The sequence below is a fragment of the Peromyscus maniculatus genome, chromosome 8, assembly GCF_049852395.1.
Source record: "Peromyscus maniculatus bairdii isolate BWxNUB_F1_BW_parent chromosome 8, HU_Pman_BW_mat_3.1, whole genome shotgun sequence".
NCBI lineage: Eukaryota > Metazoa > Chordata > Mammalia > Rodentia > Cricetidae > Peromyscus > Peromyscus maniculatus.
The window spans coordinates 30,470,738-30,542,826 of NC_134859.1; the positions used below are offsets into that span (position 1 = coordinate 30,470,738).

At 41.8% G+C, this 72,089-nt stretch overlaps 1 protein-coding gene across 1 annotated transcript; it reads left to right on the forward strand.

The window, feature by feature from the left end:
* The first annotated feature begins 6,940 nt into the window (after positions 1-6,940).
* Positions 6,941-33,622, forward strand: Havcr2 (hepatitis A virus cellular receptor 2). Its single transcript, XM_006991611.4, has 7 exons — positions 6,941-7,198; positions 8,510-8,848; positions 10,537-10,641; positions 19,111-19,151; positions 21,581-21,707; positions 25,664-25,700; positions 27,619-33,622. The coding sequence occupies exons 1-7, from the start codon at positions 7,141-7,143 to the stop codon at positions 27,776-27,778; spliced, it is 867 nt and encodes a 288-aa protein (XP_006991673.2). The 5' UTR covers positions 6,941-7,140; the 3' UTR covers positions 27,779-33,622.
* Positions 33,623-72,089: the final 38,467 nt, after the last annotated feature.

The following is a 72,089-nucleotide window of genomic DNA, read 5'->3' on the forward strand; positions in this document are numbered from 1 at the left end:
ATTGGAATAACAAGGGTGTGCAGACATCTCTCTGAAATACCTATTACATTTCCGTTGATTGTATACCCAGTAGTGGAATAGCTGGATCATGCAGTAGTTCTCTTTAAGTTTGTGAGGAACCTGCACACTTCCTTCTGTATGACTATACTAACTTACTTTCCCATCAACAGTTTGCAAAGGTTTCCTTCTCTCCACCCTTCCCAGCATTCACTTACTTTCAAAACTAGAGTGTGGGGAGACACTGCTGGAGGATCTTATTTAACCATCTTCCCTTATTGTTCTCACATGGCAACTTTTATTTGAGCCGTCACTCTTGTACTGTTTTCCTGACATTAGGTTTGGGGAGGTGACTCAGGCCCAAGCCAATGAACACTTTTTGTTGTTGTTGTTGTTGTTGTGATTCTTTGGAGACTAATTGTGGAGAAATGAATGTGTGATCCAGGTTGGGTCTTTAAAGAAGTACAAATCCCCATGTTTTCATGGAAGCAACCAAGGGATTCTGTCCCTGGAGTTCAGTATTGCCAGTAAATTTGTGTTCCTTGTAGCCAATTTTAGTTGGGTTTTCTGCTACTTGCAGCATTAAAAACTACTGAGTCTTTGATGATAGGAATGTGCTGAAACCATATTCAGGGAGGCGGTCAATGGCAAGGCAGGAGTTTGTCTTTGTAAAGTGTGTCCACAATACTTCTTCCTGTACTGGACCCTGGAGGAAGAGCGAATGTACTGAAAGTAAGTAGACAAAAAATGAAAGCACAGAGATCATAAAAGTATATCCATCAGAATAGCGTCTACAAAGGGACAGATGATTCAGTGGATGTGAAAGGGGTTCTTGGTCTTCATGTATGTTCATAATGTTCATACTTGCACATAGTTACATAGTTGTTCTTGTAATATCCAGTAGGACATCCTGATATCAAGAAACATGTGTTTGGATGTAGAGACATACATAGAAAATCGTCTGAAGGAAGACCCATTGTACTGAAAGAAGTTATTTTGTGGCAGTGGGGGTTATAGACTTGGTCTTATCAATTTTATTGATAGTTTTCAGAAGTGTCTTCTAGAAGACAGATGCACTATGTTGTGAAATGCAGGGGCTGCGAAGTTAGCTCAGTGGGTAGAGTGCTTACTTCACCAGTATGATGACCTGAGATAGATCCACAGCACCCGTGTAGAAGGCTAGACATGGCGGTGCATGCTTGTCATCTAAAACACAGATGGAAGGACCTCACTGTGGCCAGCCACTCTTGGTGAGCTCCAGGCCAGTGATGGGCCCTACCTCAAAAGACACTCTTTCTAAAGGTGACACCTGAGGCTCTTCACCTGGTCTCCACACTCATGAAACACATCCGTATGTGCAAATGCACTTACACACACACACACACACACACACACACACACACACACACACACATCCATCTACCCATGAACATGCATATACACACATTAACAGAAGAAAAAAAGCAATTTTTAAGGTATGTAGATGATACTGAGTCCTTTTAAAGGGAAGTCACTTGGCTAGTTGCAATCTGGAAATTGGAAGATCCATCTCAAAGTTACGTAGTGTACAATTTTATCCTTAATATCCAACCTCTGCAGCTGTGAGATTCATTGTCTAGGCAATCTCCTGATCTGATTTAAACACGAATAATGTGTTGATCTGAGTACATACAGGAACCCCACCTTTAGTGGCATTATGGGTGCTCCCCAGTCATGTACCATAGACTCTGACCTGCTCTCCAGTCACCCACCATAGACTCTGACCAGGCTCAGCCCTCAGGTAAGTCCATTGAGATTGCACCATGTTTCCCTGTCTCCTCAACTGGGTAAAGTTCTGGAACTTCCACCTTATGAATTCTATCAAGTGGCCCTTAGTTATTTATTATTGTGTAATCCAAACTATAGATATTCTAGTATTTTCATTTGAAGTTTGGAGGCTATTTCAGAATTCTGAGGTTTTCCACTAATTTCCCTAGTCATTAAGGGGTAAATAGAAACTCATACTTAATCTGTAGCAGAGTCCCTATCCTTCATCTATCTAATTACAGCCAGCATGCACCAGCTGACTCTCAACATTAATGACACAGCATTCCTTTCTTTCAGCTTGTTGAGACAGGGCTTCACTATGTAGCACAGGTTAGCCTTGAGTCCACAATCTATCTTGCCCAGTTTATGACACAATTTAGAATATATAAATTATAAAAGGCTTAAGTATCCAACACCCATTCAAAGACTGTTTTCAAAACAACAGCTCCCATACACAGCCCATAGTTACAGAATCATTGTTCATGGGTGGGTCTTTTATGATTTCCTCTACAAATGAAGAGAGACTTGAAGTATGAATTTCAAAAAAATTAAACTTTTTATTATTAGACAGGTTTCATATAGTTCAAGCTGATTGAACTTACTATGTAGCAGAGGGTGACCTTGAACTTCTGATCCTCCTCTACCTTCTGAGTGCTGGAATTACAGGTTGGGGTCCCCCCCCCCCCCCGCCCAGAGCTCAGCATTTCTCTGTGCAACCCTCTGTCCTGGAACTAGCTCTGTAGCCCAGGCTGGCCTCCAACTCACAGAGATCCACCTGCCTCTGCCTCCTGAGTGCTGGGATTAAAGGCATGCGCCACCACTACCCAGCTGGGATTACAGCTTTACATCTATAGGCCACCATTCGTCATATAATAGTCGGTCCAAGTAGGACAGCACTCTAGCACTGAGCTGTGTCCCTCTTCTCTCCTTTCCCCTGTTTGAGGCAGGATCTCATTCAGTACCTCATGCTGGTTTAGAATTCATGAGGTAGCCCAAGGTGATCTTGAACTCATGGCATGAACCACCACGCTCAGTTTATTTTCATCCAGTGGAACCCATGTGTCTGTGGCAAGAGATGAGACTGTACTACAGGAGACAGAGGTTTTCAGAACGTAGTGCTAAACCTGAAAGCTGTGGGCTGACCCATGCGGCATCTCCAGATGCGCAGCAACCAGGTAGTTGTGTTGCAATCTCAAATGCAGAGCAAGTGTAATGCATTTAAAAAAAAAATCAGCCTGAAGCTCAGCAAACCTCTAGAGCCAAATCTCCCATGCAGGAACTATAACAGAAACAGGAACTGGAGTACATGACAGCACAAGGGAGCAGACAAGCCCAGAATGCAGAGCATTTCACTGAGAACCGGTTTAGAGAACCAGCCAGTGACTGGGAACTGAAGGGAAGCCTGTCATCAATTAAAAGAGACTTCAATACAGCACCCGGCTGCATGTGGACACCATGTCTGAGTCTGGATCGAAACACAATTAAGTAATATTTTTGAGATAGGAGAATTTGGTTATGGTCTAATATATGAGGTGTAGAAAATCATCAACAATTTTATTCATTTTGAGTAGCAGTGGTATCATGGTTACACAGAAGGATTTCCTTTGGAAGTAGATGCACATTGAAGTCTGACAGGGTGGCACAACATGACTATGATTTTTAAAAATTACTTTAGCAAATAAAAGACAAAAGATACAAGGAATAAAAAGTCTATGTGATATACCATTTTGTCTAAATAAGCAAAGGGTGAGGCAGCTCAGTGGTTCAAAGTGACTTCTGTGCGACCCTGACAATCCAAGTTCAATCTCTGGAACCCAGAGAGGAAGGGGATAACCAACTCCTGGGAGTGTCCTCTGACCCCTGGACATTGACATGCTGCTGATGTCCCCTCCCCCACCTCTGTCTGACACTCCCTCCCCTTCTCTCTTTCTCTCTGTGTGTCCCCTGTATCTCTCTCTTATTTCTCTCCCCCACACACTTAATAACAAAATTTTAAAATGAAAAGGGGTAAGAATATGTTTTCCCTTTTTTGTATGTTTCCAGAGACTTCAGGAAAAAAAGGGTCACTAGGCATGGGGGGTGGGGTGAGAACAAAGCTCCTAATGTAAAATTTCCATATTCCTGTAGCTTTTATCCACTTGAACAGGTAGCTGGCTTGGATGCTGTTTGTTCTTCTGCAGTTTACATATTTGAAAGATGATGAGGCCTTCAGCAGATGAAGCCAACAAGAAACTGAGCAGGTCCCAGGGAGGACACCATCCTTAGGGGACTGGAAGTGGTTATTACAGGAACTTGACTTAGCTCTTGAGAGGTGGCTGTTACACAGAGAGCAAGCCAGCCTCCTCGCCTGGCTTGCGGCTTCATCACGTGATCTCTCCCTCTTGCACACCTTCCCACCATCGAGATGCCAGTCTCCATGAGGTCCTCCCAGAGCTGAGCCAATACTGACGCCATGACTCTGAGCCTCCAGACTGTCCCAGATAAAACTATTTTCTTTACGTTACTTCGTCTGAGTGTCGTTACAGTAAAATGGATTAGGGCCTGGGAGATAGCTCAGCGGGTAAATTACCACCGAGCCAAAAGACCTGAGTGGATCGCTGGGACTCACACGGTGGAAGGAGAGAACTGATTCCAACAAGCCGTCCCCTGATCTTCATGTCGGCACTCTGTACCAAAAAATAAGTGAGTAAAATTGAAAACAACACCCAAAAGAAAATGAAGTAAATATTACTGAAATTTTTTATTTAAATAAATAACTCAATAAAGTATTGACTGTCTGCTTTAGGCAAAAGCCCTCAAGGACTGTAATTTTGATGAGTTGTTTAACAGATTATTTCAGTTTCTGTTCTGTGAAAACTATAAAGTATCTCCACAGAGAGCTTTATTGTATTTCTGGTTTTCCCCGCCTCGTGTTGTTTATTGCTAAATGTAGTCATTTGTGATGCTGATTTTGTATTTTAACATAATAAAAAAACCATTAAGAAGTTAAAAAAAAATCAGAAATGAGTCCCTTACTCACAAACAGAAAAAGGATTAGGTGGACCTTTACAGACTCTTTCATGTCTCCACTTTAATAAACTAAAAAATACACACACACACACACACACACACACACACACACACACACAGCAGTGTTTTACAGAGCTACTCACAGAAATGGGCATGATGGGATGTATGTATAACGCTAGTACTTGGGCAGTAGAGACAAGGAGGATGAGAAGTTTGAGGCCAGCCTGGGCTACATAGAGAGTTCCAGGTCAGCCTAGATTATATCAGACCTCATGTCAAAGAAAATAAAGCCAAGCAAGACAAAGCAATGAAGTACAAGTTGGTCTCAGCTTTAGGGACTGTCAATGAATGGAGGACACAGAACTGCAGACTGGTGATCTGGGAGCCTTCCCCCAAGGCCTTGCTGAGTAACATGGCCCTCAGCCTCAGGTAATCCTCTCTCCATTATCCAGGAGTGCATTTTGTAAGTTGTTAGTAGCGGTTGATAGTAAAGACATTAAATTCATGTAACATAGTTTACAGTGCAAGTCTAGGGCTGTGTGTGTGTGTGTGTGTGTGTGTGTGTGTGTGTGTGTGTGTGTGTATGTGTGTGTGTAGGGAGGGGCTTGTTCTTACTCTAAATTGCTAAACACATGCTTTGGGACCAGTCATTCTCCTTGTCTATAACACGAGAGAGTAAGCAGCATCCCTTGAGCAGTCCTCATCCCATGCTGCTGTGGAACTTCATACACTGAACAAGTTAGAGATTTAGATTAAATGCATCTCAGGCACAAAGGTGAGTGACAGAGCCAGGAAGGGCTGATGCAGCAAAAACGCACAGGGCTTTCAGAAATCACCAAGTCTGTGAGCTGACTTCCCTCTGTGGGAAAGTTTTGGTTTTGAAAGCGTCTAGATAAATGTCACTCTTCAATGGCTGAGCATGCTGGTGTGTGACTTGGTACTTTGGTCATGAACAACATGGCTGGAATGTAACACATTCTGACAATTCACGTTCAAAGTCCCCCTTTCTCCAGGGGAACAGAGATAAGATGGAATATTGAGGTCTACTCAGCTCTATCCACATAGTGGGCAAGAAACATTGCTGAAAGAAGTATGTGTTTCCCTAATGGAAGATTTTGAAAGTTTGAAGGTCAAAGTCAGAATGATTGCCGAGCTTTGCATATATTACTGACACTTCTTTTTTTTTTTTTTTTTTTTTTTTGGTTTTTCGAGACAGGGTTTCTCGGTGCAGTTTTGCGCCTTTCCTGGAACTCACTTGGTAGACCAGGCTGGCCTCGAACTCACAGAGATCCGCCTGCCTCTGCCTCCCGAGTGCTGGGACTAAAGGCATGCGCCACCACCGCCCGGCTTCTGACACAACTTCTTTGGTATCATTAACAGAGGGCATGCTATGTTGCCCAGGCTGACCCCATACTTAGTAATCTTCCTAACTCAGCCTCCTGAGTGCTGGAATTATAAGTATGCATCACTTATAATGGTGTCTTGATAATTTCCTTGCCTCATAATACCATTATAGACAAGGAAAGTTAGATATAATGAGCTTATAGATTATATTCTAAAGTATATCAGACTGAGGATGATAACTGAGCTCTTAAGTGGTATTGAAGTAATCTAAAAATGTAAAGATAAGGAATATAAATTCACAGCTTTATTTATTTATTGTTTGTTTGTTTAGCCAGGCAAGGTTTCTTTGTGTAGGCTACCTGGGGCTTGCTCTGTGACCAGGCTGGCCTTAAAGTCAGAGATCCTCCTGCCTCTGCCTCCCAGCAGCTGAGATCAAAGGTGTGCACCACCATGCCCGGCTTCATTGCTTTAGCTCCCAGTCCAGTGCATGGCTCAAAGCACATGCTTCAAGAACATTAGTCACAGGCTTGATTGATGGAGATTGAGCTGAGTGCACAAATACATGACTGACATGTTTATATTTTTGTTCCCGGGTAACCAGCTAGGTTTGTGCTTGGACCATCTCAGGCTATTTTATCTGAGCTATTAGAAGACTCTCTCCTCTTGTAATGACTAACACTAGTCTTTCTCTGAAATACTGCTTCCTCTTTGTTGATTTCATGTGATAATCGTCAGAGTGCCTGCAGGATGTGTCTAGTGTGACATGACACAGAACAGGAACATTCTCTGATGTGACTAGATTAGCAGTACTGACACGGGAATCACTGGTGGTCAGACACCCTGGGAAGTAGGCTGCCCCTCAGTGGGTGTGGTCAGCACTCATGATTCTGGGGTAGGCAGAAGTTAGAGGAAGTTGCATTTTAACTGGAGAGCTAAAGCTGAGCCTACACCGAGCTGGCCTTTGATTTTCCCTGCCAAGTACTAATGTTTTCACCTCTTACTTTCAACTGTGTCCTGCTGCTGCTGCTACTACTACTTACAAGTAAGTACTGGCTGGTACGTCTCAGTTGGAGACAGATTATGTCACAGAGGGCTAGACAGAGGTACAGATGGGAGTAGTGATGCTATTTGTAACAGCTTATGTTTGGAAGCAGCCTAAATGTCAACAGTGGGAGACTGGGTAAGTAAATATGACATATCCATGATACAAGCAGGGAGCCTAACTGAACAACCTGATATAGATGCTGGCAATCACAATGCTACAGAGAAAATCAAGGTGCACAGTTAATGTGTGCAAGCATTGCCAGGGAACAGCATTGTGTGCACATTTTTTAGTGTTTAGGCTCCAGGAATGGGGCCTGGGGGATGGGAAGAGTTGGTAGAGGGAATCCAGCTTCCATGTACCTTTCATGTGGTTTGAATAGATTATCATTTAGATGTTTGTGTTATTAGAAAGGAATTTATTTTAAACATCAATATAACATATGAGGAGTTTCAAATATGCAAGCTACTAGTTTTGTTTTGTCAGAGCTTTTATGAGAGAGAGAGAGAGAGAGAGAGAGAGAGAGAGGAAGAGAGAGAGAGAGAGAGAGAGAGAGAGAGAGAGAGAGAAACAGAGACAGAGACAGAGACAGAGACAGAGACAGAGGCAGAGAGAGAATATGTTACTTTTCCTTTGCCGATGAACAGACTGCTAGCACAGATGTATGGGGCATTTTCCTGGCCAACAATTCCCATTTTTCTGAGTATTGACTCCATTAGCCCAGGTTTTTTATCTTCAAAAAACTGTTCACAATTCTTTGAGGGCTCAAAAATGTGTGTGTGTGTGTGTGTGTGGTGGTGGTGGTGGGGAGTCAAGAGCCCATAACACATGGGAACTGAGAGATATGCAAGTTCCCATGTTCTACCTCAGACCAATGGAGGCAGACATTTTAGGGAAGAAGCACAGGTAGCCCAGGCTGGCCTCGAACTCACTGCAGGTCTGTCACAGACTCCTCAGTATAGGATTAAAGGTATAAGGCATCACTTTCTGGTCTGTCAGTTTGTTTTTTGAGAGAAGATTTCATCACTCAGGCTAACCTAGAACTTGCTCTGTAGTTCAGTCTGGTCTCTAATTCAGATCTTCCTGTCTCCACCTGCAAAGCTCCAGGATTAGAGGCATGTGCAATCATAGTAAGTGTTTGAACAGGACTCTCTTCTGCTGCTTCTGCTTCCTCTGAAGTCAGAGGATCATTGGCACAGTCAATCCTCTTACCAACAGTGCAGCCATAGTTTCCTCTTTTATTCTATGAGGCATTACCAACAGAAATGGACCCTCTCCCTCACATCTTGCTCTCCTTCCCTCTCTGTGTAGGGTCTTTGGAAGATAAATTTGAAGTCGAGGTCGGTAAGAATGCCTATCTGCCTTGCAACTACACTCTACCTAGTCCTGGGACACCTGTACCTGTGTGCTGGGGCAAGGAATCCTGTCCTTGGTCACGGTGTACCAATGAGGTGCTCAACACTGATGAAAGAAAGGTGACATATCAGAAATCCAGCAGATACCAGCTAAAGGGGAATTTCCTCAAAGGAGATGTGTCCCTGACCATAGAGAATGTGACTCTAGATGACCATGGGACCTATTGCTGCAGGGTACAATTCCCTGGTCCATGGAATGATAAAAAATTAGACCTGAAGTTAGTCATCACATCAGGTGAGTAGACCTTTCTATGTCCTCTTTGTCTGTAAGAATAACCTGTGGGTCATGATAGCATAATAAACATAAGGATTATTATCACCTCTGACTTCCCTAGTCCTGGGGTGGGATAGGAAGAACTGGGATGAAGAGACCTCACCTGTGAAGGCCAGTGATGTACCTTCCATGTGTTTTCATACTCAAGGATGCAGCCTAGAGAAGGGGAAGAAAGGCCTAGACCAGAGAGAGGTTCAAGACCCTGCCTGATTATTAGACCACATGGAAACTTTTTTATTATTATTTTTCATTTTAATTTTTTTGTATGATATATTTTGATCATATTCTTTCCCTTCCTCCAAATCTTACCAGATTCTCCCCACCTTCCTACCCGCACAACTTCATGTTCTTTCTATCTCTTAAACACACACACACAAAATACACACACACACACGCACACACACACACACACACACAGAAACCAAAAGTCAAAACAGATAAGTAAAACCAATAATACGAAAAATATCAAATAAAAAAAAGTGCATAAGGTCAAATGGAGTCTGTTTGTGTTAGCCAACTACTGGGCAAAGGGCCTGCTTTTGAGTGTGGCTGGTATACCCAGTAACACTCCACTGGGGAAAACTGGATTTTCCCTTTCCCAGCTGGCATCAATTGCAAACGGGTTCTTAGTTAAGGGTGGGACTCTGTGTCCACTTCCTCTCTCAGTGCTGGAATTCTGTGTGGTTTGAGTCTATGCATGTCCTGTGAGCACTGTCATTGTCTCTGTGAGCTCATATGTGCAGTGGTCCTGTGTGGTCTGGAAGACTGTTTCCTTGGAGCCGTCTACCACCTCTGACTCTCACAATCTTTCCACCTCCTTTTGGTGCCTGGGCCCCATCTACAAGCCAGAGACATTACCATATCTGGAGATGGATTCTGAATTTTTTTTTCACAAAAATCTGCTTCAGGTAAGCCAGGAATATGGACCACTGGGTTGTATGTATGTGCGTTAAGAAGGTATATATGTGCATGTTCTTGTGTTTTAATGTTTATACCGGATAGGGTTAAGTGTATAGCTCAGCAAAAAAGCCCAAGTTTGACTCTCCAGCACCACACAAATCAAAAGATTTTATAGCACAAACTTTGTGGTCATATGGAGCAGAGTTCAAATCAACTCTCCTTACTAATTGTATAATATTGAAACACTATTTCAAATGTGTGGGTTCTTCAGCTATAAAATATCATTAACTACCACATAGGCCACTGAAAGGATTCTACAAGGTGATGTTTATGCAGAGCTTTGGTGTGGCCTCTTGTGTGGCTGTTAGTTCCATCACTAATTAGGCTGTAGCAATGGCAGCCACATCCTGCTGAAGTTACACATCTGAAGTGTGTGCTATCCTCTCTGTGACTGTGTCCACGTAGGTTTGAAGGGGAGGCCATGTATCTCTTCATTTCTCATCTTTCACGTGTTCTCAGCTGCCCTGTGGCATTCCTTGACATAAAGCCTTCCTGGGCAGCTGAGAGGACTCAGTGGGTAAACTCACCTACTGCCAAGCCTGATTACCTGAGTTTTGTCTTCGCAACACTCATGGTGAAAAGAGAGAATGGACTCCTGAAAGTTGTTCTCTGACCTGTACATTCCCCCTCTCCAATAAATAAACGTGAAAAAGAAAATCCTGATCCTTAATATTCTTTTCTGACTCAAGCCAAGTTCACCCTGCCTGCGACTGCTCATGGAAACCCTGCTACAACTTCTCCAAGAACCCCAACCACCGAGGGAGATGGCTCCAGATGGAGACATGAGCACAGGGGTATGTGTTTAGCTCGTATATCAGTTCACAGAGTTTTGAACATGATAAATAGCTAAGAAAATCACTTTTTACACTTGAGATATTATTTGAAGTGAGTAAAGTGGTGGCCACACATATTGACCCCTGGTAGGATTCTGGATAAGTCACAAACTAGCCAAGTGACCTAGGCCAAGGCCTTTCAATTCCCTGGGGCTCTGCTTCCTCTTCTATCCAAGGGGTGTGGCACAGAGGCCTCTGGATTTCCTGTCTCAGGAAAATGACACCCCTCCCCCCCATGGAGAAATTATTTTGGATATCCACAGATTTTGCTATACAAAGAAAGAGAAATGGGCACTAATGCCATCATTTCATATAGAAAGATAGTCATTTGGGGCTGGAGAGATGGTTCAGCTATTACAGGCTCACAGCCAACAAAGGCTTCATCTTACTTAAACAGTTTTAATTTTATTACATTTTAATAAATTAATGTGTGTGTGTGTGTGTGTGTGTGTGTGTGTGTGTGTGTGTGTGTGTGTGGTCATGTGCCATGGATGGCATGTGGAGGTAAGAGAGAAACTTGGAGGCACCTGCTCTCTCCTTGCAATGTATGAGACGAGGGGATTCGAGTCTGGTCTCAAGGAAGTGCCATTATATGTGGGGTCATTTTGCTGACCCTTACTTAAAATTTAATTAAAAAAAATTTTTAATTAGAAATGACTCTATTTTAGTTAAATATTAAGCAAACTTAGTGCAATGGGTTATTGTCTTCATTGTTTTCTGATTTACTCTTGGCTGACACTATTACTTTTATTCAGGGCTAAGGGACTGATTAGGTGAAATCAGGGCCCTTTCTAGCTGAATGCAGACCATCAGCTTTCTCAGATTTCAGCCACATAAGGAGGAGCTAAATTCTTTCTAGGGTCAAGGTTGAAAGCTGTCCCAGAAGACAAACAGGACAGAAGAAGCTGACCTCAGGACACATTGATCAGGGAGGTTAATCTCATCTTACTTCTGGGTAGAGTTCTGCTCTTAAACTCTATTTTCTGTAACAGGAGAGAAAAATAGGTAAAGTCCCATTCATCGTGTCATACATCTCACAAGCTACAACTTCAAGGATTTCAATAAGAAAATGGGTCCAGAATGGTTAGTCCAGTGTCTGGTCACAGTGTGTTCTCAGTGTACATTAGCACCTGTCACCAACACTGTCAATAAGGCCATAAGGCAGAATGAGAAAATGGTTCGGTCCTGCAGCGAGAGTAAACTGAGTCCTAAATCCAGCTCTTCTGGCCAGTTCTGAACTCAGTAGTGTTACCACAGTCCTCTGAAGTTTAGGTTTCATGTGTCACGGGCAGCGTTCTCTAAAATCCTGTTTCTGGGTTGGGGTGTTTGTGCTGTAGGGAAGCCCCTTCCCACCAAAGCTGTCAACCTGAGTGGGATCCCAGGTCCGTAAATGGTGGAGAAGGAACTCCCACAGATTGTCCTCTGACCTCCATATGTACACCATAGCGTGCCTGTGGGCACACACACACACACACACACACACACACACACACACTTGCACACACACATGCACATTAAAATAAAATAAAATAAAACTCTGTTTCTTCACCTGAAAATGGCAAAATAGTGATATATATATATATATATATTAATATAATATATATATTATTAAGATTGGGGTTAAGCATGATGGCACATGCCTTTAATTCCATCACTTGGGAGGCAGAGGCAGAACAATCTTCGTGAATTCCATGCCAACTTGATCTACATAGCAAGTTCCAGGACAGCCAGGGCTGTATAGAGAGGGACCTGCCAAAAAACAAAACAAAACAAAAACCCACCCCCCCACCACACCCCCCAAAAAACAACAAATCAAACCAAGAAATGATAAAAAGATTCATAGTGCTCAGACCCATCTCTGGTACATCCGTGCCAAGTAGACAGTAACTGTGGCATCTATATACACTCATGACCATGTTGTCCCTCTTTCTTGATGACTAAGTTCTAGTGCAATCTTTGGTTCCCCAAGAAAAGCAGAAAACAACTTTACAGACATCTCTTGTTCTTGTTTACAGCAAAACAAAATGGGAAAAAAGTAAAGAGGTCAGAGCTGGAGTTATAGCTTAAGTGGCAGTCTGTCTAGCCATGGAAGCCCTGAATTTTATCCAAAATGCCACATAAATCAAGTATGATGGCACAGGCCTACAATTCCAGCATTCAGGAGGAAGAGGTAGGAGGATCAGAAGTTCAAGGTCATCCTGGCTATATAGGTCGGGTTTCAGGGCAACTTGGAATACTTGAGACACAATCTCAAAAGGGAAGAGAGAGAGAGAGAGAGAGACAGAGAGAGAGAGAGAGAGAGAGAGAGACAGAGAGACAGAGAGACAGAGAGAGACAGAGACAGAGAGACAGAGAGAGAGACAGAGAGAGACAGACAGATATAGAGAGACAGACAGACAGACAGAGACACACACACACACACAGAGGTGGGGAAGCAGAAGTGAGGTTTCCATCTCAAGTATTGCATGTGGTGAGGATTCCTGTTTACTTCGAAGTTCCGCCCTGTGGTTTTCAGGCTTTAAATTGCTTCCAGGTGATGAAAACAAACTGGAGTTGCTTTTTTTCCCCAAAATAATTTTAAGCCAAGACTGTCTTTGCAATATTTAAGCCATAGTCAGTCAGGCTCAGATTTGCTGAAAGCCTTTCTGCATCTTGAAGAGTTTCGATTTTGAGGGTTCAGGAATGTGACTGTGACTTTTCACAATCTGACTCAGGCAGCCGAATGAGTGGGTTTCCTTAGTTTTCAGGAAGCTGACAACTATTTGTCCTCACAATGAGTGTCCACAGGCTCTCTTCCTGCTCCTGTCTTGCTTGTGGTCCTGTCCCCTCTACCTGGTGTCAGTTAGTACAGCCATCAGCCAGATGAGCAGATGAAGAAGTAAATGTGCTCAAAGGAGAGAAGGTGGCCGGCAGATGAGCTATGTGACTTTCTTCATGTTGGGGACATTGCTGCGTAAAGTTGTGGGGGAACTTGAAGTTATGAAAGCGTCTTTAAAGCCGTGTGAGCTTAAATGAAAAGACATGCTCACTCATGAAGCAGGGTGTAACTCTCATTCTCTGTTTCTTCCGTTATCCAAAACGACTAACAGTGTCTTCTCTTTAGAACGTTTGTTTTACTTTCATTTTTTAAATTTAATTTTAAGTTTTGATTGGCTTCTATTCATTGTATGTAGAGCAGATTTCCTACGGACAGTTTTGCTCAAGGAGGGTTGTCTGTTCTGATAATATTAGTTCACTTCTTTCACAATATAATCTCACCTCTGTTTCATTCCGTATGTATAAGTGATTTTATCCGTCTGTTCTCATTTTTCTGTTCTGAGGACAAAACACTGACTAAAAGCACTTTGGGAGCAGGGGGAAGGATTTATTTCAGTTTGAAGTTCCCAAGGCATAGAGTTCATAATGCTCAGTAGGATCAGTAAATAGAGTGATCACTTTATCTGTACACTAGAGAGAGACAGAGAGAGAGAGAGACAGAGAGACAGAGACAAAGAGTGACATACTCCCTCTAGCAAGGCTTCACCTCCTAAAGGTTCCAATGTTCTCCCCAAAATGTCATGACTGACTGGGGACCAAGTATGGGGGGAAATTTCTTACTCAAACCACAATAGCATTTGTATGCAAACTAGGGCTCCCTAAAAAGAGAAAACACAATAGTTGTTTTTCTGAGTGTGTATGGGGGTTATTTTTACCCATTTTTCGTTGTTTGTTCTTTTGGCATTTAGTTTTTGAAGTTTTCTTTTTTATATGTTCTAGATATTAATCCTCTGTGAATTATGTAGCTGGCAAAGATTTCTCTCTTTCTGTAGGCTGTCTCTTCATTATAGAAGTTTTCTAATTCGGGCAACCTCATCTGTCAGTTCTTGGTTTTATTACTGTGTTTGGGGTCCTTTTGAGAAAAGTTTGTCTATGCTGGTATCAAGAAGTATTTCCCTGTAAGTTTTGAAGATACACTTCTCATATTAAGTTCTTCGACCCATGTTGAATTGATTTCTGTACTGAATGAGAAGTAAATATCTAATTTTGTCTTTTCACAAGTAGATATCCAGTTTTCTCAGCACCATTCATTAAGGAGGCTATCTTCCCCACACTCCCCACCCCCAGTGTGTGTATTGGATGTGTTTGTCAAAAAAGCAGGTGTCTGTAGCTGTCTGGCTTTGTCTGTAGTCTCTCTCCATCCTATTCATTTGAGCTACCTGTCTATTTCATGTTAGTCCAGTGCTGCTTGTCTGGGGCTCTGTCAACAACTTGAGATCAGGATTGCTGTTCTATTAGAGGTCTTCATGAATTTGGGGATTTTTTTTTCCATTTCTGAGAAGAATGGTCATTAAGATTTTGGTGGGGATTGCATATGTACACTGTTTTTGGTAAGATACATGTGTTCGTATTACCCCTGCTGATCTATGAGATTTCTTTCTGCATTCTGGTGTTTGTTTCATTTTTTTTTTTTAAATGTTGATTATAGAGCTCCTTTACTTCCTTGGTAAGGTTTAGCTGTAGGTATTTTATTTTTTCTTAGTTTTTAAAAAAGATTTCTTTATTTATATTTAGTTTATGTGTGTGAGTGCTTTGCTGGCATGTCTGTAAGTGCTTGCGTATCGGGTGTCCCCAGATCTAGACGAGGGCTTCAGATGCTTTGAACTAGAGTTATGGAAAATTGTAAGCCCCCACGTGGGTGCTGGGAACCAAACCTGGGTCCTCTGCAAGAACTGCAAGTGCTCTTAACCACTGAGTAATTTCTCCAGCCCCTGTATTATTATTATTATCATTATTATTATATTATTATTATTCTAAAGACAGTGTCCTACTATGTAGCCCAGGCAGTCGTGGAACTCACAGTATAGACTGGGTTGGCCTTGAACCCACAGAGATCGATCTACCTCTACCTTCCAAATGCTGGGGTTGAAGGTGTGTGTCACCGCACCAAACGGTATTTTTTTTTTTTTTTTTGCAGCTATTGTTAGTGGATTGTTTCCCTGACTTCTTTCTCATCGTGTTTGTTATTGGCATGAGTTTTGTATATTGATTATGTACCTACTGCTTGCTGAAAGCATCAGCTTTAAGAAGTTTCTGCTCCAGTTTTAGTATTTCCTACATACACTATTGTGTCATCTGCAAATAGGAATACTTTGACTCCATTTTCTATTTGAATCACTTTTGTTTCTTTCTCTTTTCTTATTGTCCTAGTTAAGACTTCAAAAATTATATTGAATGAGAATGGAGAAAATAGACACCCTTGTCTAGTTCCTGATTTTAGCTGAAAGTTGTTTGAGTTTCCCCCCATTTATTATAATGTTGGCTACAGGGTTTGTTGCATATAAACTTTATATTGAGGTGTGTTCCTTCTCAAAAAGTTTTCTTCTGAAACAGAGCCACATGTAGCCCAGGCTATTCTCAAGCTTGCTGTGTAGTCAGAGGTGACCTTGAACTCCTGTCTCCTGAGTTCTGGGGTCACAGGCATGGGCCATACCGTTTGATTTATGCAGTGCTGGTGATCAGACATGGGGTTTCTGTAAATGCTAGGCAGGTACTCCTATGAGCTGAGCAGCTCCTTCTACGGCCCCTAGGTCGAGGCGTGTTCCTTCTATTCCTAGTTTCTTCTCAACTTCTTTTCTCATAAAGGCATGTTAAACATTGTCACAGGCCCTGCCTGCGTTTACTAAAATGACCGCCTGATTTTGGTCCTTGAAACTTTGTATGTACCGTCACATTTTTGCACAGCTCCAGGGACTTGACCTTCCTGAAGCGGAGAGGAAGTGAAGAAATGACAAACATAGACACACAAAAGCTGGGATTGGGCGGACTGCGTTCTTGGATGGAGGAGTCTCGGCACCTGGGAAGCTCAGCATGTTTGTTACTGCGCGTTGAGCAGGGAGGTGGGGTTACAAGTTTAGCTAGTCTCGGTAGGGACAAGCTCTGGAGGGGAGCACTCTTCAGGCTTCAGGCAGGGAGAAAGCTCTGGTGGACATTTTCTGAACACACTATCAGTGTTCATACTGGAGTCCCTGAGGTAGACTTTGCCATCCCCAGTCTCTCCCAGGGAAGACTTTGTCACTCCGATGGGACTGAGGTATTGGAGCCCTTGACATGACTGGAGCCATGTTAACACGCATTCACTCAGGGCTTCCTCCATTGTCCACAATGTACTTATACTCAATCTTAGCCAAAAGTCCAGAGAGGGTCGGGCGGTGGTGGCACATGTCTTTAATCCCAGCACTCGGGAGGCAGAGGCAGGTGGATCTCTGTGAGTTCGAGGCCAGCCTGGTCTCCAAAGTGAGTTCCAGGAAAGGCGCAAGCTACACAGAGAAGCCCTGTCTCAAAAAAAACCAAACCAAACAAACAAACAAACAAAAAAGTCCAGAGAAGCCATTTAAGATATTTCTGTGACTTACTACAATTATTGATTTGCATATGCTGAACCATCTCTGCTTCTGTCAATGAAGACATTTTGATCACAATGCAAGATCTTTTTTATAATTATTGAATTTGGTTTTCTAGTTGTTTATTATTGTTGTTTTTGAGACAAGGTTTCTGTGTTGCCATGGCTGGCTAGCCTGGAAGGTTTGCAGATATTTTACTGATAATTATTTTTGTACTAATTTTCATAGGAAGATTGGCCTTTTGCTGTTATGTCCTTTTCTGGTTTTGTTATCAGACTAACCAACATTGGATCTATGCAATGAGCTTGAAAGCACTCCTTCCATTTTTATTTATTTATTTGGTTTTTCAGGACAGGGTTTCTCTGTGTCATTTTGGTGCCTGGTGGTAGTTGTTTTTTTATTTTTTTATTTTTTAAGGCCTGGTGGAATTTAGCTGTGAAAACATCTGGGCTCTAACTAGTTGTAGTTGTAAGACTTTTAAAAAAATGTTGCTTCAATTTCATTGTTTGTTATAAATCTGAGGCTGTTTTGATTTTCTCAGTTTAATTTGGGTAGCTTATATGTGTTTAGAAACCATTCTTTTAGATGTTCAGTTTAGTGGAATAGATGTCTAAGTAGGTCATATTGATTTTCTAAATGCCATTTTTAGCTGTTGAAATGTTTCCCTTTTCATCTCTAATGTTAAGTATTTGGGTCTTTTTTCTCTCTTTTGGTGAATTTGGCCAAGAGTTTACTGACTTTGTTCATCTATCTATTGATTCTTTGTCCTAGACCTTTTGATTCTATCTCATTAATTTCTACCCTAATGTCCTTTGGTTCTATATGCTATTTTAGGGTTTAATTGTTCTTGTTTTTATAAGACCTTGAGGCACATTATTAAGTTATTACCTGAGGTTTCTCTGATTTTTTAAATGTAAGTCTTTTATAGCTAAAGCTTCCCTCTTAGAACTGCTTTCATTATATTCTGCAGGTAACACTATATTACATTTGCATTCAATTCGAGGGATTTGTTAACTTTCCTCCCAGTTTCAATAACCCATTCATCACTCAGACCTGATGAATTCAGCACTCAGTCACTCATTTTCCCCGAGTTTGTGTTTTTTAGGACAGTTCTTTTCTGTACTGAATGAGATAGTTCATTCAAAGTGACAACATGCTTGAGTTCTGATAAACTGTAGCAATTGTTTCCATTTGAGAACAACTAAATATCCTGGCAATGAATAAATGTTAAACTTTTTCAGGAGTTTTGTGTTTTTGAAAGTCTGATTAAGATATGACTGAACATTGTCAGTGTTGCTGAATTGCTGAATCACACTCCTTAGACCTCTGGACAAAACCAAGGACACATTCAGTATAAGTCTTCCAGACCTGAGTCTCCATTTCTTACAACATTGGTAATGAATGAAAAAAGAAATGAAAGGAGAACATGACTGCTCCTAGGTATGGTGGAGGAGAAGGTTCATTGTAGATGTAGATATGAGGGCGAGTATAGCCAGAAGCAGAGATGTCTGGAAGAATTCAGAGTGAACATGACCCTGAGCAGGGCCATGTGGGAGACGGGGAGAGGGAGAAGGGAAAAGCCAGGAGACCAGGAAACCAAGAGGTCAGCAGGGTAAAGGGTTAAGAAAAAAATGGCATAGCCAAAATGGCTGGATTATATAGGGAAGGGCAGCCCAGCTCCTGGGCTAGAGAGCTCAGGGTAGGGGGTGGGGTATGCCTGCCTTACCTTGTAACTGAGGGACTGAGGGAGGGTGGGAGAACCTGGCAGCCAGGCCCACTTTGGTATGTTAAATAGGCACCTCAGCCATTTGTCCTGAACTGAAGACCTAACAGACAGTGGAGTTTATTAACTATGTGAAAGGACATCCCCCTGAGATTGGTTTGTATGCACTCAGTGTCTTTTGTTGGTCTTCTAATTATTGTGGAGCATATGGAGATGAATTAGTAGTAAGCAGGATTACTAGTGTGTTTGATGTTTTTCTTTGATTTGGAGTTAAAAATATTCTTAACTATTGTCTACTTCCTCCCTTTTGTATGTTGTGTGTGACAGAGACACAGACTCTAGGGACCCTCCATGATGAAACTCCAACAGTAAGTAACTCTGATGTGCACGCTACCATTGTGCTTGGCGTAGACTTCCTCCATGACACCTCTTTTTATGAGAAAGCTTTACCCTCCTTGGTTTCACACGCTGGTTTTCATGTGTTGACAATGGCAGGTCTGACCATATAGGCCTGTTACTGATGGAAGTAGGGTATGAGTGTGAGATTTCTGGCATATGCTAAGTGTGGAAAACCACCAAGAAGTGAGCATTCATCTCTCTTTGCAAATGCTACTACTATGTGTCACTGTGGAAGGTTCCGTGACTCTCTTTTCAGGTTTTCCACTTCAATTTTGTTGTGGTTTTGAGACAAGGTGTCATGTAGCACAGGTTGGTCTTAAACTTACTATGTAGCTAAGGATAGTCTTGAACTCCCAATCTTCTAACTCCTCCTCCACAGTGCTGGGATGCCCAGTTTATAGTTTGTAGTTTTTCTTTCTTTCCTTTCTTTCTTTCTTTCTTTCTTTCTTTCTTTCTTTCTTTCTTTCTTTCTTTCTTTCTTTCTTTCTCTCTCTCTCTCTCTCTCTCTCTCTCTCTCTCTCTCTCTCTCTCTCCCTTCCTTCCTTCCTTCCTTCCTTCCTTCCTTCCTTCCTTCCTTCCTTTCTTTCTTTCTTTCTTTCTTTCTTTCTTTTCTCTCTCTCTCTCTCTCTCTCTCTCTCTCTCTCTCTCTCTCTCTCTCTTTCTTGCTTTTTCTTTTTCTTTTTCTTTTTTTTTAGATAGGGTTTCCCTGTGTAGCTTTGGAGCCTATCCTAGAACTCACCCTGGAGCCCAGGCTGGCCTGGAACTCACAGAGATTCGCCTGCCTCTCTCTCCTGAGTACTGGGGATAAAGGTGTGTGCCACCACCACCTGGCTTTATATTTTGTAGTTTTTTAAATTCATTTTTATGTAACAAGATACTACTCAGGAATACCCAGAGGCAAGAATTTGCATTCTGAACTATTATGTACTGAATTAGACAGGAAAAAAAAAACACACTAAAAAGCCAACCAGCAGTAGTAAGTTCAATGACTGGACATTGAGATTTCTCAGTGGGTAAAGGCACTTGCCACACAGCCCGACTACCTGAGTGTGACTCTTAGAACTCCTGGAAGAAAGAGAAGAACCCATTTCTGACCGTTGTCCTCTGGTCACCATCGTTGTGCCGTGTACCATGGTATGGATGTACACGTACACACGTGCACGCTCATACCAATAATAGACAAGAATAATAAAAACAGCTCTATAGGACTGTGTCTAGAGGCCCACATTCATTTAATTCAATTCTTATTTGTGTGCTCACAGTCAGTGCCTGGCATCTTGTGAGCTTGTCTCTTCCCTCTTGAGACAGAGAGCACATCTAAGAACTTCTGTTGCCCACAAGTGCTTAACACATGTGCTTTGTACACAGGAATCCTGCTTTCACAGTCTAATGTGTAGTGATTAAATGGAGATTTCACCTCTGAGATTTATTGCTTTCATTGTTTATGGTTGTATTGTTTTTAAATGTAGTTTTTGTTTATTCTTAGATTATTTTGTACATGAATACAGTGTGTTTCAATAATAGTCACTTCATCCCCCTCCAACTCCTTCTAGATCCCTCTCTTGTCTCCTCCCAGGTTCATGTCTCTTCTTGTTCATAACATACTGAGTCTAATTAGTGCTTCCCATACATGCATGAGTATTTTTTTTTGAAATAGGGTCTTAATATGTAGCCCAGGCTGATCTCAAATTTCCTACTTTCCAGCCTCAGCCTCCTGAGTGCTGGGATTATGGATGTTCACCACCATGACTGGTGTCTTTACTATTATTGTCTTAGAAGGTGGAATGTGGACTTATATTTTAGAAATAGAAGAATGTTCTAGGTGACTCCCTGGTATGAGAAATGAGAGAAACAGTAGTAGTATTTACCACTGACTGAGTGTTCATTAAGAAACAGGCTTTGTACTAATTTTCTCAATAACTCCACAGGGTCACTGAGCTCTTGGGGATATGAGACTTGAACCCAGGACTGTGTGGTTACAAAGTCCTGGCTTTCAACACTGCTTTTCTGTGTGAAGGGAGGTTTCCCTGAAAGACTTCAAATGTGGACCACTCTGAAACTCCCTTCCCCTGGACACACAATTTTGAAGCAGTAGAATTCCACTCTAAAGTCTCTGTAGGGATGGGGGCAGGTAGGATAAAGAGTGACTTCTACACCCACAGCACTGGAGGGAGTGTTTTATTTCCTTGTTAACTACACATATTAAGCTAACACATTTAATTCCTTTGGTGGCTGGGGCTACTCTAGAAGAAGACAGATCAAGGGGGGCAGCTTCATCATTCCTGCAATCCTGAGAGACCCTAAAATAGAGTGGTCTTCCTCCTGAATCATGAGACTTGCTGAGCATATGACCAAATACTGGACATCTCAAGCTTGACTCCTGTTTTCTTTCCCCCAGCAAATTTCCACATGGTCTGATGAAATGAAGGATTCTGGAGAAACCATCAGAACCGCTGTCTACATCGGAGTAGGAGTCTCTGCGGGGCTGGCCCTGGCACTTATCTTTGGTGTTTTAATTCTTAAATGTAAGTTGCTGGGTGTTGCTTCTTTTTCTTTCTGATAAAGAACAGTTACTATAGGAACAAGTACAAACCTAGATAGAAATACAACTTTTTAAGTAAACCTGATGGTGGATAGACTAGATACTCATTTGTCCTTTCAAACGTTGCCCATTCTGAAAGCTGGAAACCATTCAAGGTTTCTATGTGTCAGGTGGATACTATGCTAAATGTTTTTACAGACATCTTAGTCATCATCAGTTATAAACTAGGTAGTACCAATTCATCCCAGTCCAGGGCAGAGGAAAGTAAAGCTTTGCTGAGAGCAGCTGAGTTCTCCAAGTTTCACTGTAAGCAAGGTACAAGGCTAGACCTTCAAGTGCAGCAGACAACCAGAATTGGCTATCTTTGGATACAAAAACTAATCTTGGGGCTGATGGGATGGCTTAGTAGGTTAAGGTGCCTGTCATGTGCCTGATGCCCTGAGTTCTATCCCAGGGACCCACATGGTGGGAGATTTCTTCCCTCAATCTGGCCTCCACATGTGAGCTGAAGCCTTTAGGTACCTCCCCTCTTTTTCCCTCCCCTCATCTCTTCTCATCTCTGCTGTTCTCCCCTCTCTGTCTCTCTCTCTAATCAACTGCAAGAGCTACTCTATTTAAATTATAAATATGCCCATGCTTATTAGGAAACCCAACAACACAACCTCTCTCTGTGTGGGTTTCTATGTTGCTTTCTCAGGCACCTCTCTTTAATACTGAACGATGCCTGGAATTCCAGAACTGGGTTTTTCTCCTCACAGTGATCAGCACACGTAGCTATTTGTCTTTATTTAAATAGACAACTTGTGGTCTGGGCATGTGGTATAGGTGTTAAAGTACTTTTGTAGCATACAGGAAACCATGAGCCCCATAAAAGTAGGTGTGGTGGCATACTGTACGTTTTATAATCTCAGAACTCTTTGGAGGTAGAAGCAGGAGGATCAGAAGTTCAAGGTCATCCTCAGCTACACAGTGAGTTCCAGGCCAGGGTGGGCTGTCTCAGGGAAAAGAAGTTTTTCAGTTTGGTTATTGTACTTGGAGACCATTGCCACATTAAAGATCCAAATGTTCTCATCAGCCCAAAGCCTTCCACCCTTTCAAAGTTGTGATGTATTCTCTTTTCTCTGAGAGCAGAGAAGAAGGCATTGCACCAGAGTGTAATGCACTATAACAGCCTTTCTCCTTAACACACAACAGGCACTGTCTATGTAGGGTCATCGGCCATCTAGGATTTTCACAAGAATGAAGGGAGTTCCTAAAATATGGAACTTCCATTGGTAAAGCTGGGACCATCTGAGAAAAACCAGGATGACTGTGAACTGAAGTTGCCAAGGGCTTTATGGAGGTCAGGCCCCATAACTATGATATACAATATAAAATGTACTAGATACAATTGGTACCTGGCTGGGCAACCAGTATGCTGACATGTTAAGCAATATGTCCAAATTCATACAGTTAATTGATGGATATAGCATTTGAAATTAACCTTACTTCTTCTGGTTGTTTTCTCTCACTTTTTGGTAAATGGGTTTTGCCAAGAAAGAAACAACCCCATATACACTCACACGAGCTTGTCCAGAGACTGCAGTAAACATTGGGGACTGATCACCTGAACATGAAATCTAGAAGCCATTAAATGATGATGGTAGAAATGATAACATGTACTACTTTTTGAGTTCTTCCAATACCTAGAAATTAGGCACTTTTATAATTTGTGTAAAAGGTAAGGAGGTAGGTGGATATTCCTCTCTTAGGATCCCACCCCATGTTGGGAGTTATTTCTCTCTTTTGCTTAATAAATCTATGCCCATTCTTGTCTTTAAAAGAGGCATAGGTGCAATCTAATCCACATATAACTGCTAACTTTGAATGCACACAGGTACCACATCTGTGGATTCAACCATATAGTGAACAATAAAATTGAAAATTATTTATACTCAACATATATAGACTTCTTAATTCCCCCAAAGAAGGCAGCAGCTATATTACTATAGCATTTATATCATGCAGGATGTTATAAGACACCTAGAGATCATTTAAAGTGTGTGGTAGGAAATGACAGGTATTAATGGTGTTTTATAAAAGGAACTTGAGCACACTTAGATTTTGGTGTTTGTAGAAGTTCCTTGACCAACCACAGTGGATTTAGAAGGACAAGAGTTAACACAGAGAATTGTTTTAAGGAATGAATCAAAATGTTCTGTGCAGTGTATAATTTTTTCCCTATGTTTTGTGGGTAGCAATCTGACAGATGAGGTGGCCTGTTCTTAAGTCACGACATTATAGCCACAAGCTGTCTGGGAAGTGCCTGTCAGTCTTCTGCCATTCGAGTGGACTGTCTACTGACTTAGATGGCCACCCATGCTTCACTACTGCTTAACCTCCTTCAATCCTCTCCCAGCCAAGGAAAAATGAAAGGTCTGTTTGCTGTGCCAAGTCTCCATCCCTTCATTTATGTTTTTCTTCTGAACTGCCAATCTCACGTCTGTCCTTAAAGTACCACAGATACAATTTTAGTCAGTTTCAAATTGCTTCCATTTTACTAATGGTCACGTGTAGCATTGTCTTTATTGTGGCTAGTCTTTCTGCAATAATGTCCCAAGTAGACTCCATACTTTGTTCTAAAGTGTCTTCTCTTAGCTTTGGAAACATCATTCATTGTATTTGATTGGTCAGTCCTCCCGTTATTTAGACATTTCCTCTTCTGCCTGGTGTTCAGCAGCTGAAGTTCCTCAGGATTTGGCCTTTTTCTCTTTGCAAACCTTCACCTTTATAACATATATTTTGTGGACTTACACATTCTCTTTAATCTTTTCAACTCTTAAAATGTTGATGCAGCTTGTCTCTCTGTCTAGTTGATAGCTTCACTTTGAAGTTCATATATTCATATGTGAGAAACAAGGCTCCTGCTTCCATATCCACCCACAGGACCCAACTGTCAGGTCCTGGACATCTCCATCATTTCACTGTCTGTCTATGTGGTTGCTTCTGCCAGAAATGTAGAAGTCATCCCAGAATCCTCTCTTTTCAACATCTTAATATGTAATCAACTCCAGTTGAAATCTCTGCACAAAATATATCTAAGATTGCTTCATTATTCTGGATCTTACTTGGTGATTTGTTTTTTTATTTCTCCTTCTAATCAGTTCTCTACACAGTATCCAGGTCAGATCATACTGTCATTCAGTGACATCCTACAGGTCTTCCTGTCTCATACCACCCAAATTCTTTTTGTTGTTGTTTAGTTGGTTAGTTTTGTTGATGCAGCTCTCATGTCTTGCTGGCTTGCCTTGAACTCTTGATCCTCCTACCGCCACATCCCGAGGGCTGGGATTACAGGATAACTGAAAAGGTCTTTGGGACCCAGCCTCAGTCTATCTCTCAGATTTGATTGGGGGGTACTCTCTTGTTCTAGTCTTGGTTTTGGTTTTGACACCAACTCAGATCTTTGCCAAGGACTCTCTGTTCCTGTAATATTTCCCCTAGTTCTTGACACAGGTGACTCATTCTTTTCGTTAGAACAGACCTCAAAAGTCATGTCCTAACATCCTCCCCTAACCATTTCTAGTTTGGGTTTAATATGGTGCTGGTTTCATTTTATAATTCAGTGCAATTTGAAATTATTTTTTCTGTCCTTCCTTTCCTCCTTCCCTTCCTCCACCCTTCCTTCCCTCCTTCCTTTTTTCCTCACTAGGATGCACGCTTCATGGTGCCTACCAAACCGCAGCATACACAGGACAATCCTCATAATGTTTGCTAAATAAGAGCTCCACATGCTACTTCTAACACAATCCTAAGACATCACTGGGAGGTTGATTTCATTTGTTCTAAGGCAAGACCAAATTTCACCATGCCACTCTCATCTCCAATCAGTTCACTTTATTTCTTGCTTCAAATTATCTTAGAAAAACATTAATTGGTTTTTCTTCCACCTTTATCTAGGGTATTCTTATAAGAAAAAGAAGTTACAGACTTCAAGGTAAGGACACTGGAAGAAGGAAAAGGGTATTGGGCACCTCTACTATCATATGATTTTATTCTTCCTCGGAAAAGTTCTTACTTGGAGCTTTGAAATCTTAGGTTGGTCTTCTTTTGTTTAGGAAATGAAAATCCAACAGTTGTCCTCCCGTATATTGAGCCTCCTCAGGCCTAAAGCTGAGGTTTATAGTCTGCCTCCTTATTACTAACAAATACTTATTTATCTCTAATATTCAGGGAACTCAACCTTTAACTGAATGAGTGTTTACTATTTTCATGATATTACTAAAATGAGAAAAAATGAGAAAGAGAGAGAAAACAAAAACAAAACAAAGCAAAAAACTCCCAAGCCACTCTGGTCAGAGTGTTTATAGCCCTCCTTAGGCATTTACTACTGTGGCAGTGTGTTATGTTGACCTGGGCACTCTTCTTGCTGGTACAGGACATACCTAAAGCAAATGAATCAGGATCTTGGGGACAGAGCTTGAGGTAATTGTTCTCAAAGCTCTTCAGGTGATCCTCGTCACTACTCCACTTCTGACTGTACACACACACACACACACACACACACACACACACACACACACACACCTCTCTCCAAGATTTTATTGCAGTAAAAGTCAATACATAAAAAAATTGCAATGTATTTCAAGGGAAAATATGATTATGTGCTGAATATAAGAGTCATCTCTTATTTCAGAAGCAATAAAATCCAGAATATTCCAAAGACAAAGTAATATAAAGTGAAAAATCATGTAACTCCAAATATAGTACTTAATTATCAGTACCATTATTCTTCATTAGAAGTGAAACTGGACACATGGTATTCATAGGTAATACTGACAGGCATCAACTTACTACCTGTGAAATTATGTGCTCAATATTTAGCTCTTCCTATAACTATAAACCTATAGTGAACTGAGAACTAGAATGCTGTGTTTGACTACTGTAACTCCAGCCCAGTGTGTGATGAATGCCAATGATCATCTCCAATGAATGAATGATCCAGGGTTCCTCATAGCAGCCTTACTATAGGGCTATCACTATTCCCATTTCTAGAGTTGAGAAAACTGAGGCACAAGGTTTACTAATGTATGACATCTGTGGATGTACATATTTTGTTCACTGTTGTAGTCTACAGATTCACAGGATAATGTGTAACTGTCTTGAATTAAAAATTATATATATATATATATATATATATATATATATATATATATGAAAATAGATGAAAGATTATTTGGGAAGAGGAGGAGGGGCTCAAGAGACGAAGATGAGTTGTGTGAATACAGGCAGAGTATAGAATATATAGTTATGAAAAGGTTGTCATGAAACCCATATTTTATAAGATAGTACTAAAAAACATTTAAAACCCCAACCAAATGAGCAACCAACCAACCAACCACAAACAAACAAACTAAACAAGTTCACCCTAGTCATGATGTTGGGAAGAAACACAGAGTTCCAACTCAAGTCTGGTTGTGTCTGTAACACATTCACGCTTTTCCTTTTCAAACTGTTGGAGCTCACAGAGGGTTGAACCAACAGTAGAGGGGACATTAAAACACTTGGCCTTCAACTCCTATTTGACACTTGGAACAGCTGCTCTGTCTAGTTCTCAGTAACACAGGGCTTCCTCTTAACCGCTTGTAAGTAGGTTGCAGGCATCTTGACAAATCTGAGATTTCAGTCTACAACTCCTAAGAATAGGGGATATGGCTTAAATACCTAGGAAAATTAAGAGTAATTACATGTCCTTAATTGTGCCCCAAATTACCACCTGGGTTTCTTTCAGTGAGCATCCAGGGAAGGGTTATGAGTGTCAGCTGGCTACTGTCATCAGTGAAGACTGCTCTTTTAATTCTATTCTCTGTGGTCTGGGGAATTCTCCTATCAACTCCAGTATTATATTTTCACAGCCTCATCACACTGGCCAACCTCCCTCCCGTGGGGTTAGTGAATGCAGGAGCAGGCAGAAATCGATCAGAGGAAAATGTCTATACCATCGAGGAGAACATATATGAAATGGAGAATTCCAATGAGTACTACTGCTACATCAGTGGTGGGCAGCCGTCCTGACCATGTCTGGGCTGTCACTTCTTAAGGCTCTCCTTCATTTTTGACTTTGGTATCTTCCTTTTTGAAAACTATCAGATATGTCACCTGAAAAGTTTTGGAGGTTCTGTCCACGGCCACCGAGAAAAGTGTTCCTGTTTTCTAGGGATAATTAGCTCACAAGGGGATTCAACGATAACCTATGCTATGTTGAAATGTACCATAACCTCTGAGTTCCAGGGAAAGAATCTCCCAACCCAGAGACATGGATGTTGAAGCTCACATGTGCCTTGATACATTAGGCATGCTTAGTCTGAGATCTCTGGAGCACCATGACATTCAGGATTGTGGTGTGTCCACAAAGCTCCTAAATAGATAGGGGGAGTATTAGGCTAAGATAGATAGGTGCAGGTCTTTGTTGATGCAGGAAATCTAAACTGGCCACTGGTTTTTCTAGAGATTTCTGACCTTGAAAGATTAAGAAAGAGTTAGATGGCACATGCCTATAATTATATAACTTGGGAGACTGATGAAGGAAGATCGTGAGTTCAAGGCCACCCTGGGCTATGATGATGAGAGTTGGTCTTAAAAACAAAAGAGGAGCCGGGCAGTGGTGGCGCATGCCTTTAATCCCAGCACTTGGGAGGCAGAGGCAGGTGGATCTTTGTGAGTTAGAGGCTAGCCTGGTCTACAGAATGAGATCTAGGAAAGGCACAAAGCTACACAGAGAAACCCTGTCTTCAAAAACCAAAACCAAAACCAAAAAAAAAAAAAAAAAAAAAAACCCAAAAAACAAAAAAAAAAAAACAAAAAACCAAGCAAACACACCAGGAAGGTCAGAGGGTAAAGCACTTTTTGTGCAAGCATGAGGAACTTGAGTTTGATCCCCAGAACTCACATGGGCATGCTAGTGTGTGCTTGTAAACTCAGAGATGAGTGGGTGAGGACAAAGCAGATCCCTGGGGCTTGGTTGCCTAGTTGATGAGTTCCAAGTCACTGAGAGCCCCTGTCTCAAAATAAAATGGACTGTGTTCCTGAGGAAAGACAATGGAGGTTGTCCTCTGGTCTCCACACATGTATGTGAACATACCTGCACACACATGAAAGAAATAAAGGAAGGAAGGATCAGAAGAGGCCTACACAGTAGTGAAGGTTCTCTCTGGGCCTGCTGCCTCTGTGTAATGTGTATCTCTACATGACTGTCCTCTGCCTCAGTTGAGATGGCTTCTGAGTGGGGGCATGGTGGTGCAGATCTGTAACCAACTGCAGTACTCAGAAGGCTGAAGCCTGAGCATGGAGAGTTTGTGAGCAGTCTGTGCTGCACAGTCAGACCCTCTTTCACAAAAAGAGAATGTCCCTCACTTGCCTGTGACTGTAAAAGGAAACTCTCTTTGCCAAAGTCCCACCTTGCCTGCTGTGCTCAAAGGGAACTGCCTTTGACGACTTCTCCATTCACAGAGGAAGCTGGAGCTGTGCTTTCCGCAGAAGAAGAACCAGTGACTGGGACACACATTTTGTTTCCTGATTGAGAGAAGACAGTGGCTTAGCAGCAGTCTGTATAGTCAGCCTTAGATCCTTTGGTACAAGGACAGTGGTCACCAAACCAAATGTCCAGGCGGGTGGACATCAATTTTGTCTTCCTATGACTGTCTGCTCAGTGCCTTGGTCTGTGTTGGATCCTGTATGTAACAGAACCCTAATTAAACAGCCGAGAGTGAAAAAATTAAATGAGCAGAAAGATAGCTTTGTCACAAGACTTCTGCATTTGGGGAGCTCCTGTGTAGAACAGAAGACATTTGTCAGTGAGGACACAGGCACCTGTCTGTTTGTGCAAGGTTTTCTTGTATGAATTGTGGTGCTTAGGCTGCATCTAGCTAGTTATGATATGTACTGGCTTTCTTAGGTGGGTATGGAAGGGAGATCAGCTAGGAAAAATCAATTAGAGGTAACAGCTCTCAGGTAGGTAAGGAAACTAGTCACAAATGCTTGAAAGTTAGAAGACTGTACTGGGAAGGACTTTGAGCATATTTAAACCGGATCAATGGTTTCCTCCACTAGCCTTTTTATTGGACAAAGTCTTTAAGCAAAAGCATGTATACAAAGATGATCACTGTGTTAGTATTTGCTGAGGATTTTTTACATCAATGGGGGATGGTTGATGACATGGTGTGACAGTTTCTATCGATTGCTAACTAGACAGGATCTAAATTAATCGCCTTGAAGATGAATCTCCAAGTCTGTGAGGCATTTTCTAGATTATGTTAGTTGAGGTGGGAAAACCCACTCTAATGTGGGTGGGGCCGTTCCATGGGATGGTGTTTTGAACTGCATGAAAAGAGAAAGCAGGTTTAGCGCTGGCATCCATGTCTTTCTGCTTCCTGACTGCCATTGCAATGTGACCGGCACATTCTTGTGCCTACTCCCATGTCTCCCCACCACCACAGACCATGTCCTCTTGACTTATAAGTCAGAATAAACTCTTCCCTTTTAAAGAGGCTTTCATCAGGGATTTTGTCATAGCAACTGGAAAACTAACTAAGGCACATGGTATGGAGTCTAACCATACACGTGATTAAAGAGAACCTGGTAGTTTTGCAAAGAGCTTGTACGTTTTTGGCTTTTGGTTTTTGAGATAAGGGCTCATATATCCCAGGCTGACCTTGAACTCACCAGGATGGCCCTGAACTCCTAATCTTCCTGCCTTTTCTTCCTGAGTTCTGTGTCTACCTTGCCCAGCGACAAACACTTTCAAGCAGTTGCAATGTGCAGGCACTTGGTACTGGGACAATAGAATGAATCACATTTCTGGCCTGTGAAATGTCTGGTTGATCTGACAGGAGAAAGGATCATATCCATTCATTCAGGAGATCTTTATTAGTAACTACTTCCTGCTTGACACTGTTTAGTCTCTAAGATCAGCAGAAAACACAACCAAAATCTCTATTACAGAGTTTGTATTGTTGTCAGAAGATAATGTTACATTTTTAAGTCAAAAAAGAATGTTCTAGACTGTATATTTCTCTGCTGAGCATATGGAAAAAATACCCAAATCAATAATTATACCACAGGGTATTTCAGTTTTTCCTTTTACATACTTATTAAAAATTTGAATTTTTTTTTGTTTTCCTTTGTTTATCAAAGTTAAATTAAGCATTACAGCAATGTTCTCCTGTTTCCTCTCCTCGTCAAAGAAAATAGGTCAAGGCCAGTGGCAGCAGAAGGTTGCAACAAGCTGGAATTAGAACCCTTGGTTTTAGACCTGTAGTCACTTAAAATCAAGTATTTGGGGTGGAGTTGGTGGGTGGTACAGAAGAAAATGAGGGAGCCAAAGGAGAGAGTGAAAGGGGCCCAGGGAATGGCAAAGAGGAGCTTCAAGCCTTCGGAAGGAAGAAGGTTGAGAGATGGCCCCGTGTTTAAGAGTGGTCGCTGTGCAGTCATGAGGACTGAGATTAGAACTCAGCACCTGTGAATAAGACAGGAGTTGACTGCATGCCCGGAACCCTACTGGGGAGGGCCGGAGACAAGAGGACTGCTGGGGCTTCCTGGCTTCCAGCCCAGCAGAGAAATAGGAGAATGGCTGAATATACTGTGTGATAGTTTATGTTGATTGCCAACTTCACAGGGTCTAAGATCATCTTGGAGACAAATCTCCAGCCGTGTCTGTGAGGTATTTTCTATTTTGGGTTAATTGAGGTGGTAGACCTACCCTAAACGTGGGTGAGACCATTCCATGTGCTGGTGTTCAGGGAGAGATGCTGCATCATGGAAATAGTAATAGAGGAGGACACGTGATTCCCCATTCTAGTCTTAGTATATGTGCCTGTAGGCACATGCACTGCATACACATGTATGTGTATGCCCACCCACACTCACACAACCACAACCACACCACAAATAAAGCTTTAAAAATGTAACACAAAATCTAATTCACAGTAATATGAAAAAATAAAATAAATAAATATATAGAAATAAATGAGAGAGAGGAGAGAGCAGCCAAATTAAAAATGAATAAAAAAGTAACACACACACACACACACACACACACACACACACACACACACGGAAAAAAAGCTGATGAAATGATTCAGTGCAAGCCTAATTACTTGAGTTGGATGCCCAAGCCTCTGTCTACTTGACTTTGATTCCTGAAATCCATGGTGAAAGAGGAGAATGGACTCCTGAAAGTTGTCCTCTGACCTCTGCATTAATACTATAGCATTCATGAGCCTACGCTCACACATACTCATCATATACACACAATCATAATAAGTTAAATTAAAAAGTTAAAAGCTTACAGCAAGTTCAAGCCTGTCTAGGATGCATGAGGTTTTATCTTAAAACAAAAACAAAACAAAGAAATCAAAGGCTGGCAAGATGTCTCAGCAGTTAAACACATTTGTTCTATAAGTATGAAGGCTGGAGTTCAGAACCCAGCATCCATGTAACAAGCTGAGTGTCTTGTACATGTCTATAACGCCATTTCTAAGGTGGTTTTGTGTGTGTGTGTGTGTGTGTGTGTGTGTGTGTGTGTGTGTGTGTAGGGAGGGGAATCACCTGGCCTTGCTGTTTTTCAGCATAGCAGAGCAAATTTTTGGCAAGACCCTACCTCAAAAGAACAAGTGGAGAGGGATAGAGATAGTCACCCCAAGAACTTCAATCATGTGCATAGACACAATCAACACACATGAGCTGGTGGGCACACACACACACACACACACACACACATACACACACACACACACACCAATAAACACACACACAAACAAATAATTTTAAAAATCAAGGAGGTTGTAGCCCAGCTCGTACTTGCTGACTATGCATGAACGCTGTGCTGAGTGCCAGCACTGCATTATGGGGGATGGTGGAGCACTTCTGGATGCCAGCGTAAAGGTGGAGGCCAGAAGATGAGACATTCAAGGTCATCCTTAGTATATTCCAGGTTATCCTTTGCATGAAGAATGATCAGAACCAGCCTGGGCTACCTGAGACTGTCTCGGAGAAAGAGAGAGAGAGATTGAGTGTGTAGCTTGCCCTTACAAGTGCATAGGCATTTCCTATTAGACCACACAGGTTCTGAGAATGGAGGTTTCCCTGCCCATGATTTACAGATTTGTAATTTCCAAGACAGAAGTTGTAAGCTGTTGGACAGTTCCCCTGGTAACAGCAAGTCAACTGATATGAATCATCCCCCGCCACCTTTAAAATAAATATAGCATATTCTTGTGGAAATAGCTTGTTGACATTTATGAAAACACTATACAACTTATAATAGTTTCATTTCTAAGCTTCTGACTTGAGTTCGAGAAATGTAGTCATTGTATAATTCCACTTCCAGCAACATGCAACATCACTGTCAAACAAAAATAGGATTTGGAACTCAACCTACTCCCAAAGGTGATCTATTGACTTATAGAAATAGAGCAGAACCCAGCTATATCCCCAGATTTTTAGGCAAAGGGTCTGGATCCTTCTGGGGAGCCCTAGAGTAGCCGTTCTGAGATCCACCATGTTTCTGGTTTTCAGTTGAGAAGTAGGGAGAAGCAGGGGGAAGGTGACCATTTTATCTAGGGGTCCTCAAGGCTGAGGAAGGCTTAGGTTTCAGTTGCTTTTCAGTGGGAGACCTGTGCAAAGAGGAAGTGTGAGTCAGAAGTGTTTCTCTGTGTCCTGTGTTAGATGGTTCCGCTGTGTCCTGTGTTAGCTGTGTCTACTGCTGTTTTAAATAAACTTAGACTAGCAAAATGGCTGAGCGGGTAAAAGCACTGTTGACTAAGTCAGATGGCTTGAGTTTGACCCTAGGGGTCTCTATGGAGGAAGGAGAGGAAGGAGTGTCCCAAGCTGTGCTGATCTCCACATGTGCCCTGTGGCACACACACAAAATATGTAAATAAATAAATGTAATTTTTAAAAAAAGGTTGTTTCAGGTCACTTTATTTCCTCTGTAGTCAGTCTCTTAAAATTTGTATCCTAATCTCTTCTGCTTATATGATTTTTCTTCTTCCAGAAAAAACAATGAATTTTTTTATGGGTTATTTAACTATTCATGTGCAGTAATGAGGTCACGGGTTAAAGTTGCTCATTATTTTAACATGATAATGGTAGGTGTGTCACCTTTGAATTATTTTATTAGGGCTTTATATTATAAATGGATAAGGTGTCGTTTGTAATTTCTACCTGTTGTTGTTTGAACTTTGATGTTGTGTTTTCTTCTTTTTTTTTGGTTTGCTTGATTTTCTGACACAAGTTCTTACTGTGTAGACTAGGCTGGCCTGCAATTTGCTATGGAGTCCAGTTGGACCTCAAATCTGAGGTAATCCTGCTTCCTCTGCCTCCTGAGTGCTGGGATGAGAGACAGGCACCACCACACTAGGCCTCATTCATTTTAAACCTAGATCGTGTCAACCCCTCCTGGTCTCTGCCTTCCTCCCTAGAGCCCCCCTGTTCTCCCAAGGAGTGACCCTTCGTGTTGCTTTGTGCTTCTAGACCAGCACTGCCCAGTAGATGCACAATGGTAGGGGCTGGATAAGAGATTTTTGAATGTTCTACCCCCGTGTTTTACACGCAGATGTTTTTTTGGTTCAACTGTGACACAACCAAATACCTATGCAGTTCTGTGAGTACAGCTCAGCTGTACCTGCCTATTATGTGCCTAGGCTGACCTTGAACTCAGAATGTAGTGGAAGATGACCTTGAACTCTTGCTCTTCCTACCTCCACCTCCATTGTTGTGGTCCCAGCTGTGTACCACCCTAACGGGCTATGACAAGTTTCCCCATACCAAAACTGACTAGATCCCAGCTGAACTCTCCTGACCTGGAGTTGGCTGAGCTGTGGTGGAGGGAAGGCTCCAGTGCTGAGGGTGAGGGGCCTCAAGGCCTGTCTGCTCCAGGCCTCAGTGAAGTTCTCTGCAGTTTTCACTGTTCCTTCCAACAATGACATCTACCATCCTCCTCAGGCTAAAAGTTCCTGATACACATGCAGCAGCCTCACCATCCTGGAAGTTCAGGTAAAGATTCAAATTTGACATTTCACACCCTTCTAGCTGCTTCTTTCCAGTCAAGGTGTCACAAGGACCCTCTGGGCAGGGCAGCCTGATGAAGCTAATTGCTTCACAGTAGCCTGGGAAGATAGAGATCTCTTTGGATTGTTTATTTCCTTGTTGCTGTTGTTCAACTTTTTATTCTGAAATAATTTGGATCTGCAGCAAAATCCAAAGTGTCCCTGTAATCATCCAGTTCCCTCTAATGTCAGCATCGTTCACACCATGGAACCTTGATCAATATGAAAGAGAGTAGCGTGATACTGTGAGCCATGTTCCTTACTGGGAGTCGTGAGATTGGTTCCTCAAGTTTGAATGCTTTAGCCAGGTGTGGTTGCACATGACTGCAATTCTGGCACTAGGCAGGGGGATGACAGCAATTCTGGCCCTAGGCAAGGGGGTTGCTATTGTGAGATCGGCCTGATCTATATAACAAAAAGAAAGACCCTGTCTCAAAAAACGAAACAGTAACAACAAAATAATGGTAGTAATATAGCTCAGTGGTATACATACTTAAATAAATAACATGCAAAGTCCATGCTAGTCTATACTGAAATATTAAAAAATGGAAGTTACACGATACAGTGGAAAAGACAAACATGGCGGTGTGTACTTGAAATGTAGCACCCTAGACCTGGAGCCAGGAGGTTCAAGAGCCTAAAAAAAAAACTTCAGCTACCTGGATTCTTGAGGTTCCTGGGCTACATGAGCTCTCATCTCAAAACAAATAAGGAAAAAACTCAGGGAAGCAAACATCAAAAATTGTAGTTTATGTTTACACTGAATTTCCCCCATTCTCTGTTCTTCCCATTAACCCCTCTCACTCCCCAGGAGTCCTCTGTGTAATTGCGCTGCACTTCTGAACCAGCACTGTCCAGTCCTAATACAGTAAGGACTGCATAGCAGTTTTCATTTTCTACTACAGTATTAGAAAGAAACGGGTGACAGGGCTTGAGAGACGGCTCAGCAGTTGGACGTTCTCGTTGCACAATGGCGAAGGTCACACTGAGCATCTTAGCCCCCACATAAGAAGACACCACCCCAAGAACACCTGAGTCCACACTCTGGAGTTGATACTTGAAGAGGCAAGGGAATTGTTCTACTTTTATGGCTTCCAGTTTACTGAGAAAACATGAGACCCAAGATCACCGAGAGATCCTGACTCAGAGGAATAGGCAGAGTGATACAAGAGGACACTAGATACCGTCTTCTGGTCTGTGTGTTCATGTACACACACCCACATGAACACGTATGTGCCTACCCAAACACACCAATAAAGAAATGAATGAATGAATAAATAAATGCAATTTAAAAACAGAAATAGGTGATGTTAATTTTAAGGGTTTTCTTTTATTTCACTCAATACACTGAAAAAAATCTATCTTTTCATCTCAGTATGGAGTAGATTTTTAAAAAGTCACTAGGGAGTATTCACACTCTTTCATTGTAAGTCTTACGGTTGTGCCCACGTCACAAGAACCCCAAGCAAGACCACCACAGAGCCAATATCCGATGCAGAACCAAACGGCTTTATTGATAACAAGCAAGCTCAGGCTTGGTCCAAGTCCAACATCCGACACAGCGGGTGGAGGAGGATGGCCCAAGCACTCACTTTAAGGGGTTTATATAGGAAAGGTTTACATGCAGCTTGGGATTGGATGAGGGGGCTAAGGGTGAGGCAGTTCTTTGAAGTTACAGTTACTGGCTGAACTATAAGCATGAGGTTACTGATGGCTAACAGGATTCAGAGTATCTATAGATACATAAATTTTTACTTTCTATGTCCTGCTTTTGTTGAACCCAGAATATATACATTCAGATTTATTGTTCCAGTCCTACTCTCCTCTGAGTTCAACTTCTGGTCAATTGAGCCCATTACTCCTCATATCTTGCTTTGCCAAGTCCAGGATACATAGATTTATTGTCCCAGCCTTGTAAGTTCAACTTCCGGTCTCTTCTAAAACTGCTAGTCAGCAAATACCTTTGGAGGAGATGAGGGGGAAGCATCTCTCAAAATAGCCACTGATTTTTCCCTTTCATTACAAATTCAATGTGCAATTTACATTTATAACTTATCTCAGCCCTGACCGGCCACATCACAGGAGCTCATGTGGGGCTAGGGGATACTTCCTGAGACCTGCAGCCCATCTCCCATAGGTCTTTGTTTATCTGTCTACCCACAAATGATTACATATGGTAACTTTGCAATTTTATTTTTGGATATCACACTTTATCTAGGTGAGTGTGTAGTTTAGGTGGAACAAATGTATGTGTTTTATTAAACGATTTCTCTATATACAGATTTTTTTCTGTTTCAAATATGGTTGAAAGGAGTATGCTATCATCTATCTATCTATCTATCTATCTATCTATCTATCTATCTATCTATCTATCTATCTATCTATCTATCTATCATCTATCAACCATCCTTCTATCAACTATCTGTCATCTGCTTCAAGTAATCATCTTAGAAAACAAACAAAAATTTTGGGAGAGCATCTTCCATTCCCTATGCTGTTCCTGAAGTCTTTTCGTAGTCATTGATGACCTTGAACTTCTGATCTTTCTGCCTCTACTTCCCAAGTGCTGGGAATTGCAGGTGTGCACTGCCATGCTGGGTTTTGAAGCCAGGGCTTGGTCCATGCTGGACACTCTAGTGAGTTACACTCCAGTTCCTAAAAACCTAGATTTTTATCTCGGGATGGTCCTTTCCATTTGGGTTTTGCTTTTTAAATTTGGCTGAAGAATCCAGTCCAACAGGGTGTGAGGGTGCACACCTGCAATCAAGCAGTCAGGAGGCTGGTGCATGAGGAGCAGGGCTGCAGACCAAACAGAGCAGATCAGAACCAGATTAAGCAAAGCACAGAGGCCAAGCAAATCTCATGAGGTTTCTGTTGGAATCCCAGTGATTTTTATGCTCATTCACCTCTCGCCTTTCCTCCCCTTCTCTTCTAAGAATCAGTGTCCTAACTTCCAGTTATCCTCTACTCCACCCTTGCTCTCATAATAGTCCATACTCATCACATGGCAGCCTATGTATTCCAGCTTTCTCTAAGATTACCAGTAGGATTCACCTGCTCTGCTCCTGAACACCTTTCAGCCATTGCCTGGAGGGACTGCCTTTCTCCTGCCTTTGCCAACCCCTCCTCATCCTCTCTGTTTCAGCCACACTGGCTGGCTTCCTGTCTGCTTCTAGGACAGCCCAAGTTCTCCTGCTCCCTGCACCTATTCCATGCCTGTTCCCTTTTTTAGGATCCTTCTCTCTGATGGTCTGAAGACCTGCCTCATATCTTTCACTTTCCATCTTAAATTTGTTGTCTATAGCAACATTCTGTTTATCCCTAGTCCAGTTTATTTCCTGAGTAGCTTATTATAATCTACCCCTCATACCAGAATTAGTCACTAATAGCAGGCCATACCCTAGGAGTCTACACAATGCTTGATTCATAGTTGGTAGAACCAGGGTCTGTGCTGGGATGGGAAGGATGAGCACAGGCCTGCTGCACTGCAAACCCAAGCTGTGCACCACAGATAAAAAGAGACATGAGGTTTCCCTCTAGAAGTCAGAACGCAGCAGGGAATTCAAGTCCCCTGCAAGGGATTGCAGCAAGACCCAGTGAGCAAGGAGCAGCCCTGCTGCCACTACATTCTGAGGGACACAGGGAGGAGGTCTTGACCTTGTTCTCCTTTCCTATTTTCTCTCGAAACACAAATCCTCAGCCTTACCATTGCTTAAATTCAATGGACTCGTGTGGAATTAGGAGGGCCTGATGGAACAGTTGGCAAAACTCAGTATGCACTTCGTTCAGATGTTCCTGGCATGAGCAGTGTGGTTTGGTGTTTAGCAGCAGTGAGAGGTCTTTCTTTGGGAACATAAACAGTTCTTTATAAGAAGATCATCTTGGCTGTGGTGGATGTATCTCATTGTTAGAGTACTGGCCAAGTAGACATGAAGCCCTGGGCTGGATCCTCAGCACTGCAGAAACCCTGGGTAATAGCACATACCTGTGATCCCAGGACAAATGGGGGCAAGAGGATCAGAAGTTCAAGGTCACCTTCTATGAAAGGAATTCCAGGCCATCCTGTGCTACACAGTGAGACCCTCATCTCAAAACAAAATGAGAAAGAAAAACAAACAGTGATAACAATAGCACAAATCAAAATGGAAATGATTATCTTAACTCCATTTCATGAAACCTAATGTTATTAAATCTGGGTGATTCATCTGTCTTCCCCAAAAGACATGTAGAGGCACACCTTACACTCATTCAGATGGTGGTGATCCAGTTGATACTTTAGTCCCTAACAGATCTGTGACATTATCTTCCATATCTTTAAGAAGTCCATATATGATATTAATTGACTAAATAATTGATTAATTAATATTGAACTTGGAGAGATAAGGATGAGCCCCAAAGACATTTCCTTCTGGAAAGCCTCTTGTTTGAACACCATAGCTCCCTTTAGTTGCCCGATGGGAAAGTAGTCATGTCGTTCCTTGTATTACTCAGCTCCCGCACTCTGACCCTCCATGGACAATTTTTGTAACAACTGAAAGGTGCATCAGGGTATGGAGAAGCTTGCCTTCAGCTTTTTTAAGATTTCATATCATTGTGCAGCCTTGGCTGGCCTAGGACTCTCTCTGGAGAGCATGTTGCTATACTATGCAGAGATCTACGGCCTCTGCCTCCCCAGTGCTGGGGTTAAAGGTGTGCACCACTGCACCCTGTATTCTGTAAGCTTTTGGAAGCAGAGACTGGGGGCTGGATGCACTCTTTCAACTGTTCCATTCTGAGCATGGGCTGCTAGTAAACATTTGTTAGAAAGATTTAGTTGACTGATGGAACAGTGGGTACAATTCATTTCTGTTCTTACTCCATGGACTTTGCTGGGATCCATATTCCATTATTCATTCTTTAGTGAAATTTATTCAACTGTAAGTTTAGAGGGTTGGTCCAGGTGTTTAAAGTCCCTCCAATCTCCAGCCATCTCAGAGTCAGAATGATCCCAAGCCTAGAGACTGGCCTAAAGTGAAACCCTTCCCTGCCACTTGGGAAACAACCCAGGGCCACATGACCAATGCTCCTATTTACTGATATTTTCCTATAGTCTGCTTACATCACTGTGTAGATGCTATCTAGGAAGTTGTTTTGCAGAACTGGTGCAACCCAATTTTCAAACAATCTGAGTGAAATTGCAACCAGGAGATAAGGATGGAATTCTGGGAGATACTTGTCTTTATACATTGGCAGCTCTGGAAGACTTCATCAGCAGCAGAGGGTTAAATGGAGAGATTGTAAGAAGAAGCTGTGGCTCTTCTAGCTCACTGGTAAGTACAGTCTTCTGCGGACTCATGCTGGAGAGAAGCAATATGGAAGTACATATGGGATGATGTGGGATTGTATGTGGGACATTAGGACAATGTGGAATGAGTCGCTAGACATTAAGGCAACTTTGCATCCAATGGAGTTCTTTGGATTCGTGGAAGGTAAAGCCTCATTTAAATGGAATAATGGACTTACATTGGTGAGCTATTAATGAAAGCCTTCTTAAGCAAAGTGAACCCGAGGAATAAGGAGAAACCTGTTGACAATAGTCCGGTACTCTTGGATTAAGTCCTATTTGTTTAGGCCCATGTCTGTAAGTATTATGCAATATTATATTATAGTATGGACCAGGAAGGTGAGGGCATAGATATATTGCAGTGTTTTTCATTGATACCTGTGGTTTGAGGATTAGATATTGTACAAAATAGCTGTATGCAGTGTGAGGAAGAACCTCAATTGGCTGCAGACATTTGAGGTTTTGTGTTAGCAGTGAGGTAGCCAAGGGCAGGAGTAACTAAGTTTTGCTTTAGTTGGAATGTTGGAGATGGGAAGGGAGTGGTCAGTCCCAGAAGATGAGCAGCTTTTAGACTTGAACTTTGTTCTTCAATGACTGGGAAGTCACTGAATTCTTTAACTATGGGGGAAATATTTATAGAAAAGCTTTCAAATGATTTTTAAAATGTTTCTATCTGTTAAGGGGGATTCTCCCATTTCTCCCCCAGCATGGAGCTGCTGGTGGCTGGGGCCCCTCTTCTTGGGCTGTCTGTCTGTCCTGATCATGTGCTTCACCAACAGCCAGGTGCTGCTGCTTGTGCTTTCACTGTCCTGAAGCCCCTCCCACCCCTCCATCCCTCCACATCTGTATGGTGAACTTCAAACCAACCAACCAACCAACAAACCTAGAGTCCATGTTATATAACAAATACACCACAATGGATTCTTATTGGAGAAATTATTTTGGCCACTCCACGTAGTTAAAAGGATATTTATTTAATGGCGTAACTCACAAATTAAGTAATGGGTAGGTCGCAGGGTCTGGGGAAGGTGTAATGCAGTCCAGCGGTGTTCTCCGGAGCTCTGCACAGTCAATCTGCACCGGTCAGCATTCCGGCACCGAGAGAGCGCCCAGAGCGAGCGCTGGCCCATCCAGCTCTCGGGTCCCCAGGCGCCTCCCCTCGCCCCGCCTCGTAGGCGTGACAGTTGCCAGAGTCTCAATGGGGGTTGGAACTTCCAGAACCAAGCTGGAATGGCTACCCACTACATCTCCCCCTTTTTGTCTAAATAAGAAGGTTCTAAACTGCTACAAGACTATATACAAAGGAATGGTTTTAATTAATTGATTAATTAGTTAGTTAATTAATTAATTTTTTTTTTGTGTGTGTGTGTGCGCGCATGCGTGTACACACCCATATGTGAGATTGTAACTTTCAGGAGTCTATTCTATTCTTTTACCATTTGGGACTTTGGGATCTAACTCAGGCTGTGAAGCTTAGATAAAGTAAGTTTACCCACTAGGCCATCTCCCTGGTCCTTTATTAGCTTCTCCCTTCCTTGGGGAAGCCATCAACCCACAGCTTCTGCACACGCTTCTGTGCCCCAGCTCACGTCTAAGCTGAAACCCTCTAGTTGGGTGCTGGATTCCATCTTTCCATTGCTCAGTAAGACTTTTCTTTCTCTTTGTCAAGAAAGCAACTCAAGAGCTGAGGCAGGAGGGTGGTGAGTTCCACACCTAGCTGAATAATCTTCGGATCATACACACAGCCACACAGCCACACAGCCACACAGCCACACAGCCACACAGCCACACAGCCACACAGCCACACAGCCACAGCCACACACATAGCCAGAGTCAGAGCCAGACACACACACACACACACACACACAGAGAGAGAGAGAGAGAGAGAGAGAGAGAGAGAGAGAGAGAGAGAGAGAGAGAACGCTACAGCCACAGCCACACACACACACACACACACACACACACACACCAGAGAGTTATAGGCTTTCTGTTTATTATTTTGAGCTCTAGACTCACTTTGTAGTCCAGACTGGCCTGGAATTCACAGTAATCTTCTTTTCTTGGCCTACTGAGTCATAGGATTATATTCATGAGCCACTACATCTGTGTATACTATCATTTTATTTCATTTTAGACAGATCCTCATATATCCCAAGCTTACCTTAAAATTAATAAGTAGCCGAGGATGACCTTGAACACAACTCCCCATCCCCCATGCTTGGATTATAGGCATGTACCACCATTCCTGGTTTATCTCATATAGAAGATCAAATGAGGGGCTTCATGCTTGCTAGGCAAGATGTCGACAAGCTGAGCTGTACCCTCAGTTTCCATACTGGTGATTTTATCATTAAAAAGATTTTAAAAAAGGAGCAAATAGTATGTTTGCAAATACTTGCAGTCACAGCCATTGGGAGTTGGAGGCCAGTTCAAGCCCAGCTTTGGCTATAATATAGGGTGAATTGGAGGCCACCTGGGTTGCTTGGGACCTTGTCTCAGAAGCAAAAACAAATAAAAACCAATTAAAGCAAAACCAAAACTATTTATTTTTTCCTAATATGACTTTCTTTTTTATTGAATTAATTTATTTACTTTACATCCTGACTGCAGTTTCCCCTCTCTCCTCTCATCCCCTTCTCCCATCTATCCTCCACTCTCTCCACCCCCAGTCCACTCCTCCTATATTTCTGTTCAGAAAGAAGGACTCCCAGGGGTATCAACAAAGCATGGCATATCTATCAAGTTGCGGTAAGACTAAGCTCCTCCCCTTTTATTTAGGCTGGGCAAGGCGACCCAGTATGAGGACTAGGTTCCCAAGAGCCAGCCAAAGCATTAGGGACAGCCCCTGCTCCCTTTGTTAGGAGTCTCACAAGTAGACCAAGCTACACAACTGTCACAAATATGTAGAGGGCCTAGGTTGGTTCCATGCAGGCTCCCTGGTTGTTGGTTCAGTCTCTGTGAGCCCCTGTGAGCCCCTGTGAGCCCCTGTGAGCCCAGGTTAGTTGACTCTGTGGTTTTTCTTGTGATGTCCTTGACCTCTCTGGCTCTTTCAATCCTTCCTCTCCCTCTTCTGCAGGATTCTCCGAGCTTGGCCTAATGTTTGATGGTAGGTCTCAGCATCTGGCATCTGGATCATGGTACCCAGCCTGCACCCCTCCATTTGGCCCTTGTTACCCAAATCTGGTTATAGAAAACTGTCGACTCTACTTTAAAATAACAAAACGTACTTCATTCTCAGGCAGTATGAATGTCATGACCTAGACACATAGACTCCACTTGCCCTAACTGATTAGTTCCACTTGGGAAAAGTTTACATTAATTTTTTTTCTTTCTTTTTCATCCCAGAGATGGACCCCAGGACTTAACAGGTCCTTAGTCAGTGCTCCAGCCCCTCCCCCACCCCCTTCTTTTCATCTTGTAGTATGGGACTTTTGTCCAGTAGCCACTATAAACCTTTATAGTCCCCCCAAAACCATTTCAAGACCCATGCTTTTACAAAAGCCTGTGTCAGGAATGGGCATGGGGTAGTAGTGGTTCATGTGTGCAGGTCTGGAAGTCATCACTTTGCTGCAGAATGGTAGCCAAGAGTTGGAGACCAATACAAGATAAATGAGTTCTAGGTCTACCTGGGCTCGAGAAAGGTCCCTCAGCAAAAGTAAGTTAATAGTAATACCCCCACTTAGATGGGTTATGAGGTGGGGGCTAGAGCAAGGCAAGGGGATCTCTCGGAGTAAGATGGTGACTTTATGGCATTCCTAGCCTTAGGGGAGGCACAGCTGGCTGTGTCCAACTGAGGCTGCATTACAGGAGTTTTATGTAAAAGTTAAAAAATATCTGATGTCTGCCCTTGATAGTAAATGGCCATTAAAGGTCTAAGATATCTCAAATAATTTTGGCTTTGACCTTCCTCATTTTATGCTCTCCACTATCAGGATGTTCTTCTATTCAGCCAAGGTCAAACAGCCTGCAGGATCTTGAACCCATGATTCTGCTTAGCGATCTGCTGCCTAGAGAGCTCCAGCTCACAGCACCTTGATAGCCTTCAGGATTTCCAGTTATTGTCTTGTTTTCTTTTTCCTTACACTCATCTTCACTGATGTCTCTGAGTCCTCTGGGGCAAACTTAGCCCTGGTCTATGCAACACCCTCGTCCTCTTCCTGGAAGACTGTCACTGGAAGACGTCATGGCCTTGCATGAGCACAGAAAGTCCTCAGCACTGGCATTCCCCTGAGTGCCTAACTCAGGCTCCCTGCTTTCAAATACCATTTCTTAGGCCCCTCCGCATCCCCTGATAATGCCATGGCCTCCAGTTGGGTTCTAACGATATGTCACACTAACATGACAAACCTAGACTATCTCCTCCAAACCCTGGGGAGGGAGCAGCTCTTCCCTTCTCAGCTGATAACTCACTCCCCTCTTTCCTTTCAGGCACAGCTTAGGTCTGAATAACTCGTCCTCTTTAGACTGTTAACATACAGGAAGTCCAGTTTGCTCCGCCTTCTGAATCTACAGATCTGAGTGTCTGGGGTTAACAAACGCTCCCTTCTGTTGTCTCTTCCACACTGAATTCTTTCCACACTGAAGTGTCCTTGCTTGTCAGTCCAGCAGTCACAGCAGTCCTCAGAGGGCACCAGGTCCTGTAACCCCCATCCCAGCAGTGACTCAGTCTGTCACAATCAGGGAAGGACTCCTTGGAAAAAGGAGTCCTCGTGAAGTTGCTCCTGAGTCCGATGCCTGGCCTCCCTCTTGCTCCTCTGCGTTGCTGCCCCTTTGAATTTTTTTCATAATTACAGCATTTGTCACCTTGTAATGTGCTCTGATGAATTCTATTTTTGGTTATGTTTTAAAAAACATATATTTATTTTCTGCACAGATACAAGCTACAAGAGACCAGGAGGCTTCGATTCATTGATATATATCAAATTCATAGGACATAGTAGATAGGTAATAAATATGTAGAATGAGCAAACGGGTTAGTATTATATTAGTATTTTATGTAGTAAACATGGATACCTTGTAATTTTCACATGTCTTTATGAGCTCAAAATTATTATAAGCATATTGTCATTTTAAAGATTTATTTTTATTGTTGTAATTGTGTATATCTGTGTGTATCTGTTTGTGGTTATGTGTGTGTGAGCACAGGTGTCCAAGGAATGGTTGGATCATCTGCATCTCCAGTGATAGTGGTTGTGAGCCTCCCACATGGGTGCTGGGAAACCCTTTCAGATCCTCTGCGAGATCAGCAGGCATTCTTAACCAGAGAGCCTTTGCTGCACCCCCAGTACTGATGTTTAATGAGAGTAGTATTTACTCATATTCCCTAAGCCACAATCTATCTGTGATAACTGTGGAACAGAAATGAAAAACTTCCCAAACATCCCTTACCATTGATCTACATGGGATTTGGCTCAGTCTTCAGATAGAAATAACATGGACCTTTTGTGTTCAAAACGAATAAGGTCTGATTTAATTCTGTGAGAACCACTTTCACATCTGCTCTCCTTCCTTTTGCCAGTGAAAATCACAGCTCCTGGCTCTGTGAGGTGGCTCAGCAGATAAAGGTGCTTGTCACCCAGCCAGAGGAACTGAGTTCAACCTCTGGGACCTATATTTTGGAAAGAGAGGATGAACTCTTGGTTGTGGTCCTGTGACCTTGGTATATGTCTAGTGGCACACTTATGTCCCATTCCTTCCCTCAAATAAATACATATAGTAGGAAAATAAAGTTCTTATTTCAAGGGAATAAAGAATATCTTGTGCCAAATTTGAACAAGAAAGGCCCAGGAGCACAATTTGGGTTAGTTTATCCTGAATATTATGTTTCACTGTGGAAGAGGTTACATGAACATTTATTGATAAAAGGATAGATAAATCAAGGCATTTATCAATGATGCTGGTGGGAACATCAGGCAAATGGGACACAGCAGAACACAGAAATCTTCTTTATAGATTTCAGATGTTCTAAAATCCTTAGCTTTAGGCTTTATGGAAACTAGCTGTGTGAAAATGTAACAATACATCCCATAAGTTGTTCCTGATTGTCACAAGGATGTTAGCTGAGATGCAGAGGTTGGTAGCAAATGGCTACTGAGGGGACAAGAGAGAATTTATACTATTTGTGACTCTTGAACTTCAACTTTCCATCCCTCCACAGTCTCCCTGCAGCATCTTCACAGTGTGGATTCTACAGGGAACTACAGCTCAGACTTTGGTAGTTAGATAGACTCAAGTGTTCTTCTCAAGCATATAAAGATTTAAAAGGAGTTCAAGCCACCAGCAAGGTGCTTACTTCATGGTAGACCTCACATGGTTACTCTGTTGAATTCTAGAATGTGGAAAGTTACCTTTGGGAATCTGGAAAGCTATTAACCATCTCTGTCTGTTCCCTTCATTTTATGAGCGAGTAGGCCACAGGACACCCTGTGAGATGGCTGAGTGACAGATTGTGTCAAGAAGGGTAGCAGACTACATGAGGCAGTGAATGCCCGTGAAAGGGACTCTTCCTCAGTAGAACTCTAAATGGACAGAATGGTCAGTGCTACATGTTGCTAACTTGTTTTATTTGGCAAAAAGTCAGAATGCTGAGTTTCATGTGGGTTGTTTTCAAGTTGCCTTTCAATAAGAAGATGTGTTTTTAAACCTTTTCACACAAAAAGGTCTCAGTAGTTGGTCATTAGTTTGCAGCATCTCTTTCCTGATCTCTTCCAAGTACAGAGACCATTAGTGTGAACAGTGAGAGGCCCAAGCCCTCAGGATGCTGAGCTCATAGTGACTTCATGACAGCTCTTACTGGTTTCAAGAAGGCTGGAGATGGTGGGCCCTTGCCTCTCTGAGACAGTCTCTGAATCTTTAGACCAGAAATGGAGTTCTTGAAGCATTAGGAGGGTAGACTTGCCCATGTTGGAAGCTAGGCCTGTACGGCATGGACCCAGAAAAGTGTGGCTCCCACATCTCCTCAAAGACGCTCCTTTGTGTCTCTAGACATTGCTCAGGGAGATGTGGTCTCAGTCACTGTGAGAGGCAGCATGCGTGCTTAGCCACAGGGCCTCACATCCTTGCTCTGTCTTGCTAATGATGAACTTGGTTGAGGCTTAGAGACCAACCACTGTGGCTACTGAGCAGTAACAGCCTTGTCCACCAGGGGGCAAGGGCATCTTGTCATTAGAAGGCTCCATGCTCTTACCACTGCTGTTCTATCTTCCTCTCTCTTTGCTGCTTTATTTGTGCTGAGACCAAGGTGAGATTGATGGTTATATGTGGGGAGGGGCCGGTAAAGAAGAGGCTGTATTGAGGACAGGTTTTTATGTACTTGGGAAGGCACAGAGCTCTACACTACCAGGGGCCAACAGAGTCCTGGATGAAGGATTTGAAAAGGGTTTTCTCACAGTCCCATCAGAGCAGGTCACATGCTTCAAATCATCAGGAAATGGGAAGTCGTCTTCTGAGAATTAAGACCTGACCACATACCATGTGCTGAGTGCCACAGCCAACCAGAGTGTCTTCTCATTTTCCTTCAGGTCAACACCATGATGTGTCTTCAAGCCATCATTTCGGGTGTTCTACTTCTCACTGGTAAGTGAGTAGGTGTGCTGGGAATGCTGCAGAGGCTGGAGCTGTCAGAGGAAGCAAGACATCCTATGGAGTTTATTGATTATGTTGAGCAAAGAACCAGGATGTCACTGTAGCTACAAAGAACTTACAGAAACTGTATAGATTTCCAAAGTGGTGGCCAATAGACACGATCCACGAAAATATGTCAGATAAGGGGTGATTTGAATGTGATGGGCAAGTAAGAGGAGCGTGCATGTGCATGTATGTGATCCTCAAGGATTCATAGGAAGTAGTAGTAGTGTTTTCCATTTGAGGGATAAGAAGATGCCTAATGGACACTTTAGTCTTCATTTGACGTCTTTGTGCCTTTAAAAATGGTTTTAATTATTTAATTGAAAAGATTTTAAGATACAGGTGACAATAATAAACTACATTTTTTTTTTTTTTTTGTGACAGGGTTTAAAGTAGCCTGGATTGACTCCAGACTCCGTATATAGTTGAGAATGATCTCTCATGTCTGCTCTTCCTGCCTCTACCTCCCAAGAGCTGGGATTATAGGCATGAACATTCACAAATGGCACACATTCTAAAATCTAATCTCTGGGAGGTGGGATTGTGGAAGGAAGCTCATTCTTATCATATGCTTCTATTACTTTACTGTAATCGCATGTATTTCACTTGCAATACTGAAAAGATATTAGGCAAAATCAAGTAATGTATGTCTCAGTACAAAGCATACACTCATTTTATGCAACAAGGAATGTGCTTTTCCTGAGCACATCCCAAATTTGTAGCCTAGACCTGCATATCAGTGACTAGTTAGTGAATCTGACAGCTCATTGTTTATGTTCTTTGTTTGTGTGTTTGTTCCTGTGCTGGGGATCTAACACAGGGGTTGGCACAGGCTAGGTAAGCACTGTATCATTTGTGTAAATTCTCGACCCTCAAAGTTCTTTTAAAGTCAAACTTAGAAGCAATTAGTAATAAAGATTTTATTCCTCCATTTCATCAGACACATATTAAAATTATTATTTTACTTTTAAAAGTCACATGATTTAGTTCTTGATCTAATATTCTGATTTTGTGATCTCACTGTGTGAGTATTGTTTAGTTTCTAGAATGCTACCAACATATAAGAAGAGATCCCTGCTTAGATATTTTTTAACAGACTGATATAAAGCTTCAGCCCCTCCTAATGATGTTCTTCAAACCCTTTCTAAAAATTGATATTGAAGTTACTAAAGTTCTGTCTTTAACCCAACAACACTGTAAACAAAACCTTGGCTCTGCTCTTTGTATAGGAGAGGTGGGTAAAGAGTTAATTTCATTGTCAATAGCTTTGAGAGAGAGAGAGAGATGGGTGGTTTGAGATTAAATCTCAAGTGACATAGGTTGGTCTTGAAATAACTAGTAGGCCAAGGCTGGCCTTGAACTCCTGGCTTTCCTGCCTCTACCACCGAAGTTCTGGGTTTGCATGTACCCTTCAACACCCACAGGTTCCAGGACAACAGTTTAAAAAAAATTTTTTTAAATTAAAAATTAGAGCTGGTCTCAGTGCAACAAGCTTGTAATCCCCTCTCTCAGTAGTCTAAAGTAGGAGGATAGTAAGTACAAGCCAGACTGGGTTACAGAGCAAGACCCTGTCTAAAAAACAAACCAACAAGTCATACATGGTGATGTCTTCAATCGCAGCAGTCGGAAGGCAAAGGCAGGTGGATCTCTATGAGTTCTAGGCTAGTCTAGTCTAAATAGTGAGTTCTAGGCCAGCCAGGGCTACATAGTGAGTGCTGTTTCTAAAAGGAAAAAAAGAAAGAAAGAAATAGAGAAAGAAAGGAAATAAGAAAGAGTGTGAATATAATATAGTATAGTATGTTGTTTTATTCATACATATATCTACTGCATAATCACACTGAAGAAGAATATGCTAACAGAAAATTGTTTATAGTGAAAATGTTAAGCTATCAAGACTCTACAAAGAAAACAATGCAAAGAAGGGCTGGCGCTAGAACACAAGGATAGAGGCCATGTTTCCCTTGCATCATACCCAGATTTAATCATCAGTTAAGGCAAAAAGGAAAAATGTGAAAGAAATGCAGATGTAAAAACAAAATTGTAGGAAACTCTTGAGTGCTCATTTCCCCATTTTCCCCTCTTTACCATAGATCCTGTGGATTCTTTTCTAGAAGTACATGGAGTGATGGGTCACCCTGTGACACTGCCATGTACTTATCCCGTGTCTAATGGACTCTCATCCATGTGTTGGAGCCGAGGGCCATGTGATTCTCCTACATGTGGACAAACACTTGTCTGGGGTGATCAACTCAGTATCTACTATTGGTTAAACAAACGATATAGGCTAAAGGGGCAAGTCTTTCTAGGAGATGTGTCCTTGACAATAGAGAATGCCACTGAGAGTGACAGTGGTCTCTACTGCTGTAGATTACAGATAATGGGATGGAGTAGTATAAAGACACTGATCATCTCTCACTGAAAGTTCAACCAGGTAAGCATGCCTTATTTCTTTGCTTATTTCTTGCAGGTGAACCAAGTCTTCTGTTTGCTAGCAATTTGTTTTTTCCTATAACAAGGAAATGAAAGTTCTTATAAACATGTTTGTGATTAAACACTTGCTTTTGATATTTTTTTAAAGACATAATCTCATGGATCTCAAGGTTGTCTTCTCATGGCCATGCTTTCCTTGTCCTTCTGCCTCCAGCTCACTAGTCCCCAGAATACAGGCATGTGCCACCACACGCAGTCTTAAATAATTCTCTTTTGAGGCTCAGAGTACCTTTGTTGTGCTTGGATGAAACCCTAATATCACCCTTAATTCAAGACCATGAGATAAGTCAGGACCCTGGTCCTAACTGTTCTTGGGACAGTCTTGTTGGTCCATGAAACTGACTCCACTTTCCATCCTGAAACCCAGTGGGGAGCTTTATTTAAGCTGAAGTGACTTGAATGAAAGGGGCCCCCTGCCTCTGAGTTAATGTCCTGTGACATTAAACCACCTGTCCTCAGCACTGTAAAAGCACAACAGCTCTAACCTGAAAAGCAGGCAATGCAGGATGCTGCTGTGCAGATCAACTGGCTTCAACAAGGGTCAGCTGACCTTGCTGAGTGCAGGCCACATTGTGGGTAGAGAGTTCCATTCCATGTCTGCCCTGCCTTGGGCTTTTAAAATAGTCCTCACATCACATCACAAAATAATCCTTTTGCATACAAAAATGGCCACATGGGAAAGTGTTTCTCTTCCAACACCTGTTCAGTGGTTACTAGTAAGAAATTCATGAAAGCCCCATTCTTAAATCATTAGGGTTTCCTTTGTGATGTGGACATCCTTTTCATAAAAGGAATTGAATTATGAGGATGTATCTTCTTCTGGTGATATTTCCTAATCTCCTTGGCTAAGGGCTTACACTGACAATAGAACCCAATACTAACCTGACTGTTCTTTTAAATCCAGAACATTATATTGTAATTGAACCATCTTTGCACTTTGTTATTTATTTGCTTATATATGTATTTATGGTTGAGTCAGGAACTCTGTATATTATGTATGATGGGCCTGAATATCACTGTATAAATCAGGTTGGCCTCAAACTCATAGAGATAAGCTTCCCTCTGCCCTTTGAGTGATGGGATTAAAGACCCATGCCCACCAAAAAAAAAAAAAAAGCCAGGTGTGGTGGTACATGGCTTCAGTCCCAGTAATCGGGGACAGGTTTAGGTAGATCTCAGTGAATTCAAAGTCAACCTGGTCTGTGAAATGATTTCCAGGACAACCAGGGAAGCCCTGTCTCAAAAACCCACACATAAACCACCACCACCAACAATAACAGTAAAACCAAAAGAAAAAAAACAAAACATGCCACGATGGCCAGCTGTTTGAAACTATTAATAGTAGGCTTTTGTCAAGCTTAAAAATTCCTTTATAGGTCATTGTTTACAGTACATCACTTCCAATGCTGCTTATTTGTGAGTTACAGGTTGCATCTGCATAATTCAAAAAGTCTCAAGTCTGCTGTGTTCCAGGCACCGACCTGATAATTGACCTGAAAAATTCATCAACATGAAATTTTCATGCACAGAATTATCGAGAGCTTATAAGCTTCTTTTTAAGCTATGTATGTAAAGTGTATGCATATGAATGCCACATCAATTCATATTTAGACTTAAGCCTTATGCATAAAATATTAGCTATATGCAAGCATGCAGAAATTTTCAGAAGTACCCAAACCCTGAAAGTCCTGGTATCAAGTATATTTCAATAGGGGATATTCACCCTGTATCTCTTAGATTGGAGAAATCATACATAACTGTGTCTGCTCTTTATTCGAATGTGCAAATCCTTTTGTTGGGCCTTGCATAGGGTCTCTCATAGGACAATGGGCCTAGTTATCTCTCAGCTAAGACTCAGGGCTGTATGGCGTGCCCTCTCAGGACTGAGTGAAATGAGCAGACTGCGAATGGAAACTGGGTGAAATCAGTCACCACTGAGAGCATTGTCAGCCCCTCATAATCTCACAGTCTCACAGTGATGCTTAGAGACATCTGAGGATCTGACACCTGTCATTTATACACTGTGTCCTTAGGAACATGGGCTCTGTGCTCAGCTCCAAGTTGTCAGTGCAGCTGCCTCCTGTTGGTGAGCTGTCTCCACTGTCCTGCCCAGTCCTAGTTGGAGTTGGTCAATAACAATGAACAAAAGTCCAGAAGAGTCTCTGCTTGGGACCAGCCTCTCACTGGCACTACAGAAGAAACTCTTGTCTTTTCTTGCTTGACTAATTCTTCTTTTCTTCTTGATTTCTAAATCCAGGAATTTCAACAAGTCCTCCAAGGAGACTCACAATGATCATAACATCCACACCTACTCCAATGAGACCCATGACTACCACAAAACCCACAACTACTCCAACATGACCCACAACTGCCATAAGATACACAAGTACTCCAACAAGACCTACAGGTGCTCCAAAATCAACCAGAATCTCTACCTCTACTCCTCCACCACCAGCAGTAACAATGACACCCAAACCAGGTAAAACCATGTGTTTCAGCAATCAGAGGTCTTCTCATGGGGTGCTGTAGGACACAGAGAACAACAAGGCAGTCATAAGTACAATCTAGGTGAAAGGTCCCTAGCTGGGTTCCAAACAATGACTTCACAAAGTCTGATTCTCCAGACTTTTTATGTGTACCCTCTGCTGTGTAAGCTTGAACATGGAGGACACCTCCTCTCTATATCAGATCCCCAGGGGATTCACTAATAGCCTGACTTAGGTAGATCACTGATCTAGGACAGCTGATGAGGATGATGAGAATGTGGTCCAGCTGGACATGACTTTCTTGTGAAGAAACAGAGAATGATTAAAAGTTAGGGTCAGGATAGGGAGACTCTGGGCCCATTACATCAATTCTGAAACTGTGCCATGCAGCTGAGGCCATAGGTCACTGAAGCTAACATTTAGTGTTTCCTAAGCACCAAGCAGTATGCTACATGCTTTACAATACAAAATTAAATTCTTAAAACAACTATGTCTGGTACAGCCGTGATTCATCCTTATTTTATGCTGACAGGAACTGTCATGAAAGTTCATGGTGAAAGTTATGAAGTTCATGGTGGAAGTTATGAAGACTAAAAGTGGCTCAGGGTCCATCTATATTCACTTGAATTGGAAGCTGATTCTTTTAATAAAACCTCCAGAACCCAGGCCTCCTGCCACTGGCACAGATTTATATTTGGAGGATTTGCCCTATATTCAAATACTCACCGAAGAAGACTTCCTACGTCTCCCTTTTTAGGGGGGCGGGGGAACTGATGCTCTCTAATGCCTTGCTTCAAGGATCTTCCAATTTATTCATGTAGTATGGAAATTGCAAATAGATGTTCTTTATAGTGATAAAAATACCCATCAAATCTGTAGTCTTTAGGCATCTACAATTTTTGTGCTTGGGCTGGAGATATGGATCAGTAGTTAAAAGCAAGTACTTCTCCCACAGAAAACCTGAGTCGGATCCAAGTACCTGAATTGTGATTATCACAACTGCAACTCCTGTTTCAGGGGATCTGATACTTCTGGTCTCCGTGAATGCATACACTCAAGCGCAGAAAACCACAAACAACATACACATAATTTAAAATGAAAATGTTTTAGAATGCTCATGCTTTGGCTGATGCCACAAAGTGCACACTTCAAATTGAGCACAAATATTAGATTTGATATTAATGAATAATTCATTTCAGATTGGGGGAAAGCTTGTCATCCGAACGACAAATATAGGTCCAACTCTTCTATATCTCAAGAGTGAAAAGATAATGGCAGAGAGATTCTCAAAGCTCTCAAAACTGTTAGTTCTTACATTGTTTTCATTCCAGCAAGCACTACACCTCCTCCACCTCAAACATCAGAACTCCAGGCAATAGTGGAGGGTACTCATGCATTCCTATACCTCTATAGGCAACTGTACTCACCTTCCTCAACTCCTGAAAGCTCCAGACCTTATGAAGCTGGTGGTCAAGAGGGAGAACATTCTGACAAGAGGGAGACAGACCTGACATTGTCAGATGGTAGGGACAGAGGGACAGCTCCATTCCATCCCCCCACCAACAGCAGTGTGAAGAGGTCTCTGTTCCCCCTAGGACCTTCATTCAGGCCAAACTATGCTAGGTAGCTTCTTTGAAGTAAAGAATTTCAGGTAGAGTCGATGTGATGGAAAGTTGGAGATTCATTAAGAAATATCTTAACATGATTCTTATAAAAAAAAAGATACAAGATAAAGTAAAAACTTTCATATTCAAGTTGAACACAGCAACCCAACAGGAGAGAGTCCCAAGATCAGGCAAAAGGGTCAGAGGCCCGCTCCTCCTCATAATCAGGAGTACCACAAAAATACTAAGCTAATCACAATAACATATGCACAGAGGACCTGGTGCAGACCCATGTAGTCTCTGTGCTTGCTGCTTCAGTATCTGTGAGATCATATGCGCCTTGCTTTGTTGATTCAGAGGACCATGTTCTCCTGGGGTCCTCTGTCCCCTCTGATTCTTGCAATATTTTTTCTGCCTCCTCTTCTGCAGGATAGCCTGAGTTCCGAGGGGAGGGATTTGATGGAGACCTCCAATATAGACTCTCTCTCCACTAATGTCTGACTGTGGATCTTTGCTTCTGTTCCCATCTGCTGCTGGAGGAATCCTCTCTGATGATGACTGGATAACCAATGATCTATGAATAGTATAGTATTCTGCTATAGTATAGCAGAACATTGTGAGAAATCATTTTATTGATTTATTTTTGTATCTATCATCTATCTATCTATCTATCTATCTATCTATCTATCTATCTATCTATCTATCTATCTATCTACCTACCTATATACCTATCTATTTATCCACTTGGGCTTTTTTAGCCAGTTGTTTTTTGTTTCACCTTAGGTCTCTGGACTATCGAGTCTCTGGTTCTTAGTTACTCAAGCAGTGTTAGGCATGGGTTCTACTTGTGGAGTGGGCGGTAAATCAAATCAGACATTGATTGGTGTCCACATATTCTGTGCCACCACTTCCCTAGTATATTTTCCAGGCAGGACAGATTGTAGGTCAAAGGTTTTTTTGTGGCTGGGTTGGTGTCCACTTTTCTCTTTCAGTAGTCTACAGAGTATGGTCCAGCACCAAGAGACAAGAATGGAGGGATGAAGGCTCCGTGTAGGCACCAGCTCTACTTTTCCACATTCAATGAGTTGTGTGGATGTTGTCCTTGGCAATGGGACACTGCTGTCAGTTTGCAGACAGCAGCATCAGCCTGGGTTTGGAGATTTCCATAAGAACCAATTGGTCAACAACTCAGGTGAATGCAACCTAGTCCCCCCCCCCCCCGCCCCCTGCCACTGGAATGGAATGTTTGCCTGGCTACAAGAGATGGCCAGGTGAGACTCCCCAGTCCTAGGAGTCCTCACTAGGATCACCATCATAGAATCTAGGAATTTTTCACTATACTGGGTTTCCACACCACCCTCAAATGCCCCCCCAATTCCAGTCATCTCTCCACACTTTCTCCCTCCATCCCATCTCACCACATCCTGATTCCTCCCTCTCCTGTCCTCACCCACAAAAATGTATTCTATTTCCCCCTCCCAGGGAGATCCCTGTGTCCTTCCTAGACCTCTCCGGGTTTATGGTTTGTAGCTTGGTTATCATTTCCTTAATGGCTAATATACACTTTTAAGTGAATACATACCATATTTGTTTTTCTGAGTATAGGTTACCTCACTCAAGATGTTTTTTCTAGTTCCATTCATTTGCCTGATAATTTCATGATGTCATTTTTTTAAGCAGCTGAGTAATACTCTATTGTGTAAATGTTCTAAAGTTTTTTATCCATTCTTCTGTTGAGTAACATCTAGGTTGTTTCCAATTTCTAGCTATTATGAATAAAGCTGCAATGCACGTAGCTGAGCAAGTGTCCTTGTGGTAGGATGGAACATCCTTTGGGTATACACCAAAGAGTGGTATGGCTCTGCCTCTTGAACCAAGGTTGATTTTATTTAATTTGCACAAGTGCCAGCTAGGGGTTCACAGTGTGATCATATATCCTGTAATAGTTGTTAAATCTTTGCCCATTCTGTAGGCTGTCTCCTTGTCCAATTGACACTGTCCTTTGCCTTACAGAAACTTTTTAGTTTCATAAAGGTCCTATTTATTGTTTATCTTAGTGCCTACACTATTGGTGTCCTGTTCAGAAAGTCATCTCCAGTGCCAATGCATTCAAAGCTATTCCCCACTTTCTCTTCTATCAGGTTCAGTGTGTCTGGGTATATGTTGAGGTCTTTGATTCACTTGGACTTGAGTTGTGCAGGTTGATAGATATGGATCTATTTACATTCATTTACATGCAGATATCGAGTTTGACCAGCACCATTAGTTGAAAATGCCTTTTTACAGTGTGTATTTCTGGCTTCTTTAGCAAAAATCAGGTGTACATGCCTGTTTGGATTTATGTCTGGGTCTTCAGGTCCATTCCATTGATCAATGTGTCTGTTTTTATGTCAATACCATGTGGTTTTTTATTACTATAGCTCTGTGATACAACTTGACATCAGCGATGGTGATACCTCCAGCAGTTCTTTCATTGTTCAGGATTGTTTTAGCTATCTTGTTGTTTTTCCATATGAAATTGAGAATTGTCCTTTCAAGGTCTATAAACACTAGTGCTGGGATTTTTATGGAGATTGCATTGAATCTGTAGATTGCTATTGGTAGGATGGTCATTTTTACTGTGTTAATCCTACCAATCCATGAGCATGAGAGGGAGATCTTTCCATCTTCTGATATCTTCTTCATTTCTTTCTTCAAAGATTTGAAGGTTTTATAATACAAGTATTTCACTTGTTTGGTTAGAGTTATCCGATATTTTATGTAATTGGAGGTTATTGCAAAAGGTATTGTTTTTCTGATTTCTTTCTCAGCTTATCATTTGTATATAGGAGGACGACTGATTTTTTTTTCATTGCTCTTGTAAACCAGCCTCTACACTGAAAGTGTTCATCAGTTGTAGGAGTTTCCTGGTGGAGTTTTTAGGGTAACTTATGTATACTGTCATATCATCTGCAAATAACAATACTTTGATTTCTTCTTTTCAAATTCATATCCCCTTGATCTTCTTCAGTTGTCTTATTGTTCTAGCTAAAACTTCAAGTACTATATTAAATAGAAATGGAGAGAGTGGACAACTTTGTCTTGTTCCTGATTTTAGTGAAATTACTTTGAGTTTACCTCCCTTTTAATTTGATGTTGGCTATAGGCTTTATGTGAATTGTCTTTACTATTTCTAAGTATGGCCCTTGTGTCTCTAATTGCTCCAGGACTTTTACCATGAAGGAATGTTGGGTTTCGTCAAAGACCTTTTATGCATCTAATGAGATGATCATGTGGTATTTTTTCTTTCAGATTGTTTATATGGTGAATTATATTTACTGATTTTCCCATATTGAAACATCCCTGCATCTCTGGAATGAAGCCTAGTTGATCATGGTGGATTATCTTTTTGTTGTGGCCTTGAATTTGGTTTACAAGTATTTTATTACTTTTACATCTGTGTTCATAAAGGAAACTGGTATGTAGTTCTCTTTCTTTGTTGAGTCGTTATGTGGTTTGGGTATCAGGGTTTATCTGGTTTATGACCTCATAAAATGAATTGGGCAATGTTTCTTCTGTTTCTGTTTTGTGGACTAATTTAGCTCTTCTTTAAAAGTCTGGTAGATTTCTGTGTTAAACGCATCTGGCCCTGGTCTGGTCTTTTTTTTTTTTTTTTTTTTTTTTTTTGGTTGGGAGGCTTTTAATGACTACTTCTATTTCATTAGGGCTTATAAGTCTAGTTAAATTATTTCTCTTACCTTGATTTAACTTTGTTAAGTGGTACCTATTGAGAAAACTATCCATTTCTTTTAGGTTTTCCAACTTGATAGAGTACAGGTTTTTAAAATATGTCCTTATGATTCTCCGGATTTCCTCAGTGTCTGTTGTTGTGTCTCCCTTTTCATTTCTGATTTTGTTAAACTGGATGTTCTCTCTCCATCTTTTAATTAGTATGGATAAGGGTTTATCTATCTTGTTAATTTTCTCAAAGCACCAACTCTTTGTTTCATCGTTTCTTTATATTGTTCTCTTTGTTTCTATTTTATTGATTTCAGCCCTCAGTTTGATTATTTCTTGCCATATACTTCTCTTGGGCATGCTTACTTCCTTTTGTTCTAGACCTTTCAGGTGTGCTGTTAAATTTCTAGTATGAGATCTCTTAGCACTGCTTTCATTGTGTCCCATAAGTTTGAATATGCTACATATTAGTTTTCATTGAATTCTAGAAAGTCTTTAATTTCCTTCTTTATTTCTATCTTGACCCATTTTTCACTCAGTAGAGAGTTGTTCAGTTTCCATGAGTTTGTAGGATTACTGTTGTTGATATTCACCTTTGATCTCTGATGGTCTGATAGGATGTAGGGACTTATTTCAATTTTTTTCTCTGTTGAGACTTGTTTTGTGTTTGAGTATGTGGTCACTTTTGGAGTAAGTTCCATGAGATGATGAGAAGAAGGTATATTCTTTTGTGTTTAGGTGAAATGTTCTGTAAATATGTAGGTCCATTTTATTTATAGCATCAGTTAGTTCCAATATTTCTCTGTTTAGTTTTTGTCTGTATGACCTGTCCCTTGGTGAGAGTAGGGTATTGAAGTGTTCCACTATCAGTGTCAATATGTTATTTAAGCTGTAGTAGTGTTTCTTTTACAAACACTACTACCCTTGTGCCCTTGTGTTTGGGGCATAGATGTTAAGAATTGAAATGTCATCTTGGTGGATTTTTCCTTTGATGAGTATGTAGTATCCTTCCCTGTCTCTTGATTAGTTTTGGTTTGAAAGATATTTTGTTAGATATTAAAATGGCTGCACCAGCTTGTTTGTTAGAACTATTTGCTTGGTATATCTTTTTCCAATCTTTTACTCTAAGGTGAGTTCTATCCTTGATGTCAAGGTGTGTTTCTTGGATACAACAGAAGAATGGATCCTGTTTTCACATCTGTTCTGTTAGTCTGTGTATTTTTGTTGGTGAATTGAGACCATTGATATTGAGAGATAGCAATGACCAATGATTATTGATTCCTGTTATTTTGTTGTTGTTGTTGGTAGTGTGTGTGTGTGTGTGTGTGTGTGTGTGTGTGTGTGTGGTGTGTGTCTGTTTCCCTTCTTTTGATTTTTGCTGGTCTTAAATTATTTATTCCCTTGGTTGGATTCCTCATAGTGTTTTTTTTCCTAAAGGTTTATTTTTTAATTTTAATATTAATTGTGATTTTATTATAACTTTTTCTCTCACTTATATCACACTGATTGTTCAGAGTCTCTTGACCCAACACTTTCCAAACATGTGCATGTGTGACTTTCCAAGTGGAGAGCAGCTTTTCTCCATCTGCTTTCTGATTCTCTGGGCAGGCATATCTTCATGTGGCCAACTGGAGATGCTCATTTTGGTTCTATTTTACTACTAGAAATGGCCACTGTGTACAAATGACAAAACGACACTGTGTTGAAACATCACCCCTGAGTTCCTCTGTTTTCATCTCTGGTTTGCCCCTCCATGAGTTCTAGAAGCTCAAATGTCAGTCCACTGTGCCTGCCCTGATTAACAGGGGCACAGGATGAGCTCTGCAAGTGACGCCCCTCCTACAGCTGTTGGGGTGGGCCAGCTGTGAACATCTACAATGCTCTCCCCAAATTCCTTTCAGTCCAGTGCCTGATGCTTGTGTACATGTCACATCTGAGAATGTGTGTCATACAGTAATCTTTGAAATTGTGCCACAGACCACCAGCTCCAGTGAAGACACTGCTATGTTGCTTAACATGTTTTTCTACTCCATGCTTAATGTCAGAGGATGTAGATGCTATGCAGATTTCAAAACTCTTTGAAAATAAAAATTTATTTATGTATTATTATTTTGGGTGGTGTGTACATGTGCATGCGAACAGGACCTATAGCTCCTGTGGAGGTCAGAGGACAGCTTTGGGGAGCTGGTTCTCTTCTTCTACCTTTACATAGGATCTAGGGATCTAATTCAGGTCACCTGTCACTCCTAACACTTTCTAAAGGGTCACCGTCCAAAACTGTAAATACACCAGACATCTAGTTCCTAGCCCAGTTCCTACATGCATATCGTGGTTAGATAACTAATCATGGTGCTAGAGATCTGTCTTTTTAGTTCCTCCACTTTTGTGAAGGATGCCAATATGAGCTGATACTTTTACAAATAGTTCTTGATTTGTTTGATGCTTATTAAACTAGTGTTTTTCTGATTCAACACCAGGGCCCTGTGTGGTGCTGTTGTTCACTGTTACAGTGTTGTGAATGGGGCTCCAGGAGTTCTGAGTATGGGTCATGAATGAAAGCTCTGCTCAGTCTTAGAAGGTGATCTCTTCTACCTTCAGCACCTCTCTTTCCTTCTCTACAGCATGGAAACCCAAGGCTCTAAGATTGGAGCTTTGCAAAATACAGTGGTCATGAGGCCCTGCAGTGAAGACAAGGTCTGCATTATAGAAGACAGTCTTCATGTCAAGGATTAAGTCTCCTTTGCCCACTGAGGATCTTTCTCCTGTGACTGCAGCAGACAGCAGCTGGATATGACCATGCTGACCACCCTTTAATCTCCAGGGCTATTTTCTGTGTCAGCTCATCTGGTGTCCCCACTTGCCACCATTAGTGCAGAGGACGGCCCTGGAGCTGTCTCTATGCACACTCACTGTTGACATCATGCTAGTCTCTCAAGGCAGTGGGGAGTGTTCTCAAACATGGACACGTTAGACTTTGATGTTTTCTTTAGACCTCATAATTCTTGTGTCCATGAAAGACAACTATTGGTAATTCAGAAAATGAGCTTCTTTCTTGGTTACTAAAACCATCTCTATGAGAGAAATAGGATGATAAAATTAAAGGAGGGAACTTAATTTAGAAGCACCTTGTGATTATATCATGTTTATTTTATTATAACTTAAAATGTCACTTCATTCCCTTCCTTGAGGGGATCAAATCAGGGGAGATCCAGGTTTTAATTTTTCTCATAGATAAATAGATAGGAATCGAGTTTAATGTCACCATTAGAGGTGTGCATGCTTTTTCATGGCTCTGGAAATATGGTTCATTGTTATGTAGTTGCATATAATGTCCATAATACTTACTATGATTCCATATGACTATAATTTTGGAACTCAGGAAGTTGAGACAGGATAATTGAAAGGGTGAGGCCAGACTGAGCTACTTAAACAGTTTCCAGGCCATTCTGAGCAATGAGACATTTTCTCAAAAAACAAACATGTCAGGGATAGTGGTTCAACCAGCAATCCTAGCTCTCAGGAAGCTGAGGCAGGAGGACTGCCATGATTTCCATCTTAGCCTGTATGATATTAGTTGGAGGCCCGACTGGATGCAGAGAACTGCAGGGCTTCCAGGCTTGTTGGTCGGAGTCAGAATCTGTGAGATTGCCCTGCTCTCAGTTCCCATGCATTATGCCCCGAGTCTTCCTGTTCAGAACCACCATGGTGGGGAGAATTGTGGGCAAGTTCTGTGAAAATGGAGTGACTGGCTAAGGGAAGCTGACAGTCAGAAAAATGGGCATTGTTGCCCAGAAAAATGACCTACCTATCTGGGATCTGAGCAAATGGTCTGTTTTCTAGCCCAAAAGGGGTCACCTAATCAACCAATCAGTCTCTGTCTGTGTGGTTCTCACTGTGTGTGTCTGTATGTGTCTCTGTCTCTCTCAACGCAAGTGAAACATACTTGACAAATAAGAAGCTTGTTCATTTTGTTTTATTATTTGATATTAATTACTTTATAATAAATTTATATGTAAATGGCTATATAGGAAAACAGTTAAGCCTTGTAAAATGTGTATGGAATCATGATTCCATTTCCAAACACTTCCCATTCCCATGTTCCCCGTCCTAGAGTCCAAAAATAAAAAGCTTCTGCACACTTTGCTGTCCTGGAAATACACAAACAGAGAAGAGCCTTTTTACCTGTGGTGGATCTGTACCTTGATTTTCTCAGTGGCATTGTGACTTCTGGCATTCTATACCCAGATGATTAATTAGGCTCATGGCTTATATCATGAATGCATCACACTTATTACCTAGTTTCTCACAGGTAGTCACTCACAGGTAGTCATTTAGCATGATGCCAACATGTACTGTTACAAACATCACTGCTATGACCATCCTTGTGTCTCTCTCCTGCCATCTATGACACACTGATGTCATTACTGCTCAGCTGTGAGCTGAACTTGACATAAAACTCTTCAGTAAAAAGTGAAAGTGACTGGGCAGATCTAGGAAACTGTTTCCTATGTGTTTGTTCTATAGCAGACTTCTACATCATCACCCCCTGCTGGGCTGGGGTAATTTGGTTATGGTAAAGTTCACCATAGACTTTAGCCAAACTCCTCTGACCTGCTGTTGACTGAGCTGTAGTCGAAGGAAGACTCAGTGCTGAGGGTGAGGGGCATCAAGACCTGTCTGCTCCAGGCCTCAGTGAAGTTCTCTGCAGTTTTCACTGTTCCTTCCAACAATGACATCTACCATCCTCCTCAGGCTAAAAGTTCCCATAAACATGCAGCAGCCTCACCATCCTGGAAGTTCAGATAAAGACTCTGAAATCTGACATTTCACACCCTTCTAGCTGCTTCTTTCCAGTCAAGGTGTCATAAGGACCCTCTGGGCAGGGCAGCTTGATGGAAGCTAATTGCTTTATAGTAGCCTGAGAAGACAGAAATCTTGAATTTTTTTTCCTTGCTCAACTTTTAATCCTGAAACAATTTGGATCTGCAGAAAAATCCCAAGTGTCCCTGTAATCATCCAACTTCTAATATCAGCATGGTACACATCATGAAACCATGATCAAAATGAAGAAATTGACATGATACTGTTAAATGAGCCATGTTCCTTACGGGGAGTCCTGGGATTGGTTCCTCAAGTGTGAATGTTTTAACTGGGTGTGACTGCACATGAGTATAGTTCTAGTACATGAGTGAAATTTCAGCGCTAGGCAGAAGGGTTGGTAGTTTGATGTCAGCCTGTTTTACATAGTGAGACCCTGTTTCCAAATAAACACCAGGAGTGGGAACATAGCTCCATGTTATACATAAATAGATAAAAGTAAGTAAATAAATAACATGCAAATGTTATGCTAATCTATACTGAAATATTAAAATAATAAAAACTACAGTGAAAAAGACAAACATGGCGATGCATGCTTGAAATCTGGTGCTTCAGAGCAGGAAGATCAGGAGTCTAAGATCAGCCTCAGCCACAGAGACTGAGGTTCCTGGGCTACAAGAGATCTCATCTCAAAATCAATAAACCAAAACCAGCCAAGCAAACTTCCAAAAAAGGTGGAGTTTAACTTGAACATTGGGATCCCTTCATTCTTGGTCTTTCCCTTTTAGCATCCCCACCCACCCCAAGGGAGATGTATGTAATTGCTTTGTCCTTCTAGACCATGTCCAGCACTAACACAATGAGGACTACATGTAAGCAGTTTTAATTTTCTACTGTCCATTCTTAAAGCAAACAGGTAAGAATACCCGAGAGATCGCTCAGCAGTTACATGTACTTGCTTCACAGTGAAGGCCAGACTGTGCACCAGTATCCACATAAGAAGACCAAACTCTAGGAATATCCAAATCCCAATGTTAAAAGTGGGCAGGGGAAGACAGAAATTCCTGTGGTTTTCTGGCTTCCTGTCTGATAAAAAACTCAGGAAGCCTTGGTTCAGGGAGAGATCCTGACTCCAAGGGATAGGCAGAGTGATAGAGGAGGACACTAGATACCCTCATCTGTCCTGCATCTGCAGGTATCCACACCTCATGCACACACATGTGCATCCACTCTCACTTTAATCCACACACAAATAAATAAATGTCCATAAATAGAAATAGGTGACATTACTTTTAAGAACAGACTTTCTTTAATTCAGAGTGCATTGTGAGTCTGGTCATCTCAACACAGAGTAGATAGAAAATTCACTAGGAAGAATCCACCCTCTTTCATTGTAAGCATTGGGGTTTCAATGTGCATTTTACATTTATAGCATATCTCAACCCTGACTGGCTACTTCACTGTACTCAACAGATACACGGGGCTAGGATCTATTAGATCCTGTGACCCACAGCACATCTCCCATGAGTCTTTGTTTATCTGTTTACAAAAGATTACATATGGTAACTTCCCATGTTCTTCTTGGATAACATACTTTATTTAGATGGATGTGAAGTGTAAGGTGAAATAAATATAAGTGGTCTATTAAACCAATTCCCTATACATAGATATTTGGTTTTTTCAAATATGGTTGAAAGATGCATGTTTTATACCAAGCCTATGCACATTTAAATGTTATTGAGGTTTGGAATTCTAGAGGTGAACTTGGTTTGTCAGAGAATGTGATACTTTTAAAAACACTATAACTATGAAACAGTAACATATTTTAAACAAATATAGCAGTAAGTGTATACCTAGATGCACATATTTTTAAAGGTAATCATCTTAGAAATCAAACAAATAAAATTTCTGAGACAGTGTCTCTTGTTCCTCATACTGTCCCTGAAGTTCTTTTGTAGCTACTGATGACTTTGAACTTCTGATCCTTCTGCCTCTGTTCCTAAGTGCCAGGGATTACAGGTGTGGACCACCATGATGTTGAACCCAGGGCCAGGTCCATGTTGGACACTCTACTGTGTTACACTCCCATCCCTAGAAATCTAAATGTTTATCTCAGCATGGTTCTTTCCATTTTGGTTTTGCTTTTCAAATTTGGCTGAAGAATCCCATTAAAGTGGGCGTGAGGCACAAACCTGCCAACAAGCAGTTGGGAGGCTGGGGCATGAGGAGCAGAGCTGCAGACCAAACAAACAAACAAGCAAACAGGCAAACAATGACAACAAACACCCAAAGCAGAACCACATTAAGTAATTCATCCAGGCCAAGCAATTCTCACGAGTTTTCTGTTGGAATCCCAGCAATTTTTATGTTCATTCATCTCACCCTTTCTTCTCTCTCTGTTCTAGGAATCAGTGTCCTAACTGGGGGCCTCTACTCCATCTTGGTCTTCTAATAGTCCTTACTAGTCACATGGTAGCCTAAGTATTCCAGCTTTCTCTTTAAGATTATCAATCATGCAGAATGGTGGTGGCACACTCCTTTAATCCCAGTACATGGGAGGCAGAGGCAGGAGGATCTCTGTGAGTTCAAGGTTAGCCTGGTCTACAAAGTGAGTTCTGGGACAGCCATGGTCGTTACACAGAGAAACTCTGCTTTGAAAAACAAAACAAAACAGGACAGAACAAAACAACAACAACAAAAAACCAACAAAAACAACCAACCAGTCAAACAACCAACCAAACAAAATGATTATCAATCAGATTCACCTACTCTGTTGTTGAGGACCTTTCAGCCATTTTCTAGGGGGACTGCCTTTCTAGCCTTTACCAACCCCTTCTGATCCTCTCTGTTTCAGCCATACTGACTGGCTTTCTGTCTGCTTCTAGGACAGCCCATGTTCTCCTCCTCCCTGCACCTATTCCATGCCTGTTCCCTTTTTTTAGGATCCTTCTCTCTGATGGTTTGAAAACTTGCCTCACATCTTTCATTTTCCATTTTAAATTTGTTGTCTATAGCATAATCTGTTTATCCCTAGTCCAATTTATTTCTTGGGTAGCTTATTATGATCTACGCCTCATACCAGAATTAGTCAGTAATAGCATGCCATAGCTTAGGAGCCCACTCAATGCTTGACTCATAGTTGGTAAAATCAGGGTCTATGCTTGGATTGGAAGGATGAGCATAGGCCTGCTGCATTGCAAATCCAAGCTGTGCAGCACAGATAGAGAGATTCATGGGATTTTCCCTCTAGGAAGTCATAACACAGCAGGAATTCAAGTCCCAAGCAAGGGATTGCAGCAAGACCCAGTGAGCAAGGAGCAGCCCTGCTGGGACACAGGGAGGAGTTCTTGACCTTGTCCTCCTTTTCTATTTTCTCTGGAACCACAAATCCTCGGCCTTACCATTGCTTAAATTCAACAAACTCATGTGGAAGAAGGATGGTCAGATGGAGCAGTTGTTCAAAATAAATGAATTGGAGACATCATGGAACAATACACTTGACTGGTTCTAATGTAACCCAGATAAAACACATGGTGACTGAAGGCATTTCTACTGGTTGAGGAATATATGTGTCTCAGTGAAGCTGTAGTGGGTAGCCATTCCAGCTTGGATCTGGAAGTTCCAACCCCGATTGAGACTCTGGCAACTGTCACACCTACGAGGCGGGGCCAGGGGAGGCGCCTGGAGACCTGAGAGCTGGATGGGCCAGTGCTCTCTCTGGGTGCTCGCTCTGTGCCGGGACGCTGAACGGTGAAGGTGGACTGTGCAGAGCTCCGGAAAACACCGCTGGATTGCAATACACCTTCCCCAGACCCTGCGACCTACCTTTCACTTAATTTGTGAGTTACGCCATTAAATAAATATCCTTTTAACTACGTGGAGTGGCGAAAATAATTTCTCCAATAGAAGCCCTTGTGTTCACGGAATCTTCCACCCTTCCACAAGCTTGCTGATGTCATCATGAGATAATCTGTCCTGGAAGAGGGGGAGGACTGGAATTTAGCTTAGAAAACAACACCATGCTAATGAAAATGACCCTCCATCTTTGTAACAATGCACGCACAGTCTAGAGACTTGCCATTAAAATTACTTTATTCCGATTCCATAAGGGAGAAGGAAATCATTTCTCTTAGTTGGAGGGTACAGCCCATCATATGAGGAACACGAGGGCAGTGGAGTCAGACAGCTGATGGCATTGCACGTGTGTCAGGGATGTAGTCAGTAACACTTGCTGTTGCTCAGTTGGCTTTTCATTGAGGAAAGACTCTAGCCCGGGCCACTCGTTTGTGTGTTTGTTTAATGCTTAAAATACTTCCCATGGCTTTGGAGATCTGTCCTCACACCTCAGAATAGTTGTCCCTCTTTTAGAGGAAATGACCTGTTCTCCCTGCATCCACACCAGGTGACTCAATATGTCCTGTAAATCCAGCTTTAAGGAAACAGGAAACAGATGCCTTCTTATGACCTCCAGAAAAATTCATATTTGTGACACACACACACACACACACACACACACACACACACACACACAATAATTTTTTTTCACAATTATAGAAAAGAGAATAGAGCTTCAAACTGAAAGCTTTTTCTTTCCTGTTACTCTACCAAATACCTTAAGGAGTTTGGTGGATTCTTTCCGTGCCATTTCAACATACCAACATATGTACGTAAATGTTTTGCCTTTGAGTTGTGAAGATTTTACAAAAATGGCTTCCTGTGAAATGGGTTATTTTTTTCATTCATATTTCTTGAAAATATTGTAAGTCATATAGTACCAATAAATTTCTGATATTCCTCATAAATACACATTGATATTAAACAGATGGCCCTTGTGAAAAAACCGCATCCAAGACTATTTGGCGTAATACAGCATACACTTTATGCAGGTGTTCCAGGCATCAGCTTAGGGCTCAGCAGCTGTGGGAGGCCTTGGAGGCCAGAGAGAATTATCCATAATGCATTATAAGTATTTTAATCTCAACATGGACTAGATAGGCAAATCACTAAGAAATGTTCACATTCTTCCACCTTAAGTCTTGTGAATTCAGTGTACATTTTCCATTTGTTACACATAAAAGCCCCGAGTGAAGCCTTGTGTAGTCTCCTAAGGTGTGGCATGCTACTAGTGACCACTTTTGAGATAAGAGTTATTTTGTAATGACAGTAACTGGACTAGGGATTTGTTGTTATAGACAACAAATTTAACATTAGACAACATTTATAGACAAATTAGACAACATTAGACAAATATAGACAGCATTTAAGCTGGAGACTGAAAGATATGAGGCAGCTTTTCAAATCATCAGAGAGAAATGTTCCAGGAAACAGAACAGCCATGGAATAGGTGCCTGGATCAGGAGAAATCCTAGAAGCAGGCAGGAAGGCAGAAACATATAATATATGTTATAATCCAGACTGTGGATAGAGCTCAGTTTTAGAGGACTTTCCAGGCATGCATGAAGCCCTGAATTGGATCTCCAGGACAACAGAAACCTAGGGAGGCTGCACACACCTGTGATCCAGCAGCAATGGAGGAAGAGGGATCAGTTCACAATTGTCTTTGACTACAAGGGAATTTCAGGCCAGCCTGAATTACATAGTGAGACCCTGTTTCAAAACAAAACAAGAAACACAAAAATACAACACCCAACTTAAAACTGAAATGATTGTCCTAACTCCATTTAGTTATGCCTGTGTTATTAAATCCCTGTGACCCATCTGTCTTCCCCAAAATGAGTGTGGGGACAGCATCTTACGCCACATAGATGGTGATGGGCCAGAAGTTTTAGCCCCAAACAATTCTGTGACATTGTCCTCAGTGTCTTAAGAAGATCACTCATCACTGGTTGGTTGTTAGTTTATTTGCTTATTTGATTTTCAGGAGTGAGGACAGCCTCAAAATTCATAATTGCTTCTAGAAACACTTGCTTGAACAACATATTGCCCTCTATTTGTTAGATGGGGAAGTAGTCATACACAGTGGACTGAATGTCTTCTTTCTTCTGTTCCACTATGAGTCCGGCCTGCTAGTAAACACATATTAGAAAGATGTTAGTTGAAGGGCAGACCAGTGGGTACAATAAGAGCAGGTGTCCCTTCTGCTCTTGCTCCAGGGACTCCTGGTTTCTACAGTTGATTCTTCTTTCTGGAGCAGCTTATTCACCTGTAAATTGAGAGGGTTGGTCCAGGTGTTAAAGGCTCTCCACTCTCTAGTCATCTCCAAAGCAGCATGGTCCCCAGGCCTAGAGTCACACCTCAAGTGAAGATCTTTGCTGCAGCTTGGGACACAGCCCAGGGGCACATTAGCAATGCTCCCACCCAGTGATGTTCTCCTCTAGTCTGTTTGTATCAGTGAGTAGATGCTATCTAGTAGGTGGATTGGGGAACTGGAGAGACTCAATTTTCACACAGAACAGGTGAATGTGTGGCTGGGAAATAAGGATGGAGTTGTAAGAGAGACTCCTCTTTATCCATAAATAGCTCTGGAAACATCCCTCAGCAGCAGAGGACTGGAAGTAGAAACTGTGACAAGAAGTTTCCACTCTCTCTTAGGTAACAGGTAAGCTGGGTCTTCTACAAACTCATGCTGGAGAGAAGCAATCAGGATAGTGGTCCTTGGAGTTTCTGTACCATGTGGAAGTACATATGGGATGATGTGGGATTGTATGGGGGACATTAGGATAATGGGGCAGGGTGGGGAGGCACAGGGGAGTCTCTAGACATTAGGGCAATTTAGCATCCAATACAGTTCTGTGGATTCTTGGAAAGTAGGTTCTCATTTAAATGGAATGATGGACTTTCATAGATGAGTTATTAAAGCCTTCTTAAGCAAAGTTAACATGAGAAATGAGAAAAAAGCTGTAGAAAAGAGTTTCTTATTCTTGGATTAAGCCCCAATTATTTAGGCCAGTGTCTATAAGTAAATATGTAATATTATACAATAATAAGGAAATGAGGCCAGAGAGATGAGGGCATAGATATGTTTGCTGTGATGTTCATTGACTTTATGTTGGTTTGAAAATTAGGGAATTTTGTAAGAAATGTCTTGTATGCAGTGTGAAGAATATCAATTGGCTGTAGGCACTTGAGGTTTTGCCTTACAAGGTGAGGTAGCCAAGGGCAGAAGTAACTAAATTTTGCTTAATTGGTGTGTTGGAGGGAAAGGGAGTGTGTCAGTTCAGGAAGATAAGCAGCTTTGAGAAAGTCTATGTAAGCCAGATAGGCCAAGCTAAAGTTGCATCATACCTGCCACAAAAGCTCCCTCGGCTTGCTCTATGCTTTCTTTGTTGTTTTTCCTTCTGTTTATGTGTTCACCACCCAGGATAAGAGTGTATTCTATATTTTCTATATTTTATAAACAAGTCTCTATTTCCTAGATAGATGCAAGATACACGAGACCAGAGGTCTTTGGTTCACTAATGGTCTAGATTCATAGAATCAGATGTATTCCCCTGAAGACAGGGAACAAATATATGAAGTGATTAAAATTTTAATATTATATTTGTATTTATTACAGTAATTTGGATACCTTGTAATTTTATAAATATATGATTTTATGTGGTACATATACACAGTGGAGTACTACTCACCAGAGAAAAACAATGACATCATGAGGTTTGCAGGCAAATGGATGGATCTAGAAAAAATCATCCCGAGTGAGGTAACACAGACTCAGAAAGACAAACATGGTATGTACTCACTCATAGGTGGATACTAGATATAAAACAAAGGATGACTAGATTGCTACTCACAACTCCAGGGAGGCTACCTAGTAAAGAGGACCCTAAGAAAGACACAGGGATCGCCCAACATCAGGGAAATGGATGAGATCTACATGAGTAAACTGAACGTGGGGGCGGGGGTAATGAAGGGCAAGGGTCCAGGGTAAAAGAGCTTAGGGGAGCGGGAGAGCCCAGCTGGATCAAGAACAGAGAGGGAGAACAAGGAAAAAGAGACCATGAGAATAGGAAGAAGCAAAGTGCTAGAGAGGTCCCCAGAAATCCACAGAGATACCTCCACAATAGACTACTGGCAATGGTCGAAAGAAAGCCCAAACTGACCTACTCTGGTGATCGGATGGCCAAACACCCTAACTGTTATGGTAGAACTCTCATCCAATGACTGATGGAAGCAGATGCAGATCCATGGCCAGGCCCCAGGTGGAGCTCCGGGAGTCCAATTGGAGAGAAAGAGGAGGGATTGTATGAGTGAGAATTGTTGAGGCCATGACTGGAATAAGCACAGGGACAAATAGCCAAACTAGTGAAAACACATGAACTATGAACCAATAGCTGAGGAGCCCCCAAATGGATCAGACCCTCTGAATAAGTAAGACAGTTGATTAGCTTGAACTGTTTGGGAGGCCCCCAGGCAGTGGGACCAGGACCTGTCCTTACTTAGTGCATGAGCTGGCTATTTGGAGCCTGGGGCCTATGCAGGGACACTTTGCTCAGCCTGGGTGAAGGGAGGAGGGGACTGGACCTGCCTCAACTGAATCTACCAGGCTTAGCTGAATCCCCAGGGGAGACCTTGCCTTGGAGAAAATGAGAATGGCGGGTGGGCTGGGGGTGGTGGTGGCAGGAGATGGGAGGACAGGGTACTCTGTGGCTGATATGTAAAATCAAACTAAATTATAAAATAAAATATATATGTGATTTTAAAGTTATTATAAGCCTATTACCATTTTTAATATTTAGATTTACTGTTTTAATTTTGTATATCTCTGTGTGATTATGCTTGGTGATGTTGTGTTGGGGCAATGGTATCTGAGGAACTTTTGGGTCTTCTGTATCTCCAGGGATAGTGGTTGTGAACCTCTTTTTTTTTTGGTAAGAGCAGTGGACACTCTTAACCATGAACCATTGCAGCAGCCTAATATTAATGTTTTAGTGAGAGTAGTATTTGTTCATACTCCCTCAGCCCCAGTCTATTAGTGGTCACAGTGGACCTAAAATGGAAAACTTCAAAACTCTTGTCTGTATGGGACAATGTGTGTAGACACAATACTTCCATTCTTCTTTGTCCATGGATACTAATAATGGACTTGATTGGGGCTTAGGGACCAACCACTGTGGCTGCTGAGCAGGAACAGCCCTGAGTCCACCAGAGGCCAAGTGCACTTCCATTGGAAGACTGGTCCTTGCTTAGGGTTCTCTCGAGGGAGGTAACCCACTCTTATCTCCGCCTTCAAGTTTTCTCTGTCTGCCAGCTTTTTGT

Excerpts from the sequence above, each read along its gene's own strand:
- Havcr2 (XM_006991611.4), top strand. The coding sequence starts at position 7,141 with ATGTTTTCACCTCTTACTTTCAACTGTGTCCTGCTGCTGCTGCTACTA. Across the intron at positions 19,152-21,580 it reads TCCATGATGAAACTCCAACA|CAAATTTCCACATGGTCTGA; the intron begins GTAAGTAACTCT and ends TCTTTCCCCCAG. Across the intron at positions 25,701-27,618 it reads AAGAAGTTACAGACTTCAAG|CCTCATCACACTGGCCAACC; the intron begins GTAAGGACACTG and ends ATATTTTCACAG.